General features: G+C 36.3%; 4 protein-coding genes across 5 annotated transcripts; 3 read left to right on the top strand and 1 right to left on the bottom strand.

Annotated features, from left to right (window-relative positions):
* The first annotated feature begins 9,542 nt into the window (after nucleotides 1-9,542).
* Nucleotides 9,543-15,184, top strand: LOC112029295 (rab escort protein 1). The gene is made up of 9 exons (XM_065775982.1): nucleotides 9,543-10,356; nucleotides 11,312-11,434; nucleotides 11,765-11,864; nucleotides 12,454-12,492; nucleotides 12,595-12,811; nucleotides 12,903-12,978; nucleotides 13,372-13,567; nucleotides 14,262-14,342; nucleotides 14,687-15,184. Exons 1-9 carry the CDS (start codon nucleotides 9,641-9,643, stop codon nucleotides 14,780-14,782), a joined length of 1,644 nt encoding a protein of 547 aa, XP_065632054.1. The 5' UTR covers nucleotides 9,543-9,640; the 3' UTR covers nucleotides 14,783-15,184.
* Nucleotides 15,185-33,925: 18,741 nt separating this feature from the next.
* On the top strand, nucleotides 33,926-41,306 carry LOC112008863 (kinesin-like protein KIN-5D). Of its 2 annotated transcripts, none has more exons than XM_024041217.2 (23): nucleotides 33,926-34,136; nucleotides 34,761-34,968; nucleotides 35,069-35,198; nucleotides 35,565-35,720; nucleotides 35,807-36,283; nucleotides 36,457-36,554; nucleotides 36,662-36,818; nucleotides 36,976-37,045; nucleotides 37,153-37,229; nucleotides 37,340-37,393; nucleotides 37,481-37,561; nucleotides 37,673-37,784; nucleotides 38,253-38,339; nucleotides 38,432-38,607; nucleotides 38,690-38,851; nucleotides 38,935-39,042; nucleotides 39,134-39,292; nucleotides 39,390-39,473; nucleotides 39,605-39,810; nucleotides 39,925-40,026; nucleotides 40,109-40,218; nucleotides 40,309-40,460; nucleotides 40,776-41,306. In XM_024041217.2, the coding sequence occupies exons 2-23, from the start codon at nucleotides 34,796-34,798 to the stop codon at nucleotides 40,998-41,000; spliced, it is 3,156 nt and encodes a 1,051-aa protein (XP_023896985.1). In that variant the 5' UTR covers nucleotides 33,926-34,136; nucleotides 34,761-34,795; the 3' UTR covers nucleotides 41,001-41,306. The 2 variants fall into 2 exon arrangements, with proteins under 2 accessions (XP_023896985.1, XP_023896986.1); XM_024041218.2 differs by having other exon boundaries at nucleotides 34,724-34,968.
* Nucleotides 41,307-43,935: 2,629 nt separating this feature from the next.
* LOC112008854 (uncharacterized) lies at nucleotides 43,936-51,719 on the bottom strand. The gene is made up of 3 exons (XM_024041204.2): nucleotides 51,185-51,719; nucleotides 46,602-51,033; nucleotides 43,936-44,470 (listed from the first exon to the last, which is right to left on the bottom strand). The coding sequence occupies exon 2, from the start codon at nucleotides 50,877-50,879 to the stop codon at nucleotides 46,614-46,616; it is 4,266 nt and encodes a 1,421-aa protein (XP_023896972.1). The 5' UTR covers nucleotides 50,880-51,033; nucleotides 51,185-51,719; the 3' UTR covers nucleotides 43,936-44,470; nucleotides 46,602-46,613.
* Nucleotides 51,720-62,017: 10,298 nt separating this feature from the next.
* On the top strand, nucleotides 62,018-62,776 carry LOC136068603 (uncharacterized). The gene has a single exon (XM_065775963.1). It carries the CDS (start codon nucleotides 62,018-62,020, stop codon nucleotides 62,774-62,776), a length of 759 nt encoding a protein of 252 aa, XP_065632035.1.
* Nucleotides 62,777-66,874: the final 4,098 nt, after the last annotated feature.

Raw genomic sequence — 66,874 nt, 5'->3', positions numbered from 1 at the left:
TTAGATTATTGATAAATTTTTTTTAAAAAAGGGTACATCCTCATGTGACCATTCATTTCCAGAAATTTAAAAATCTAGAAAGAGTTCCAAACAGGTAAAGGAAATTAATGTAGGGTGCGTTTGTTTCGGCAGTAAAAAGTTTCTGAAAAATATTTTACACCACTGAGCGTGTTTGGGTTGTCCCGGAAAATTCAGTCAAATGAAAAATGATTTTTGTTGACTGTAAATCATGCCCCAAAACCCTATAAAATATTTTACACTTGTATTTTACCTTCAATTAATTTCCACCCCAGGAAAATAGAAGAGATAGAGAAACAACAAGAGCTCCAATTGCACATCCAAGCATCGGCGAGAGCTTCGATCGCACATCCAAGCACCGGCAGGTCGCACCCCAACACCGGCGAGATCGTCGCACCCCAACACCGCCTAGATCGTCACCACCCAAGACCGATCCATCCAAAACCGATCTTGTTCTCGACCCAAAGCTCATCTGCGCCACCGTTCTCATTCTTAACCGCCATCGTTCTCGACTGCCATCGTTCTCGACCGCCGATTTATCTCTCTTTCCTTCAATCTGTTACTCTTTCTCCCTCAATCTGCCACAGATCTACCCTTTTTCTCTCTACCCATATCAAGCAAACCACTGCAAGACGAGCGACCCATCGTGCGATCTTGCCTCCGCCTCGCCGAGATCGAACCCAGTCGCCTCTCTCTCTCTTCCTTCTCTCAATTTAACCGGATTTGATAAATTTTTTTTTTGGTTGGGTTTTGTTTCTTTTGTGTTTATCTATTAAGCAATGATATTATATATTTGTTTGGAAGCTGAGAAAATGTGAGCAACAAGTAAAAAATGTGTTTTCTATAGTATTTTCAAGAAGACAACCAAACACCAAAAAATATTTTTCAAAGCATTTTTTGAAATGCAACCAAACACTTGAAAATATTTTACACCCGGAAATTATTTTATACTGAAACAAACGCAGCTGTAGTTTCCTTCAAAGTAAGAAAAACTATTTTTTGTTTACCAAAAAAAGAAAAAAGAAAAAAAAAATAATGAAATTTAATACAACACCAACATTTGGGTGGTTTAGTTTGTAGGATACTAAGCCAATAAGTCTCAGGACTTGGGTTCGAACTTCAACAACTAATTGTGTATTGGTGCTCCTTATATTCCTTCTCCATCCCAAATAGTTGACTTAAAAAAATGAGTTCCTCACACAGACCAGGGGTATGGGGTCTTGCCTAGGAGCGGGGAGGATACTATTATAGTCATGTCCAAGTAAGAAAGCAGCCACACTGATTGCCCCTCTAACCATTTTTTGTTTACCAAGAAAAAAAAAAAAAAGAAGCTAATGAAATTTAATACAATCTTGCCCTATTATTAGACATTTTTCTATATACATTTTGAAGGAACTTAATTCGGGGAATTTTATTTTACAAGACTCTTATAAGTTATATCTCACGTGTCTTTTTATGTTAGACCCTTGATTTTCAAGATGGGTGATTGAACGTGGTGGCACCTTCCACTTGGTGCGCATGGAACAATGCTGAGTTCTAGCCAGTTTACTTGAACAGTTCGATGTGTTTACACGGCCTGTGGTGTGTTAAATATTAAACATGTTCACATATAGTGCACAAGTATAAAATAGGTGGTAGCAAGTAGCAACATGCCGACATGGTAGAACAGTTACCAAGTAGTTACTTGTTATGAACAGCCTTGTCAATGTGATGGTATAGCATGAAAAGCTTCCAGGGAAAACCAGTTGTGTCCCGAAGACAGTTCCTAATTAGTTAGCAAGTCCAGGTTCAGTATACCCAAGTAGCTGCCATTATAGTAATTTCCTATATGTTTCTTAAAGTTGTTGGGGGCATCATTAAAGAGAAGGTAAAATAGAATATATCATTAGGGAAAATAATATATTATGTATATTTGTGTAAATTTTGTAAGCCTTGGTAGCTGATTTTGACTAAGGCATATCCCAAGTGAGTGTTTTGTGTCCATCGTACTTTGTGGTAAAGTTTTAAAAGTCGGGAGTATTCTCTTGTGATTTCTGTGTGTTTTGTGGTAAAGTTTTAAAAGTTGGGAGTAGTCTCTTGTAATTTCTCTGTGTGATGTGAACTATTTCACACAAGCAGTTAGTTGTTTTCCTTTTGCTTTGTGTACTGTAGGGTTATTGACTGAGATAAAGTAGGATTTAATTTATTTAGTGGCATCATAATGCATAAATTTTGGTGAGAAACTTTTTAATGACAATCGTTATTAGAGTGTGGTTTCTAGATCATGGTAGGTGAACGTTCTTTGGATGAGTTTATGAGAAAATGATCCTATGTAATTTCTGTGTGCCGTGGATTCTAAGGTTCATTACTGCTGCTTGTTTTTTTTTTGGTGTTTGTGTTGGCTTATTGGTAGAAAATTTGGGCAAGAAATTTGCCCGCGACACTTTGTATTAGGTAGTTAAAAAAATCAACTTTCTCCTCCACAAGAAAATAATCTAAGTATCAGATGCAAGTTTCTTTTTTCTCATATAGAAGTAGATTCCACATAATGTATAGTATATCTCTTTTAATGTATGGTATACCATCTTTTATCAGTATTATTTTATATGATATTCCCTGCCTTGATTTGTTAGCTTTTGACAAAGTTGAGTTAATTTGTATTAGAACTATTTTTGATTTAATGCAATCTCCTTGTTTACTCAAAAAAAAAAAAAAAAAAAAGTACTTTGACTCTTCGCATCCTAAACACATCATAATCTTATGTAATACAATACTTTGACTTTCTCTTTTAATTAAGCCAGCTTCCATCATGTATGGTACTTCCATACTGTGGTGATACTGACAATACATTCACCTAATCAGCCATAATGATGATTGCTCATTTAACACTAAAAAAAACAGAAGAAAAAGAGATGTCATTAACTCTTTGAACGTGAACAAATCCTCTTCCACACATATATCGTTAAGGGCTTTTTTTTTTTTTTTTTTTTTGAGTAAACAAGGAGATTGCATTAAATCAAAAATAGTTCTAATACAAATTAACTCAACTTTGTCAAAAGCTAACAAATCAAGGCAGGGAATATCATATAAAATAATACTGATAAAAGATGGTATACCATACATTAAAAGAGATATACTATACATTATGTGGAATCTACTTCTATATGAGAAAAAAGAAACTTGCATCTGATACTTAGATTATTTTCTTGTGGAGGAGAAAGTTGATTTTTTTAACTACCTAATACAAAGTGTCGCGGGCAAATTTCTTGCCCAAATTTTCTACCAATAAGCCAACACAAACACCAAAAAAAAAACAAGCAGCAGTAATGAACCTTAGAATCCACGGCACACAGAAATTACATAGGATCATTTTCTCATAAACTCATCCAAAGAACGTTCACCTACCATGATCTAGAAACCACACTCTAATAACGATTGTCATTAAAAAGTTTCTCACCAAAATTTATGCATTATGATGCCACTAAATAAATTAAATCCTACTTTATCTCAGTCAATAACCCTACAGTACACAAAGCAAAAGGAAAACAACTAACTGCTTGTGTGAAATAGTTCACATCACACAGAGAAATTACAAGAGACTACTCCCAACTTTTAAAACTTTACCACAAAACACACAGAAATCACAAGAGAATACTCCCGACTTTTAAAACTTTACCACAAAGTACGATGGACACAAAACACTCACTTGGGATATGCCTTAGTCAAAATCAGCTACCAAGGCTTACAAAATTTACACAAATATACATAATATATTATTTTCCCTAATGATATATTCTATTTTACCTTCTCTTTAATGATGCCCCCAACAACTTTAAGAAACATATAGGAAATTACTATAATGGCAGCTACTTGGGTATACTGAACCTGGACTTGCTAACTAATTAGGAACTGTCTTCGGGACACAACTGGTTTTCCCTGGAAGCTTTTCATGCTATACCATCACATTGACAAGGCTGTTCATAACAAGTAACTACTTGGTAACTGTTCTACCATGTCGGCATGTTGCTACTTGCTACCACCTATTTTATACTTGTGCACTATATGTGAACATGTTTAATATTTAACACACCACAGGCCGTGTAAACACATCGAACTGTTCAAGTAAACTGGCTAGAACTCAGCATTGTTCCATGCGCACCAAGTGGAAGGTGCCACCACGTTCAATCACCCATCTTGAAAATCAAGGGTCTAACATAAAAAGACACGTGAGATATAACTTATAAGAGTCTTGTAAAATAAAATTCCCCGAATTAAGTTCCTTCAAAATGTATATAGAAAAATGTCTAATAATAGGGCAAGATTGTATTAAATTTCATTAGCTTCTTTTTTTTTTTTTTCTTGGTAAACAAAAAATGGTTAGAGGGGCAATCAGTGTGGCTGCTTTCTTACTTGGACATGACTATAATAGTATCCTCCCCGCTCCTAGGCAAGACCCCATACCCCTGGTCTGTGTGAGGAACTCATTTTTTTAAGTCAACTATTTGGGATGGAGAAGGAATATAAGGAGCACCAATACACAATTAGTTGTTGAAGTTCGAACCCAAGTCCTGAGACTTATTGGCTTAGTATCCTACAAACTAAACCACCCAAATGTTGGTGTTGTATTAAATTTCATTATTTTTTTTTTCTTTTTTCTTTTTTTGGTAAACAAAAAATAGTTTTTCTTACTTTGAAGGAAACTACAGCTGCGTTTGTTTCAGTATAAAATAATTTCCGGGTGTAAAATATTTTCAAGTGTTTGGTTGCATTTCAAAAAATGCTTTGAAAAATATTTTTTGGTGTTTGGTTGTCTTCTTGAAAATACTATAGAAAACACATTTTTTACTTGTTGCTCACATTTTCTCAGCTTCCAAACAAATATATAATATCATTGCTTAATAGATAAACACAAAAGAAACAAAACCCAACCAAAAAAAAAATTTATCAAATCCGGTTAAATTGAGAGAAGGAAGAGAGAGAGAGGCGACTGGGTTCGATCTCGGCGAGGCGGAGGCAAGATCGCACGATGGGTCGCTCGTCTTGCAGTGGTTTGCTTGATATGGGTAGAGAGAAAAAGGGTAGATCTGTGGCAGATTGAGGGAGAAAGAGTAACAGATTGAAGGAAAGAGAGATAAATCGGCGGTCGAGAACGATGGCAGTCGAGAACGATGGCGGTTAAGAATGAGAACGGTGGCGCAGATGAGCTTTGGGTCGAGAACAAGATCGGTTTTGGATGGATCGGTCTTGGGTGGTGACGATCTAGGCGGTGTTGGGGTGCGACGATCTCGCCGGTGTTGGGGTGCGACCTGCCGGTGCTTGGATGTGCGATCGAAGCTCTCGCCGATGCTTGGATGTGCAATTGGAGCTCTTGTTGTTTCTCTATCTCTTCTATTTTCCTGGGGTGGAAATTAATTGAAGGTAAAATACAAGTGTAAAATATTTTATAGGGTTTTGGGGCATGATTTACAGTCAACAAAAATCATTTTTCATTTGACTGAATTTTCCGGGACAACCCAAACACGCTCAGTGGTGTAAAATATTTTTCAGAAACTTTTTACTGCCGAAACAAACGCACCCTACATTAATTTCCTTTACCTGTTTGGAACTCTTTCTAGATTTTTAAATTTCTGGAAATGAATGGTCACATGAGGATGTACCCTTTTTTAAAAAAAATTTATCAATAATCTAACTTTACTTCTTTCTCTTTTATTTCCCCCCCCCCCCCCCCCCCCAACCAAAAAAAAAATCGTTACTTCTTTTTGGCTTCTATAAGGACTTACAGTTACAGCTTACAGGCTACATGGTTGATGGTTGTACGTTTCATAATTTCGTTTCATATTGGTGAGAACGACAATAAAGAGCCAACAACACTAAAAACAAAAGCCCCAATCGAATCAAGGCACAGGATTGGCCTAAGCTTGATGGATACTGAAGAACCGAATACCAAATATATATATATATATATATTCATCATGGACGTGCTTTACAGTCCTTTACTCCTTTTTAGATAAAGGGGAATGGATATCTAGGGCATTTGAGGTTTCATTCAGTCTTATAAAATCCATTCATTTTCTTTGTTCACAAGAATTTTTTTTTACTCCTTTCATTGAAACTGTTTAGTCATTCACTAAAGGATTTAAAGGTATGTTTGATACATTATAATAGCTCCTGTAATGAAATAGTTATTCATGTGTATGTAATAGTTTTTATTTTTTTGAGAAACAATTTATATGTAATAGCAATTTAGTAATTTGGTAGCATCTTTATTACATTAATTAGTTATTACATAGAATAAATGACTAATCCTAGCTATTCTAGCTATTCTTTAGCGCATGCAGTATGTTTTAAAATTAATTTATTTCTTAAAATAAAAATTTTCCATATACATCATCTTTTGCAATCTTTTCATATGGAATAACTAAACTTATGAATAGTAATAATTATTCCATTACTTTTTTTTTTTTTTGAGAATCATATAATTATTCCATTACAATATCTTATATTTCTAGAAGTAAAGATTACTATTAATAATGTAATCTCCTTTTAATGTATCAAACATGCCCTAAGTTACTAGCTAGTAGAATTTACAAGAAGAAATACCTGCTAGAAGCAATTATGTCAGATGTGGCAACTCACCAAATTGATGAAAACAAAGAAATGTCCTTAAGGGTGAATTGAAAGTTTCCATGTTAAGAATGACATGAATTCCTAAATAACCTTAAAAGGATCTTGTTTCACTTGGAAGCTTTGAAAAAGAGTTTATAAGATAATAAACAGGGTCAAACAAACGGGAGGTGAGGGCAGCAAGAGTTATTTAGGCAAATAAGGCAATGAGAGGTTTTTGAATTCAAAAAGGCATCAATAGCATGTGCCTGCTCACATCACTCTTTATCACGTGGGGCAACCTTCCCAGTACCACCACACACAAACCCCACTTTGTTTTGACTGTTTTCCTTATAATTATCATCAAATTTCTTTTCCCTTTGTGTCCCCATCTCTTCACATTCTTTATGAGAATTCCACTCTATTTTTACACTGTTTGGTTGTGATGAAAAGTGAGGGAAAACGGAGAAAGGAAACGGGGAAAGAAATATGTGATTTCTGTTTTTTGATTGGAGTGAAATGGGCGAGAAAAAAATAAAATAAAATGGATAGAATTTTCCACACACCTCTTTTTTTTTTTTTCTTTTTTTTTTTTTTTTCAAATTAGAGAGAAAAGAGAAGAGGAAATGACATTAACAAGAAGTACAAAACTAAATGCACTTTTTCATTCTTTTAATTTTAATAATAGGATATAATAGTAATTAATTTTTATCCTTTCTACTCTTTTATCCTCTCTATTAAACATACATATTTTTTTCCAATTTTTTATGGTAAGGTTGGTTTTTCCTTACCATTGTTTTTTTTTTTTTTCTTTTTTTCTTTTTTTCTTTTGGATGAATTTGGTGTTATTGTGAATAAGAAAATTTAATGGATATCTTAAGTACATTAGTTTTTATAAGATATTTTTTAAAAAAATTTAATAGAAAAAGAAAGAAATAACTAATTTTTAGACAACTTTTTATATTTTTCATAAAAATAATATTAAAATTTTTTCAAAATAATATATCAATAAATATCTTAAGAACAACCTTTAACTAGACCTCTGTGACATGAAGTAATAATTCCATTACCAGGATTACTTAAAGGGGTTGTTCTGTCAATGACACTAGTGCCTAATTCAACAAAAGTGTGTTAGGTAGACACATTCCCACGAATGCCAATTAATGTTCTTTCCTGTTTCTTTTTCTTGATATATGAGGGCTTTTAGAGCATCCGTATCAGATGTTCTAAAAATTATGTCATTTTATTATATTAAAAGTCTACTTTATTATTTTGCCACATCATTTTACAATACCTCATTTATCAGATGTTCTATATTTTTACCACTTCATTTAAAATAATATATACAATACTTTAAAATAATATAAAAAATCCTCCACACAATCCAACAGCAGCAACAGTCATAGCAACCTCCGCCACAGCACCACCAGCATCAACCTCCACTGTGGCAACCAAAATCCACCACATGAAAAAAAAAAAAAAAAAAAAAGAAGAAGAAGACAGCCACAACCCACAAACCCAGAACGGTTTTTTTTTTTTTTTTTTTCCTGAAGTTATGTAAAATGATTTTTCTCTTTCCTCTATATTTGCTCCTTGATATCCCCTTATTGTGATCACCTATTTGTATGTACATCATAAATCGAGTATAGATTGAAATATGATACACTTTAAAATGCTTATGATTTATTTCTGTTTTGAAGTCGGATTCAGCTTGAATGCGTTTTACTCTTAAATTTGTTCAACAAGCTGCACAGTCTCCTCTATAAACTTATTTGAGTTATAAAGGAACGTGTTCTTGAATTTGTTAATCTTAATATGAATAAGGCCAAGACATTTCATCTTAGTTTTAATTTGCAATCTATTTAATTTTATGATTCATCATGTAACAACTAACCAGGGAGAAAATGGGCATTTGCCTATTTCGCCAAAACTTTTCAACAAAATGCCCCATATCTGAAACTTATTTAGGGAAATGCCTCTGTTTTGACATTCGATTTTCTAAGAATCGAGTTTCAATTTAAATCTCGATTTTTGGACAATTGAGTTATAGCGAATTGAAAATTAAAAAAAAAAAAAAAAAATTATAGGTCCACGTTCACTATAACTCGATGTTCCAAAAATCAAGTTATAATTTGAAACTCAATTTTTAGAAAATCAAATTTCAAAACAAGGACATTTCTCTAATTAGTTTTAAACATGAGGCATTTGCTAGATATTTTTTTAAAAAAAGGGCAAAAGCCCATTTTGGCCCAACTAACCAATCTAAGAAAGTTAATATCTTGGATATTTCTAAACTGTGTAGGACTTATACTTAACAAAGTTTGCGTCTTTAATCACCGTGCTCCCTTGGTGCGGTAACCACTCCACAAGTATAAGTGCTTGTGGAGTGTAGGAGGAGGTAAGGGCAGAATTCAAGTTTTTAAGAAGGAGTTTCATATCCACAAGTATAAGTGCTTGTGGAGGTGTAGGGGATAAAGGTCGGGGTTTAAGTCTTTAAGAAGGAAAATCACACACATATATAATTAGATTAAATTAGAGTAAAATTTTGTAATTTAACAAAATTTAAAAACAAAAAATTCAAATCCTAAATTTTAGTTTTATAAAAATCCTATGTAATCTTATTAACAATAGATATATTCAAACTAAAAAATTAACAATAAATATATTCAAATTAAAAAATTATATTAAACTTAAAATAAATAAATAAAAAGGTGCTAAGCTTGTGATGAGACCAGTATTATATTATCTATTACTTAACAAAGCTTATGTCTTAGATGATTGAATTATAAATTTTCTAGTTCAAAATTTGATTTCAGGTTACTTGAAAACTTTGAGCTTTATTTCTATAGTAATTAACTCAAGAAAATATAGGTTCTAATTATCTCAATTATAAACTCTCAGAATTTTAAATTAAAATCTTAAATTTCTTTCTTTATGTATATTTTCTTCGAGTTTTAACTTTTGTTTTGTTCCCCCTAAACATTTTCTAGGAGCTCAAAAATTGTGCTTTCCAGCGGGCAAGTCCATCACACTTGCCGCCATGAGCGAAGATGCATCATCATACCCTCCAATCGAGCCGACCAACTTCGATCTAATCGTCCTCGGCACAGGCCTACCAGAATCCGTGATCGCCGCCGCCGCCTCCGCCAACGGCAAAACCGTCCTCCACCTCGACCCCAACCCATTCTACGGCTCCAACTACACCTCCCTCTCCCTCCAAGACCTCTCCTCTTTCCTCATTTCCCATTCTGCCCCTCCTCCTCTCTCCCCACCCTCCGCCCCATCCGACGGCCACGATTTCACCCTCGCGGCTCTCGCCGCCCGCCCCCTCTTCTCCCACGTCGAAATTTCCTCTTTTGCCCCCGACGTCCTCGGCGAAGAACATTCCAGAAAATTCAACGTCGACTTGTGCGGACCTAGGGTTTTGTTCTGCGCCGATAAATCCGTGGATCTGATACTGAAATCTGGAGCCAACCAGTACATAGAGTTCAAGGGCGTTGACGCGAGCTTCGTGTATAACGAGAATGGGAAATTGACGAGCGTGCCGGACTCTCGGGCCGCGATATTCAAGGATAAGAGCTTGGGGCTGACGGAGAAGAACCAGCTGATGAGGTTCTTCAAGCTGGTTCAGCAGCACTTGGGTGACGAAGGCGGCGGTGAGAATGAGAGCGGGAATTCAAGAATTTCAGAGCAGGATTTGGAGAGTCCTTTCGTCGAGTTCTTGAACAAAATGCGGTTGCCTCCAAAGATAAAATCGTACACTATCTGCTACTGCTAGTGAGAGCTTTCTTTTTGTGATTTCAAGTGCAGACTCTTTTTTTTTTTTTTTGAAAATTTGTTGAATATATTATTTCTGCTAAAGTATGCATATGTTAGAATGGTTAGTGAAAAATTAATAAAAGTTAAAACATTCTTTTACTAAAAATTTTCAATGATGAAGAAAGTTATATGAATACCATATCTAATATCTGTTTGGTTATGCTGTTTAAACAAGTGTAACACTTAAACACGTATTTCCATAATACTGAAAACTGAACAACAATACTTAAAAACTGCTAGCAAACGGCCCATTAAGTATTATCTAGTGAGTAAGAAAAACGGATTAGAAGACGTTCACAAATATGTCAATTCAATTCAGTTGCTCACGTAAAAGAAAAAGAAAAAGGCAAGTTTTGGGTCGTTTTCGTGTCGCATTTTTTAATTTTAATTTAAAATCACATTTGTGCTTGAGACTTGAGGAATGCAAAAATTTTGTGCTTTGGGATTCTACATTTGTGCTTGATTTGTACTGAATAAGAGTTTAAAGTTTAAGCTGAACTTGGTGGAGGCTATTGTGTTATGCAAACTACAAAGGTATTGAAGTATTACGTGCCTTTCTCTTTTTACCAAAGAATTTGTTATTTAAGCAATTGAGTATGAGAAAACTAACAAATTGTTGAATGTATCCTAAGTGTTAATTACGCCACGTAAAACTCAAATGTGCTTGATACGATATGGTAGTTTTTGCCAATCTGTGTGACTGAAGCCTGGTTGGGTGATAGCTTCTAAATGCTGTAATGTGGTGTTTGGACTTGATTCCTTTTAGGATGGTAACATTTATGGTTTTTTTTTTTTTTTTTTTCCTGTAAGTTTTTGGTATTTGTTTCTGTGCTTAATAGTTTGTGTGGTTCTGGTTCAGTACTGAGAACTTCTATATCTTTTCTTCCTCCAGGATTATTCTGTATGCTATAGCAATGGCCGATTGTGATCAGGACAATGTGGAGGTTTGTGAAGATGTACTTAAGACAAAAGATGGTATAGATCGTTTAGCTCTCTACAACGCATCGGTTGGCAGGTAGTTTATTTCTTCTTTGTTTTGTATTGACTTTATGTAGTACTGTTTTCTTGTTGCTGCCCACCTACTACTGGTGTAATGTTGATGATACCGCTACTGGTAACTGTGTTGCTTGAGACTTTGTTAAAGAGAAATGGTGTGAATAGGTTCATCAGGTGAATGTAATCTTTGTCTGGATAATGGATGGTTTTGGGGCTTTACTGTCTTGATTGTATCATTAGAGCATTATGTTTCTTGCTTGCATCCTTGAATCAAGAATGTTTGGTTGGTTTTTATTTTAAGAAGCAAGGTACCACAAGTATGTGCTTTTATGGTTCTTGTCCCTCTCAGGTTTCCAAATGCACTTGGGGCTTTTATGTATCCAATTTATGGTCACGGGGAACTACCACAGGCTTTTTGCCGTCGTGCTGCTGTCAAAGGCTGCATTCATGTAAGTTCTAGTCAAGGGATCCACAGTTTAGTTTTCTAAGAGCGTCATCATTTGATAATTCCTTACCATTTTTACATCCTGCTGAATACTTGTTAATGTCTTGTGCATTTTGTTTATGAGGAAATAGGTATATGCATGTTCATACTTGTCTAATCTTATTTGAAATGTACTTAACTGTTTGTATTATGCATTTTATAAGAGAGAACTTGATCTATTTGCATGATGCCTTTAAGAATTGGGAGTGAGTCAATTATTTGCTTTGATTTGGATTGAAATTGTGTGGCTAATAATTGAAAAACCTGGAAACAGATTTCGTAGGAAGGGATGAAACCCAAGAATAGTTAGAAAGGAAAACTTTATTTTTTTCAACTTTGAATAAGATTTTTATTGATAATTACCATATAGATAATGTTGGCAGTACATTTTGGGTCAGGATATTTACCTGGTTGCAGAGATTTGATTATTGAACTTACATCTTCTTGTTCTTGTTAACATTCAACTTTTGTCCATCAGAGAGAGTGAGAGAACCTTCTGTTTTTGCTTTATCATGCTGTGATACTTATCTACATCTGAAACTTCTAATATGCAGGTTCTGCGAATGCCAGTAATTGCTGTACTTATGGACAAGGTGCATAGGGTGTTTTTTATTTTTTTAAATTGTGTTTATTATAAAAGCTTATTATGGCTATCTGTATTAAATTTATCTTCTCATTGCTTGAAAATTTTGCAGTGTACTGGGCATTATAAAGGAGTTAGATTATCTTCTGGTCAAGACTTATTCAGCCATCAGCTAATCCTGGATCCATCCTTCATAGTTCAGTTGCCATTAGCTTCATCTCCACCAGGTCTGGGAAGTGTTAAAAGGAAAGTAGCACGGGGAATATGCATTACAAAGAGTTCCTTAAGGCCTGAAACATCGAATTTTCTGGTGGTATATCCTCCTACATGTAAGATCAAGTTCTAGTGCTATTACTGTTCTTTGTTGAATGAAATAAGGAAGAGAGAGAAAGAGAGACTGACTTTTTTTCCTCCCTCTAGCTTTGTTCCTTGAACAGGTTACATCAATTCGAGCTCTCCAAATTGGTAGCGATTTAGCGGTTTGTCCTTTGGGCATGTAAGTTATGAGTTTTTGAAGATAATTGCTAATCTGTCTTCTGTTTTTAATGTTTTACCAATGAGTATATCATAATGATGGAATCTTTGGGAGGTTGTGCATTTCAATCAGGAAGCATTATATCTGTGCCCAATATAACAATATAGGTCTGTTGCAGTAGGAAGCATGTATAATTTGTGTAGGATCCACAAAAGTTTGTCCTCAGTTGTTTAAGTCAAGGGTGCAATGTTGCCACACACACGCACAAAAAAAAAAAAAGAAAAAAAAAAGAATGAAATGACATTCCTTTCTTGAGGTTTTCATAAAGGCAACAATTAAGTCAATCCCCTCTACACTCTGACTTCTCTAAAGGAATATTTCATTTGTTGACATTGTTCCCTTCTCTTTTTTCAGGTTTGTAATATACTTTTCCACTTTGTGTCATGATGCCAACCAAGGTGAAAAGTTACTAAATGCTGCCATGGATTCTCTTCTCACACTACCTGAGTCTGCACATCCTGAAAGTAGTACAACAGTTCACAGTGAAAATTCAGCAGAAGAAAAGCCCACCGTACTTTGGAAGGCGTTGTATATTCAGGAGCTTACCATGGTTTGCTTCTCAGCAGAAGTCTTATACTTTTAGACTTTATTTTATAGATTATGATGTTATAGTTGTACAGAGTATGTGCATTTGATTTGTCCCCCCCTTCCCTCTCCCAAAAGAAGTAGAAAAACCCCTAACCCTAATCAGGTTGAACCTCTCTTTTTGAGGACCCTTGTGGGATTGATGCTGTAATTTACATATATGCCTGCATTAGGCCTGGGGTATTATCACTGATAGAGAAAGAGATCACTTTTTCTTTTCCTAATTACATGGAATCAAAAATAGATATATAATGGGTGCACTGTCTTTTTCTCTTCATTAAAATATTTCAGTTGCTTATAGAAATAATAATAATAATAATAACATGAGGATCAAAATGAATAAGGTAAACATGCAGATAGGATAGCCAATGTGCTTTAGCTCAAATAGCACTTCCTCCTTGCACATGTATGAGATGGAGGATGAGGTTGTGGATGCAAGACTTACTGAGTGCTTTTGTAATGAATAAAAATGAAAATTAAACACGAGGAGACTGGAGAGGTAACCTAATGGATAGGACTTAAAAGCCCTAAAGGATAAGACTTCAGAGCTTATGCATGTTGACCTTATTGCTGAAACCTGCAGTAAATGTGATTTGTGTATGTGTAGCATTATGGTTGACATGTGTTGCAATCTGATAAGCATTTTATGTTGATTCCAGGACCACTTTGATTCTATCAGCTCCACTCCCATGCCAGATGGAAATCTTAATTACAATAATATTTTGCATGCAACTTTGAAGGTATTTTATCTTTAATTTGACCTTCATAAAGTTCCATGTTTCTTCTTACCATGTATGAGTTGTGGTACTTCTCAACATTACTGCAACTTACTTCATAGCATAAGCTAGTCTGTTTTGGCCCTTTTGGGACATCCCCCATGCAATGAAAGTTCGGGAGGATAAATGAAACAAAATAATTATATAATCGGATGACTATCTTTCATTGATTGTATTTTTTGTTAATGGTCTCTCTCGCTTTTTCTCTTACTTGTCTTGCCATAAGTTTAATCTATTGAGAGATTATGCTTATTTTCATATGTTGACTTACTGACTAGAATTTGGTGGTGGTTCTGGTACTTTGGCAGCTATTTCAGAAGATGTATCCCCTTGAAGAAGTCTTTCCAGAGACAGCCTCGCCTGAGAATCCTGAGGATAATAATGAGTTCAGTCTAGAGATCTAACGATGCTTTGCTGGACTTGATGACATAATCCATCTTACCACGGCTATGAATCATCTTATTTTGCCCACCAATGCTTTGGCTGCAGGAAATTGCTAAACCTTGGATGGTTTGAAATGCTGCTTATTGTACTTGAAAAAGAGAACTTCACAATCAACAATCTACTTCCTCAAATGTTTTTGCAAATTTCTGTTGTATCATTTAAAAAAAAAAAAAAAAAAAAGGAAAAAGAAACAAATGCAGATCTAGTTTTTTTCATTTCAGAAACTGTTATACCATTATTCAACTCTACCTGAACTGCCCAACGGTGGCTGCCGTGGCACCTGTATTAAAGTGTAAAAGATCATACATGCATACATAGTGAGTGATTATTGGTAAATAAATAAATGATGTGCAAATTATTGATGTGGTGTGTAATTATTAGTAATTAAAAAAATGATATTATTGGCAAGCTCAGACAAGAACTAGTAAGAAGTTGGTCACAATAACACTTTATAAAAATGTTGTAAAATAATTTATAGCCCCGTAGATTTAGACTAGAGCTTGCTCTTACAATAAATGAAGAGTAAGTTTAATGCTACAAATTTTTCCACAATTTTGCTATATGACAACTCCCACTATTTTATTTCCATTGTTCAAGACTTGTCACGTAACAAAGTTGTGGAAAAATTTGTGCTATTAGACTAACTCATAAATCAGACCGACACAACATCATGGTTAGAGCTGTAAATGAATCAAGCCGTTCATAAACAGCTTGGGCTTGATTCGATAAAAAGCTTATAAATGTTTGTTTATTTATAAATAAGCCAAGCTTAAACTTTAGTTTTAAACTTGTTTAATAAACGAGTCGAGCTCGAGTAAAAAATATTGTTCATAAACAAGCTCGTGAACACTAAGGTTCGATACAAAAGTACCAAAACAAGTTAAACTAAGATTTATTTATGAGTTTGATAATAAAATTGATACGAGCTTAACAAGTAAACTCATATTTTTCTAAAACTTTAATTAATTATAAGTTGAGATTATTCATCAAAATCAAATAGGCTAAATAATAAACTTGATAATATACTTATGTTGGATCTCAAGTTCAAAAGCATGATATTGAGCTTGAGTTTGAACTAGAAATTGAGTTTAAATTTGGCTTGACAAACGAATAAAGCCAAGTCAAGCCGAGTTTATCCTTTTATACTTTATAAGAGCATCCGTATCAGATGTTCTAAAAATTATGCCATTTTACCACATTAAAAGCCTACTTTATTATTTTGCCACATCATTTTACAACACGTCATTTATCAGATGTTCTATATTTTTATCACTTCATTTAAAATAATATATACAATACTTTAAAATAATATAAAAACATCCTCCACACAATCCAACAGCAGCAACAGTCATAGCAACCTCCGCCTCAGCACTACCAGCATCAACCTCCACTGTGGCAACCAAAATCCACCACACGAAAAAAAAAAAAAAAAAAAAAAAAAAAAAAAAAAAAAAAAAAAAAAAAAAAAAAAAAAAAAAAAAAAAAAAAAAAAAAAAAAAGAAAAAAAAAAAAAAAGAAGACAGCCATAACCCACAAACCCAGATCGGTGAGAAGAAAGAAGAAAGACGGAGAGGCAAACCCATCACGCCGGCGAGCAAAACACCAAGCAAAACACACACACAAACCCACCACAACCCAGAGACCCACGCCGATCAGAATCCGAAGTCGCAAAATCAGCCACAACCCACGCCGATTACAAAGCGATGATGACGACGATGACGATGGCCCTCCTCGTCTTGGACGTCGGCGATGACGATGGCTTGTGCGCCGTGAACGACGAACTCGCGAGCCGTGGCCACCGTGAGCGGCGAACTCGCGATTCTCGCCCATGCCGCTTGCGCCTCCGGTGAAGAGAAAAGGGGGAATCGGTGAGAGGGAACCCATGCCGCTTGCGCCTCCGGTGATAATGGCCACCATCAAACTGATCTGAAATTAAAGAACAAAAAAAAAATCTCACCAAATGTGAAGAGAAAAGAGGGAATCGGTGAGACTTGAGAGAGAACAGAAAAGAATAAAGGGAAGAGAGAGGAGAGAGAGAAGGGAATAAAAAATTATTATCCCATATACCATATGTGAACAGTACCGTTGCAAATTTGCAACGGTACTGTTCACATGTTGCAAAAATTATGAGATTTGCCACATCTCATATTTGGTGTTTTTTGTGTTTGGTGTGGTAAATGTGCCAAATATTTGGCATTTGGCACATTTACCACACCTGATGTGGATGCTCTTACACATACAAGTACAGTAAAGAAAAGTCTTGTGCATGGCATCTCAATAAATATCTACATCTATACTCTATATAAAAAAAAGAGTTTAAATTGCGTCCGGAGCTGGCGTAAAACACTGGTTTTACGCCAGCCAATAAAAATACGCCACCTCAGATTTGTTCTCTAGCTTCACCTCTTCCTCACAATTCCCTTCATCAAAACCAATTCTACATTGGAGTATTTTTTACGCCAGCCAATAAAAACACGCCATCTCAGATTTGTTCTCTAGCTTCACCTCTTCCTCACAATTACCTTGATCAAAACCAATTCTACTTTGTGGAAACATAAAGAAGCCATTGGATGGGACCACAGTGAAGCTTTCACTGCTTTCTTTGTTTATTTCTCGTTCTCTTTTGTGCTTCAAGGGAATGAAGTAGCTGCTCTAGTTCCTTCACAAAGTATGTTGCACCTCCAGTAATAGAAGCTTGGTAACCCTTAATTTTAACCGAAACGAAGAAAGCTTCAATCTTTCGAAATTGTGAAACTAAAGATTGGAACTTTATAGAATTTAATGATATATAATTACCCTTTGAATATAGGAGGCAGGCATGAGAGACCTGAGGACATTGGTCATTCGTTTGGTGTCTTAGGTTGCGTTCTTGGTTGGTCTTGTTCGCTTTCGTTTTTTTCTCTCCCATGAAAAACAAAACTTTGAATCGCAAAACCATGCTCACGGCGGCTCCAGCAACGAATCATGCGACTTGAGTGGCGGCGTGCGTCGGTGTGTGGTGGGGTGGAGGTACGGGCAAGACGCAAGAGGAACCAGAGGAGATTTTTAAAATTTGGTCTGGTTTGATAACGTCTGTGATTTGGATTTAAGAGAGCTGTTATTGTATGCGGTGAGGTCTCTTGGGCATTTACTGAAATAATGACGTAGCGTGTTTTTATTGGCTGGCGTAAAACTAGTGTTTTTTGCCAGCTCCGGATGCAATTTAAACTCATAAAAAAAAGGACAGTTGAGTAGCTTGTGTTTGACAAATCGACATTGTAAAGATTAAAACGCGGAACCGGAGATTTCCTTTTACGTTTGTTTGTTGTGTACAAGTATATTTACATTCCTATCCTTAAAAACTTTAAATCAGAAAAGTGAAAAAGCGTGGGTAGTGTCATCATTTTGACTCTACCTTTCTTGTCTTATCTCTTATTTAGAGGTGTTTGACAGCCAACTACTTTCCTAATAGACACAAAGTGAAGCAACACCGTAAGGGAGAGAAATAGTGAGAGACAAGAACAAAGAAAAAAAAGGGAGTCAGTCAGCCGTGAGAGACAAGAACAAAGAAAAAAAAGGGAGTCAGCCGTGAGAGACAAGAACAAAGAAAAAAAAGGGAGTCAGCCATGACCCATGAGTCAATTGCTTCCATCACAAGAGAGAGAAAGAGAAAAAACAAGAAAAAGAAGAAGGTTGGAGAGAAAGAAAGATGGAGATTTTGTTTTGGTTTAGCTCATTCATTTTTTTTTAATTTTTTTTTTTATGAAAGTATATTTATCTCAATTAAATGTAGCTTCTGCACATGGGTTCATCTTGCATGTTGATTATTACTTGGACAAAATTTAACTATAAAATTGGTTATAAGTTAAGGCTACAAACTCACTTAATAAAATAAATATTATAATATATTTTGAAAATCTAACCGTTAAATTGCATATTCTTTACACTCTTAATACACATGTTAAATTTTGTGTCAATTAGATATCATTTACTGTATACAATGATCTATAAGCTTATATTTTGTGCATAATTTTAAATTACAAAAACTTTCAATTTAAAAAATTTAGTGATTATATAGCTATTGATCTTTAATTTTCTTGAAAATTTGCAAGCATAAAATATATAAGAAGAAAATGTAATCCAGTGGTGAATTTGTCAAAATTCACTTCCAATAAAAAAATATTGAGTAAAGTTATAACCTATGTCTACAGCTAATTTTGTAACTAAATTTTGTCCTTATTACTTTCTTTCTTGCTGGTTTTTTTTTTTTTTTTTAGAAAGTCTTGGTGGTTTGTTTTAACAAAGATGGAGATTTTGTTTTGGTTTAGCTCATTCATTTTTATCTCTTTTTTTTTTAATTTTTTTTATTTGATGAAAGTATATTTATTTCATTTAGATGTAGCTTCTCTAGATGGGTTCATCTTGCATGCAGATTATTATCTTCTTTCTTGCTGGTTTTTTTTTTTTTTTTTTTTCCATCACGCCGGCGAGCAAAACACCAAGCAAAACACACACACAAACCCACCACAACCTAGAGACCCACGCCGATCAGAATCCGAAGTCGCAAAATCAGCCACAACCCACAACCCACGCCGATTACAAAGCGATGATGACGACGATGACGATGGCCCTTCTCGTCTTGGACATCGGCGATGACGATGGCTTGTGCGCCGTGAACGACGAACTCGCGAGCTGTGGCCACCGTGAGTGGCGAACTCGCGATTCTCGCCCATGCCGCTTGCGCCTCCGGTGAAGAGAAAAGGGGGAATCGGTGAGAGGGAACCCATGCCGCTTGCACCTCCGGTGATAATGGCCACCGTCAAACTGATCTGAAATTAAAGAACAAAAAAAAATCTCACCAAATGTGAAGAGAAAAGAGGGAATCGGTGAGACTTGAGAGAGAACAGAGGTGGTGAGAGAGAACAGAAAAGAATAAAGTGAAGTGAGAGGAGAGAGAGAAAGGAATAAAAAATTATTATCCCATATACCATATGTGAACAGTACCATTGCAAATTTGCAACGGTACTGTTCACATATTGCAAAAATTATGAGATTTAGCACATCTCATATTTGGTGTTTTTTGTGTTTGGTGTGGTAAATGTGCCAAATATTTGGCATTTGGCACATTTACCACACTTGATGTGGATGCTCTTATGAACTAATCACATTAAGTACTAACAATGTGATAGTAAGAGACATTTACTAGTGTAACAGTTCCACCTCATTAGATTAATTTCACTAATCAGCTGATTGGTTTTTGTTTGTAGGAATTTGTTGAGTACATTTCCTATAGAGTTGTATTAAGTTTATCATATCATTAAATTGGCAAACAAATGTGTTGATGTTTTGCAAAAAAGTGTTGCCTGCAGCCTGAAGATTTTTGTAGCCATTTCCACCAAACTTGAAACAATTTCCTCGGCCTGATCTGGGTTTCTTATGGATGACGGGTGTTTGTTTGGGTATTCCATCGTTTCCTGTAGTTTATATGCTAAATATGTTATAAACGATATAATTTTTAGTAATTTTTATATTAAAAAAATTAAAAATTAACTAATTTTGAATATGCTAATTTTGTCATAAAAAACACACTAAAGCAAAGGGCAAAAAAGTTATAAGCTTTTGGCAAATAAAGATTGTATTCATTATTCCATCAGCTTCTCCCATTTCAGGTGTAGAGTCTAATTAGAACTAAATTGGATTCCATCTTAGCTGTGATGGACTAAAAGTCAATGGCTTTCTTAAAACATCATCTACAAATATATGTCAGTTATGATATGTAACTTAAGCAACAATCTTATCCGAGTTCGTTTCCCAGCTGGTACAACTTGGTCATGAGGAATATAATTTGCCTAAAAATGAAAGAGACATTTATTAACTATAAGAAAAGTTAATTCATGTTTTAAAGGCATTAATTTAAACAAATATTTTATTAAAAAAAAACTAATTTTTTCACTGTTTTTTATATTTCTCATTAAAATAGCATAAAATTTTTTCTAAAATTATACATTAACAAATGCCCTAATGACACGACTCATTAATGAAAAGACAAGAAAAATTTGTTTGAAATGACTTGGTTATATTCTAAAGAGATCAATCAGTGCATTAATGAGAACGAGTGACTTCATTAATGAATTAAAAAAAAAGTAGAAAAATACTAAAAATAACATTAAATAAAAGTAACAAAAATAGTATGTCAATTAGGGAATTTACAAAATGTGTCCCTTTTTTTTTTTTTTTTTTTTTAGGAACTTACAAAATGTATGACTTTACATAACAAGATTCTTTCCATTTCACAATTAAGATTATATTTCCCGAATATAAGAGTGCACATAATACCATGTCATTTTAAATAACATGGCCCTTGATATACTTTTAGATTTGTAATATTTTATACAAACCATGAAATGAATTCATTTCAAGTATAGAGGATCCTAATACATAACATCACAAAGAATAGAATGATGATAAAGAATGCATGACGAACCCTCATTAATGAGTTGAAAATTCGTAAATGGGCCCAAAATTTTAAAATTAAGGCTTGATTGTTATTAATCCCAACGTTTCACATGTTGGAGTGCCAATGTTCATAAATTAATAAATGTTGTCTAAAGTTTTTGTTAGGTTCTAAGGTCTTAGGATTTTATGTATCTAGAACTCTAATTTGTAATGTTGGCAAACCATGATCAAAACATTGTATTTAGTCTTCTTTAGATTTGCTCAAAGTTGGTTTAATATTGTAAAGTTGGAATCGAGTGGCTGCAGAAGTACTTGGGACTCTCGGCCTGGCTCGATCGATCGAATAATAGACTCGATCGATCGAAAATCGCACAGGTTGAATTTTCTGCAGAATTTCCAACTCAGCCCTACTTCATTAAACGTTTAGGGTTTTATGTTTTTACCCTAGGTATATAAACAAAACCCTAGCCACGTTTTTGAAGGTTGTCCATATTGTATTGTTGCTCATACATTGCTGTTTTGTGTGAATCTCGTGTGAGATCTTTGAGGAGCTTTCCTTTACACAAAACTTAGGGTTTTCATGGTGGAGATGATTTCAACATCTTGAAGATCATTACTGTTGCAACCATTGGAACTTAAAAGAAAAGCAAGCGGGGAGCTTGTAGCTGATTGAAGAATTCAAGAAAGAAGTAGTCCGTGGATTCGGAGCCTGCGCGTGGTCGTGTCAGGAAGTTCTACTGGTGGGTAGCATTAGGAAGTCGAGCGGGGAGCTTGTAGTCCTTTTGTACGAACTTCAATTCTTTCATAGTGAATTCAGGTTAGCCTTGAGGATCGGTGGGTCAAATCCTCCCCAGGTTTTTACCGTGTGGTTTCCTGGGTGATCATATCTTGTGTTATTTATTTTCCGCTGCTTTATATCTTGATATGATTGTTTGGATTGTTTTAACCTAGAATTGCTTAATTTGACTAAGTAACAACTTGGCTAATTAATCTAGGCTACGCAATCTGTGTGTTTAAGGGGTCTAAATTTCCATCAAGTGGTATCAGAGCCTGGTAGCTCTTTTTGTTTGAGATTTTTAATCTCTGAGCTGATCCTTGACCCCTGTTGTCATGGAGCATGGACACTCTCTGTTTGTTCCTCCTCATTTTGATGGGAACAACTATGCCTATTGGAAAGTAAGGATGAAAGCATTCCTGAAATCCATTGATGAAAGGGTTTGGAATTCCGTTGAATACGGATGGGAGAAGCCCGCTACTCCTGTGAGTGAGTGGCAAACTTCTGAAAAAGAAGCAGCAAGCTTCAATAGCAAAGCTATGAATGCTATCTTTAATGCTGTTTCTATGGAGGAATTTAAGAGAATCTCTAATGTTGAGGTTGCTCATACTGCTTGGAAAATCCTCCAAACTGTGCATGAAGGCACAAAGGCAGTTAAGATAAACAAACTGCAGCAATTAACTTCTAGGTTTGAAAACATTAGGATGTCTGATGATGAATCCTTTGATGAATTTTATGCCAAACTGAATGATATTGTTAATTCTGCTTTTAATTTGGGTGAAATCTATGATCAACCTAAGATTGTTAGGAAGATTCTTAGATCTTTAACTGAAGACTTTAGACCCAAAGTGACTGCCATAACTGAAAGCAAGGATGTGGACTCCATCCCTGTTGATGAGCTTGTAGGATCTCTTCAATCCTATGAGTCTGACCTACCTAAAGTGAACAAATCCAAATCAATGGCTCTTAAGTCAGTTGATGATGTTGATGGTGGTGGATTTGATGATGAGCTCTCTGCTACAGAGATTGCCTATCTTGCCAAAAACTTTAAGAACTTTCTTAGGAATACAAATAGAAAGGCAAGAGGTACTTACACTGCTGAACCTAGAAATTTTAGGAAGAATGATCCCACTAAGGTTAACAATTTTGAAAAACCTAGAGAAAATTCTGGTCAATCTTCTAATAACTCTTTGGGTCCTCAGTGTTTTGGCTGTCAAGGGTATGGTCATGTGAAATCTGAATGTCCTACATTCTTAAGGACTAAGGGTAAAGCTATGGCTGTAACCCTTAGTGATAATGAGGTTTCTGATGATGAGTCCGGTGGTGACGAGGATGGAAACTTCATTGCTTTCACGGCTACTGCTATAGTCAATGAAGGCATATCTGCTGAAGAGAACCCTTCTGATGGGGAACTCTCTGAAGATGCAGATCTTCAAGAGGCCTATAACAAACTTTGCAAAATTGCTGCAAAGGATGCTATGAAAGTTGATCTTGGCCTAAAGAAAATTGATTCTCTTGAGCTTGAAAAGAGAAATTTGCTTGTTAAACTGTTTGATGCAAATGAACTTTTGAATAATGTTAAATCTGAGAATATGCTTTTGCTTGATAAAGTTAGAACTTTGGAACATGATTTATCTGTTGCTAGATCTGCTAGTTCTAAACTTGATCACATGCTGAATGTTCAAAAGTATCCTTCTGATAAAACTGGGTTAGGATATGTTGAAAGCATCTTTGATACTGGACCACATTCCACTACTTTTGTTCCTTCTTCTTCTTCTGGACCTTCTGTGAGTGAGGTTGTGAGTGATACTGTCAAACCACCTGTGAGTGAGGTAGTTAAACCTGTAGAAGTTTCACCACCTAAGAAGACTAGGGTAGACTTAAGAGAATCTAAACCTAAGGAGCCTACCAAATCTAAGGACAAGATGCATGGTAAACCTGCGTGGGTTTGTCATTATTGTGGTAAGTCTGGACATATTCGTCCTAACTGTTACAAGCTTCAAGCTGATAAGAGAGCAAATAAACCAAAAGTGCCTGTGCCTCAAGCACAAGATCCTATGGCATTAATTGGTGAATTGGTAAAGGTGTTAAACCTTTATTCCAATCATGGAGTTGGGAATCACTCAAATGTGAATAAGAACTCCAATGCTCATGGTGCATCTAAAAAGTTTTGGATGCAAAAGACTCGAAATACTTGAGTCTTTCTGACATGGTCCTTGTGCTTCATTGCTCTATTCTTTTGTGACCATTGTTCTTTTTTTTTTTGTGTTTTCTTTGTTCTAGGACTTGCATTGCATTACATTCATGCATTTCATTCTAGGATTTATTTGTTTTCCTTTAAATAAATTAAAAAAAAAAAAAAAAAAAAAGGGAAAGAAGGAAGCAAATTTATGTTGAACATATTGTTCTTGATTTTTGAAAAACAAGGTTGGTCAATTTATTTACACATAACATGTCTTATGTACCTTGTTTAACTTGGATGAGCTTACTTTATTGCACTTTACTAGTTTGAGCTTTGTAGTGCATGTTGTGTGGGAAAGATGTTTATGGTGTTTATCACTTTGTCTTAATCTTGAAGTCACATGTTATTTGACTGTCGGACTTGATCCTTTTGAGAAAGGCATAAATAACCATCTCACCACTGTTCACTAGCCAATCATGAACACCTTAGTGCATATCATAAGATTCTGTGCTCGAGAAAGTGTAGCACATGCACAAAAAGAACATAAGGTGTAGCCTCAAAATAAATTAAAACTGGTGTGTACTATTAGGCTTGATGCCAATTCACTTAATTCAAACCGGTGTGTACTATTAGGCTGAATGCCATCTCATGCAAATAAGAGGCAAAAATACAAGAAACTTACATGATTGCAAGCTTTTGTTCTAGGAGATGTGGGAGTTATAGGATGTAACTCTTTAGGTGATAGTCTCTTTTGAATTCTATGTGATGAATTTTGTAGACTTTGTGATTGATTGCTATTCACATATCACCTCACATGTATCTCAAGTTTTTGCTAGTATCACACACGACACAAGTTACTCTTTGTTAAACACTGTACATGCTAGTGTGTGTTTTTGGTCTGACCAACCAAGTTTGAAAATATCTTGAGATTTATGCACAACATATTTGTTGCTTGAGAAAATATAATGGGAGGTTGATTGCAATTTGTTTAAGAATATTGGGTTCAAAATTTTGGGTTTTTGAAAAAGCATTCCATCTCATACTCATGCATTTTGTTTCTTCAATTTAATGCTTTGAGGAGTTATTTTCAAAATTCGGCTTGTGTCTTTCAAAAACTGTGATTTTTCCAAAATTTAGTGAGCCTCTGCCCATTTCGATCGATCCAACCTATTTTTCGATCAATCGAAAAAGTGCTCTCATTTGTCTTAAAATGACTGTGCTTTTCGATCGATCGAATGTAATTTTCGATCGATCGAATATCGTGGAAAAGCTTTTTAAAAGTTCAGTTCTGACTTTTTCAAAGGTTCTATTCAAATTTTTTTCAAACTTTTCTCTCTCTCCGCGTTGGCAAGGCTCCACACCTCAGGATTTTTGTCGTTTTCCTCCGTTGTTTTTGCAAAATCTCTCTTTCCTCAAGCCGGTAAGACTCTTTTGCCCTTCCTTTTGATGTTATTTTCATTATTTCATGCATAAATCCATGCATTTAAGGGTAATTTTCGGACTTGATTCTTTTTGGATTTTCTGTTGATTCAAACCTTATTTTATGAAATTGATCATTGGGTTTTTGTGGGGACACATTATATTAATGGTCCTTGGTGGTTAATTTGATCAATTTTGTGTTTTGTGAAAAATTGAAAATTCTAGGGTTTGTTCTTGATCCGAATTGGGGCTTTTGTTAAATTGGATTGAATTTGATGAAATTGGCTTGTTATGTTGGTGTAATTAAGCATTATAATCTATGTGCTGTGTTTTGTAATGCTTAATTCATCAATTTGTTGCAAAATTTTCAAGTGATTTTTCAAATTTTGGGATTTTTGATAGAAATTCCTTGTTCAAGCCAATTTTGTCCAATTACTCTCAATTAAACTTAATTTGTCACTGCATTTAGATCATGCATCACAACATGTTATTGTTCATGCATCATATAGATTTTTGTTCTATATTATTTATTGTGCTAATTTGCAGTCTGCCCTTGGTTTTGTTTTCTCTTGTTTCTTTGTGTTTTTCTCTTTGTGTCTCTGTCCTTTCCTTAGCACTATGCCTAGGAAAACTAGAGCCCGTAGGAGTGTTCCCTCACCTTCTCCTTCACCCCCTCCATCCTTTGATAGTGAGAGGTTTCCGAGTGAGGAAAACCAAGAGACTTTTGAGAAACTGACCGTTAAGAGAAAGATTTGGGCTGAGCGTTCTGTGCTGTTAGATGAGCTTGATCCTGCCATTAGGGCAAATTTTGAGCGTCGGGGTTGGTTACCCTTGGTGGATGTTTCTGATCCTCCTCCACCTTCTGCCTTGATTAGAGAGTTCTATTCGAACATCTCTATCCGCGTCTATGATTCCAACACTCTAGTTAAGAGTTGGATACGAGGCGTAGAGTACACCATTACTCCTCGGGTAGTGGCTGATGCTCTAGGGGTACCTTTGGTCCAGCATCCTGTCTATCCTTATGATGAGTCTCCCGAGATTAGCGATGTTTTGTCATACGTCACTGGTACTACTGTCCAGTGGGGTTCTGATCCTCGGATCACTTCTGCTGAGCTCTCTGGGTTGCACTATCTGTTCTTTCGGATAGCTTGTCATTCGATCTGGCCTATTTCCCATGTTCACACCATTCCTCTTGAGAGGTGTGTTTTTCTGTACGCTCTTGTTACTGATGCTCCTATTAGTTTTCCCCATCTTTTTCTTCGTTCTTTGAACGAAGTTTATAGGAGTTCATCTACTGCTCATGCTCTTGTTCATCCTATTTTCATTCATAGGATTCTTCTCTTTCTTGGTCTTGATGACTTTCCTTCCTCTGAGCCCGTCCATGTGATAGGACCTTTAGGTGCGTCTTTTCTTAGACAGAGGGCCGCTCATCTTCGAGCTGGTTCTAAACACCCTAGATCTGAGCCCTCTAGTAGTGCACCTCCTCCTTCTTCTTCTGCAGGTATGGCTGGTGAGGATATTCCTATTCCTGTTGGTGATGATGATGCTGCTGCTGATGTTCCTCCACCTCCTTCGGCCGACTTTGATGTTCGTCGTACTTTGGAGACTGTCATGACTGTTCAGCAGGCTCATGGTCAGATTTTGGTGGACTTGCTGGATGAGATGCGTGCTCTCCGAGCTGATCTTGCGCGTCTTCATTCACCCTCACCACCTCCTTTTGATGGCGACTTGTGATTGCCCTTTGGCATTCCGTCACAAAAAGGGGGAGTGGAGTTTTGACTTGTAGTAGAGTTTTTGTAGTTAGGGGGAGTTTTTTTTTGTTTTAGAGGAGCTTGTGGATTTTTAGATTGTATCTATGTGCTTCACTTTGTATATCATTTTTGGGGATATTCATGTTAGGGGGAGTAACATTGATTGATATACATGATATTTTTTATTGATTCTTGTTGCTTTATGATTCACTGCGTATTGATTTATATTTATGACTTGTTCATTTTTATATGTCTTTATTTTGTGTTGTGTGGATCTTACAAGAATGTTATACCTGTTGTTTTACTCTTTACTGTCACACATGCGTTTATGCGTTTGTTGAGTATTTCAGGATTATACAGGTTGATTCAACTAAGCTGCTGTCTACACTTGCAACTATGGATAGTAGTTAGGCTGAATTGAATTTTATGAGCATTATCTTTGTAAAGGGCTTTTTATTTGTAAAACTTTGAGCTGTTAATTAGGGTTTTGTCACGGATTGCCAAAGGGGGAGTTTGTTAGGTTCTAAGGTCTTAGGATTTTATGTATTTAGAACTCTAATTTGTAATGTTGGCAAACCATGATCAAAACATTGTATTTAGTCTTATTTAGACTTGCTCAAAGTTGGTTTAATATTGTAAAGTTGGAATCGAGTGGCTGCAGAAGTACTTGGGACTCTCGGCCTGGCTCGATCGATCGAAGAATAGACTCGATCGATCGAAAATCGCACAGGTTGAATTTTCTGCAGAATTTCCAACTCAGCCCTACTTCATTAAACGTTTAGGGTTTTATGTTTTTACCCTAGGTATATAAATAAAACCCTAGCCACGTTTTTGAAGGTTGTCCATATTGTATTGTTGCTCATACATTGCTGTTTTGTGTGAATCTCGTGTGAGATCTTTGAGGAGCTTTCCTTTACACAAAACTTAGGGTTTTCATGGTGGAGATGATTTCAACATCTTGAAGATCATTACTGTTGCAACCATTGGAACTTAAAAGAAAAGCAAGCGGGGAGCTTGTAGCTGATTGAAGAATTCAAGAAAGAAGTAGTCCGTGGATTCGGAGCCTGCGCGTGGTCGTGTCAGGAAGTTCTACTGGTGGGTAGCATTAGGAAGTCGAGCGGGGAGCTTGTAGTCCTTTTGTACGAACTTCAATTCTTTCATAGTGAATTCAGGTTAGCCTTGAGGATCGGTGGGTCAAATCCTCCCCAGGTTTTTACCGTGTGGTTTCCTGGGTGATCATATCTTGTGTTATTTATTTTCCGCTGCATTATTATTCTTGATATGATTGTTTGATTGTTTTAACCTAGTATTGCTTAATTTGACTAAGTAACAACTTGGCTAATTAATCTAGGCTACGCAATCTGTGTGTTTTAAGGGGTCTAAAAACCGTTCACTTTTTTTTGACTACTTGTGCTGTGGCCTATTCAAAATTTATCTTTGTGGCCTAAAATGAAATGGAGAAGCGCCTGATAGGTCTGAATTTCCTTTTTGTGTTATCCACTAAGTTAAAAATAATAATAATAATTCAAAAGCAGGTGTTGAATGTGTGTCTGGGTACTCTTGGGATGCATCATGCATTGTCTTTTGCTATAATTGAACAAAATTCATTACGTTTACCTTACACTTTCCCTTTAAAATAAAACTTTTGAAGTGGCATTATTAACTTGTTTATCCCCAACTTGAGAGTAAAAATACAACAAAACTATGTAATTTCACATTGTATTGACTTTATAGAGTAACGCCATTTTTCTATAAATCTTTACTGATACTCAATTCACTGTACACCAATTATAACAATAGTTGGGTGTGGAATTGAGTGTAAAATTAGATGTATCCCTAGATTTACTAATATAATACACTTGTTAAACGCGTTAATTATATTAAACAAGATCCCATATTAGCTTACAAAAATCAATTATTTAACCTCTCACTAGTGGCACGTACAACCAACAATTAAAAAACAATGCCTACCCATGGCTCTAAATTTGGGGTTTGCCACCATGGCTCTCTTGTTGCTCCGCTTGGAGCTTTTCTCATAACTTTTCTTTCCTAAGACATTTTGGCTAAAAAAAAAAAAAAACATTAATTGGGTTGCCTTTTTTGGATCTTATTGATCACAACTAATTTTTGCGTGGAAATCTTTGTTTCTTTTCTCTATTTATTAGAGTTTTGGTTATACTTGTAATTTTAGTTAAGGGACTATGCTCCTTCATCCTGTACCAATCTCATTTAAAAAACAAAAAAAGTAAAATCCTTTATTAGCAATAAATTTTCTACCAATCTCATTTGATCACAACTAATTTTTGCGTGGAAATCTTTGTTTCTTTTCTCTATTTATTAGAGTTTTGGTTATACTTGTAATTTTAGTTAAGGGACTATGCTCCTTCATCCTGTACCAATCTCATTTAAAAAACAAAAAAGTAAAATCCTTTATTAGAAATAAATTTTCTACCAATCTCATTTAAAAAATCAAAAAAGTAAAATCCCTTCTTATCAAAAAAAAAAAAAAAAGTAAAATCCCCTAGAACAGTCCCTAAAGCATATTGCCCCTTTCTTCTACGAAATCCTATGCAAGATTTTATAGTCAGAATAGTGGTACACTTGCCCCCTTTTTATTCCACCGCTATGTTAATGTAAGTTACTTTACTATAAACAAAAAATGTTTGAAGAAAATTGTACGATTTTTGATTGGATGCTATTACTGTTTCTTCCTCAGTCCTAGGATTTCGACTTTTATTTTAATTTTTTATATATATTATAAAAATATGAGTTTTTAGTTTTATATATAAAGAGATTTATTAACACGTAGCTTTAGAACATATATTAATAAACTATTTTAGAAAATTTTTTATGAAAAATAAAAAAGTAATTAATTATTATGATAGTTTTTTCAATTCTCCATAAACACTTTTCCAAAACATTAACCGGACCCATATATAAAACATTTTTATCTCTTAATAGTTTTCAATGTCTCCTATACAATACTTAAATAGTAATATGAGCCCAAAGAATTTGGCAACCCCGACCCATTTTATACTGAGCCCAAGGCCCACGTCGAGGAGGAAGGAATGTCCGAGGATGAACGAAGAAAGCTCAAATTGCCGAGGAACATCGCCGAGGATAATCCTGTCCTCGATCAACCAAGATCATAGAAGGGAAGAGCAGCATGCCATCAAAGGCAGCCTCCCGGGGCATCTCAAGGGAAGGGACAGATATAATGGGCCAGCCATGGAGCACAATGGAGGAGCAATTCAAAGAGAAACTGTCACTTCCGCATTAAATGCCCACAACTAATGTCCTGACCGCATTAATGAGGAAATGACCCCTGAACAGTGCTACCTCAGTTACCGCAACTCACATAACGCCAAAGAGAGTGTCTGATAGGACAGGCACTCAAGTATAGGTTTAGATGATCAACAAGTTAAAAAAAAAAAAAAAAGTAAAATCCCCTAGAACAGTCCCTAAAGCATATTGCCCCTTTCTTCTACGAAATCCTATGCAAGATTTTATAGTCAGAATAGTGGTACACTTGCCCCCTTTTTATTCCACCGCTATGTTAATGTAAGTTACTTTACTATAAACAAAAAATGTTTGAAGAAAATTGTACGATTTTTGATTGGATGCTATTACTGTTTCTTCCTCAGTCCTAGGATTTCGACTTTTATTTTAATTTTTTATATATATTATAAAAATATGAGTTTTTAGTTTTATATATAAAGAGATTTATTAACACGTAGCTTTAGAACATATATTAATAAACTATTTTAGAAAATTTTTTATGAAAAATAAAAAAGTAATTAATTATTATGATAGTTTTTTCAATTCTCCATAAACACTTTTCCAAAACATTAACCGGACCCATATATAAAACATTTTTATCTCTTAATAGTTTTCAATGTCTCCTATACAATACTTAAATAGTAATATGAGCCCAAAGAATTTGGCAACCCCGACCCATTTTATACTGAGCCCAAGGCCCACGTCGAGGAGGAAGGAATGTCCGAGGATGAACGAAGAAAGCTCAAATTGCCGAGGAACATCGCCGAGGATAATCCTGTCCTCGATCAACCAAGATCATAGAAGGGAAGAGCAGCATGCCATCAAAGGCAGCCTCCCGGGGCATCTCAAGGGAAGGGACAGATATAATGGGCCAGCCATGGAGCACAATGGAGGAGCAATTCAAAGAGAAACTGTCACTTCCGCATTAAATGCCCACAACTAATGTCCTGACCGCATTAATGAGGAAATGACCCCTGAACAGTGCTACCTCAGTTACCGCAACTCACATAACGCCAAAGAGAGTGTCTGATAGGACAGGCACTCAAGTATAGGTTTAGATGATCAACAAGTGGAAGGCCAAGACTGTTTAAAGATGACTATATAAGAGGAGAAACCCACCATAGAGATGGGGTTGGAAAAAAGGAGGGAAAATAGCACTGTAACAATCTCAAGAACTCTTATAATCATTCTCATTCAATATTTATTAGAACAAATCTCCTCAAATTGTGCCGAGAACAAACTTTCTTTAATAAACTCAGTTCGTCTCTGTTTGATTGTCATGAACACCATATTAACTGTTGCCTATGCACTAAAGTTTAGCTCCTTGACCCACTCTCTACAAATTTATTGTATTGGGCTAATTGGGCCTGAGTTCACTCATCCAATAGCAGAAATGCTCAAACCCAGTCCCTACAAGTAAAATATAGAAAAATCCTCATCCCTAATTGATTAATTCTAGCCAACACCAACAAACATGTTAGGATCAATTTATTTCTCTCAATAATTTTTTGCGTGTGCGAAAGACAACAGAAGTAATGAACTATACACTTGTTCAAATAATTAACCCTTGATCACCCCATTACCAAAATTAGCAAGTAAATATATATAGAAAGCCAATGATCAATAATGAAGTATTACTAACTTAAGCTTATTGGTAAACATAATTTGTCTATGACAATGCCACCCAAATTATTCAAATCAGATGATTCACAACCTCATAATTTTCTCCACTAACTTGCAAATTTAAAAACTTGAAAAGCACACAACATTAAGGGCCCGTTTGGTAAGATAGTTTGAGTAATGTTGTTTGTATTTTTTTGAAATACGTGTTGATGAAAAAATGTGTAGAAATACATATAATATGTGGGGCTCGAGGATTTGTCAACCCTAGCCCACTCTATATCAGGCCCAAAGGCCCATGCCGAAGAGGTAGAAACGTCCGAGGACGAAAGTAGGAAGCCTAGATTCCTAAAAAACCTAGCTGAGGACGATCTTGTCCTCGGCCAGCCGAGATCATATAAGGGAAGAGCAGCACGCTACCAAAGGCAATCTCCCGATGCGTCCCAAGAAAGAAACAAGTACAATGGGTTACTCATGGAAGCATGGAGGAAAAGCAATTCCAAGAGGAACTGTCACCTCCACATTAAATGCCCACAACTAACATTATGGCCACATTAATGAGGAAATGATCCCAGTACAGTGCTGTTTAGGTTACCGCAGCTCACATAAAGCTGAGAAAGGTGGCTAATGGGACAACACTCAAGTAGTAACCTGCATGATCAACAGATGGAGGGCCAAGATTAACTAAGAGAGAGTATATAATGTAAGGAAGTCCTCCCTAAAGAGGGGACACAGAAAAGAAGAAGGGAATATAGTAATTGGTATCAACTTAGAGACTGGTGTAACTTGATATTGAGAAAAGCAATAAGAACTACAAACCCATCAGTTGAGGGATGAGGACAGACCTTCACACTTCAAATCCGTTTCTTAGTTATTTAACCCACTCATAACCATGTTTAGTTGTTGTAATTCTTACTAAGGCCTAGTTCTTACACTCATTCTCTATAAATTCATTGTATTGAGCTAGTTAGGCTTGAGTTCATTAATCCAAAGAGTAAAAGTGCTCGAACCCAGTTCCTACATAATATTATTTAAAAATTGAAAATATATTACTAAAATGCTTTACTAAATAGGCTCTAATTGTTTCCCATTTCAAATTTCTACGTAAGGATTATTAGAAAAAAGGGAGCAAAAATATAATCCATACATTTTTTTATATGTCATTATTATATGTTTCAAATTTTTGTAAAGGGCCCACTGTTTTTCTCGGATTGGAGCCAGCTCTGCTCAATCCCTTTTAAATAACACACACAAGTTTTAAATAAACACTCAAAAATTCAAATATTAATAACTAATCTTTTTTTTTTGGCAAAATATTAATAACTAATCTTATCAATACCATTGGGTAATCTCGCAATATCTGAGAGAGCAAGGGGCCAATTCCCGACACAGATTCGGTTCAAAAAATATGTATCTGATTTCAAAAAAAAAGCTTTTAATTACCTTTTGTCCTTTTATAACGGTCGGAAAAAATTCCAATGAAACGGATCTCCTTAACGCCGTTACGTCGTTAACCCCAGCCGTCTTCTCAGTTCTCTCTCTCTCTAACGCCACGTAACGTCTCGTTAATTTTTAATATTTTAATTTATTTTCTCTCTCTCAGCTCATCCAAACAACACACTCTCTCACTCACACAGTACCGTCTCTCTCTTCTCTCTCACATTTCCAAATCTCTCTCTCTCTCTCTCTCTCTCTCTGCTTTATTAAATCTTTGAGAACCATCCAAATTCACTGATTCACTTTCTCTTTCTCTCTCTCTCTCTCTCTCTCTCTCTCTCTCTCGCTGTAAAAGAATCGTCGCCATTTGTACCGCACTCGAAGTTCGTGAAATTCCGGCAGTTGAAACTTTTACTGTAAGTTTCATTTTCCATTTTCGTTTCCGATTTCACTTCCTTGTGATTTAGTTTTCCGATCGGTCATTTTCGATCCAACTCGGACTCATCCATTTCTGTCCCTCTGTGTTTTCTTTTTTCTTTTTAATCAAACCAAATAACACTGCGATTTTTCACATTCAATCTTTCATTTATTTATTTATTATAATTTTTTTTTTTTAAAAAAAAAAGAAAATTTGTTGCGCAATTATTGGTCAATCTGTGTGTATTGTGTGAGTGAGTGAGTTTTGTGAGAGTGTGATTGATCATTGACGGTGTTAGCAGAGAACTCTGAGTTGAGTCAACTCAGCGAGTTAAAACTTTTCTTGGTGCCGAGTCGATTTCACCTGTAGATTCAACAACAGTGTACCTCACTCAAGTCTCAACTATCTTTTACCAATCAAAATTCCTTCAATTTTTTCTTTTCACATTGTACTTTTCACTACATTTTATTTTCATTTCCATTTTTTTTTAATAAAAAATTTCGCATTCTCTGTCTCTGATTGTTCTGTGAAAAGTTTCGATTCATGATAAATTGGCTTAATTTAGAAAGAATTTTCAATTTTCAGTTATACTGATTGACTCAGTGAGTTCTGACCGATTCAGGAAAGGTCTGAGACTTTAGAAACTACGATAACACCATGGATTCCACACAGTCACAGCAGAGAAGAGGAGGATTAGTATCACTATCGCCGGCACAGACTCCGCGGTCCAGCGATAAGGCGGTGCGAGATCTGCGATCTGGCGATTCCAATTCCAGCAGCAAGAATGACAAAGAAAAAGGTGTCAATGTGCAGGTTCTTGTGCGTTGCAGGTGAGTTTTCCAGTTTCCAAATTCGGCTGATTTGTTGAGTTAGGTTTGGTTTTGATTTCGGATTCTTGATTTTTGGTGTTGTGGATTTTGCTAATTTTAGGCCATTGAGTGATGATGAGTTGAGGGTCCACACGCCGGTGGTGATTTCTTGTAATGAGAATAGAAGGGAAGTTTGCGCGGTTCAGAATATAGCCAACAAGCAGATTGATAGAACGTTCGCCTTTGACAAGGTTTGGCTATGCTTAATTTTGTTTGTTTCTTTTGGAATGTGTGGTAGGGGTGTGCAAGATTTTGAATTTTTTGAAGTTCTTTTTGTGTTTCGTTTTGTTGTTGATGCTGAAATCCTAGGAAAATGTACCTCAAATAAGTGGATTGGTTGAGCTCTAGACTTGTTTAAGGATAGGGGTGTTTGTGGGTTTTGTTTGTTTTTGTGTTGTTCAAAATTATGTAAATTTGAAAGTTGTGATAATATTGCTTTCGTGTTCAGTTCCCGGTTTTATTTGCCAAACTGACAGAATTTAAGTTTATTGAATTATTTTTGTGCTATTTGTCGTGACTTTGTGGAAGTGATTGTAATGTTGGATAATTTGGTTTAGGTCTTTGGTCCGAACTCCCAACAGAAGGAGCTGTATGAACAGTCTGTGTCTCCAATTGTGAATGAAGTACTTGAGGGCTATAACTGTACTATCTTTGCGTATGGTCAGACAGGAACTGGGAAAACATATACAATGGAAGGAGGAGCAAGAAAAAAGGTTTTGTTTCATACCAATTGAATTTATATGTATTTGTCTCGGCTTTCAATTGTATTCTTTGCTGATAAATTTGTTGCTTTTTGTAGAATGGGGAGTTTCCTAATGATGCGGGTGTTATCCCAAGAGCAGTTAAGCAAACTTTTGATATATTAGAAGCTCAGAATGCTGAATATAGCATGAAAGTTACATTTTTAGAGCTGTACAATGAGGAAATAACAGATCTTTTGGCCCCAGAGGAAACTTCTAAATACATAGATGACAAATCTAAGAAACCCATAGCTTTAATGGAGGATGGAAAAGGGGGTGTATTTGTGAGAGGCTTGGAAGAAGAGATAGTATGTACTGCAAATGAAATTTACAAAATCTTGGAGAAAGGTTCTGCAAAAAGGCGTACAGCTGAAACTCTTCTTAACAAACAAAGCAGTCGTTCTCACTCAATATTTTCAATCACAATTCACATTAAGGAGTGTACACCAGAGGGAGAAGAGATGATTAAATGCGGGAAGCTGAACCTTGTTGACCTTGCGGGTTCTGAGAATATTTCCCGTTCTGGTGCTAGAGAGGTATGACCTGAATAGAACTAATGTATATTCAACTTAAGCTCATGAAATTATGTAACTATTTAGAGCAGATGCATCATATTGTGGGTATGTCTTATGTTTTATTCTGAGTCTCTGACTGAAAGAGACATACTCTTACCTTTCGTATTTGACTGCAAAGAAATTGTAACCTGCAGGGTAGAGCAAGGGAAGCTGGGGAGATTAATAAGAGCTTGCTTACCCTGGGTCGAGTTATTAATGCACTAGTTGAACACTCTGGTCATGTTCCATATAGGTAAGAACTACTATGTATAACTATTTAATGGGTGTCCTCCTGTCTCCTGGTTATTTATGCAAGCCCAGAAAGTAAGTTTAATTGCTATATGGTGCTTGGAATATCAGGGATAGCAAACTAACAAGGTTATTGAGGGATTCCTTGGGAGGGAAAACGAAGACATGCATCATCGCTACAATTTCACCCTCCATTCATTGTTTGGAAGAAACACTTAGCACCCTAGATTATGCACACCGTGCCAAGAATATCAAGAATAAACCTGAGGTCAGTAGGTGCTTCACTCTGTGTGTGTGTGTGTGTGTGTGTGTGTGTGTGTGTGTATTGTCAATCCTCTTTTAGTGTAAATCTGTTTCTCATATTGTTGATTTGAGTTCCTTTCTTTGTAACATCCATAATGATTTGCATTTGATTATTATTTCAGATCAATCAGAAGATGATGAAATCTGCAATGATCAAGGATCTGTACTCTGAAATTGACCGGCTGAAGCAAGGTTGACTACCACTTAGATTGTTCTGTGTGTATGTGCGCGTGCATGTGCGTTGGATTGTTGATTTCTGTTAAGTAAATTATGTGACATGTTTCTTTGTGTTCCATTAGAGGTATATGCTGCAAGAGAGAAGAATGGGATCTACATTCCACGAGACCGTTATCTTAATGAAGAAGCAGAGAAGAAGGTTCAGCTATTTCCATAAAATTGGATTATGGAATATTTTTTGTTTCTGAGTTTTACCGTGAATTGGAATGGAAGTGTTGTTAATATTTGTTAATCTCTCTTTTACCCTAGGCAATGGCTGAAAAAATAGAGCGAATGGAACTTGACTCCGATTCTAAGGACAAGGTATGTTCCATTGAGATGTTTTTCCTCACAGTTCTCTCCAGGTTGCTACATTTGAATGAAAATAATTATGTTCTGATTTTTTACCAGCATCTGATGGAGCTTCAAGAACTTTACAGTTCTCAGCAACTTTTGACAGAAGAATTGAGTGATAAACTGGAAAAAACTGAGGTATAATATATTTGGGTGGTTAAGTAGAGGCCTTACATTTTTTGTTTAACTTATTGTTCTGCTTCCATGTTGTGCATGAACTTAAGTTCTCTCTGTTGTATGTGACTTCAGAAAAAGCTCGAGGAAACGGAGCATTCACTTTTTGATCTTGAGGAAAAGCACAGACAGGCAAATGCAACAATAAAAGAAAAGGAATTCCTCATTTTTAATCTCCTCAAATCTGGTGAGCAAAGTGTCATTCTTGTGCTCTAGAAAAAAATTTCAGTCTCCATATAGTAGTGTTTTTGCTTTCTGCTTAATTTTTTAGCAAGTATCTCTACTTTCTGCCTAATATCTATCTTGAAGATTATTGATTAAAAGGATAAAGCATCTTGGAGATTGAGCATGGAGAAAACTTTGGGCAATTAATTCTAACCAGAATTTTATACTTTTGTTCATACATTGTTAAGTAACGACATATCTGATGAACATTTGAAAGCCTTGTGCACTTGTAATCCAAAAAATATATATATATATACATATATAAACTTCGAAGTCTTTAATATTTGTCTTTATATTTGATGCGTCAAATGGCCTTAATTGTCCTACATTTTGTTCATATTTGTATTTGCTTTTGTAGCTTGAAATTTATGGTTCTTTGGATTCATCTTCATGTGATTGATGATATTTGTATTTACTGTTAATTTTTCAGAGAAGGCACTTGTTGAACGATCATTTGAGCTTCGAGCAGAGCTAGAGAATGCTGCATCAGATGTGTCCAATTTATTTGCCAAAATTGGTTTGTATTATCATTTTGGAAATTCAACTTGTTTTGGGTATTGTCAACCCAAACTAGAGGTGATTTATTGCTGATCATGGTTGATTTTTCAGAGCGCAAGGATAAAATTGAAGATGGAAATAGAATACTTATCCAGAAATTCCAGTCCCAATTAACTCAACAGCTTGAAATCTTGCACAAGACCGTGGCAGCTTCTGTGACTCAACAAGAGCAGCAACTGAAGGATATGGAGGAAGATATGCAGTCCTTTGTATCAACAAAAGTAGAGGTACAATCCAAGCTAGATGATTACGTGCGTTCTTCAGGTTTGATGTCAATCCACTTAATTTTTTCTTTTGCTATACTTGAAGGCTACTGAAGAACTTAGAGGAAGGCTGGGAAAGTTGAAAACTATGTATGGTTCTGGTGTTAAAGCTTTGGATGATATAACTGGGGAGCTTGAAGTAAATTCTCAATCAACTTTTGGTAACCTGAATTCTGAAGTTTCCAAGCATTCATCAGCCCTTGAAGATGTAAGTTACCTTCTTTAATAATACTTTTATTGAATTTTCTCTCTCCTTTTTAATGTGTTTGACTTCATTTATATGTGATTCAGCTCTTCAAAGGAATTGCTTCAGAAGCTGATGCACTACTAAATGATCTTCAAAGCAGTCTTCACAAGCAAGAGGAGAAGCTATCTGCTTATGCACAACAGCAGCGTGAGGTTCGTAATTTGTTTTTTTGGACTTCATATTAGGTGTTTGGATTATTATCACTTTTGTTGAACAAATGCTTCTCTCTGTTACCCGTTACAGGCACATGCAAGGGCAGTAGAAACTGCAAGATCAGTTTCTAAAATAACCGTCAACTTCTTCAAGACTCTGGACATGCATGCGACTAACTTGACCCAAATTGTGGAAGAAGCACAAACAGTCAATGATGAGAAATTGTCTGAACTTGAAAAGAAGTTTGAGGTGGTTGTAGTTCTCTATTTAAGTTGGATGGATCATGATAAAAGCCTTGAACTTTTGTATTAAATGTTTTTTTTTTCTTTTTTCAAAATACTCTTAGGAATGTGCTGCTAATGAAGAAAGGCAATTGTTGGAGAAAGTTGCTGAACTGCTTGCAAGTTCAAATGCTAGGAAGAAACAACTGGTACCTCTTGTTATTAAACTGCTAAATATTCTCTTCATTGCATCCATGTTGTTCATCTTTAAATGAGTTTTTTTGTAAATTAGTTGTAACTTAAATTTAGCCTTGATTAGTAACTCTCTGTGTTTCCTTAGGTCCAAATGGCAGTAAATGATCTTCGGGAGAGTGCAACCAGCAAAACCAACAAACTACAACAAGAAATGTCGACTATGCAAGATTCCACTTCTTCTGTTAAAGCTGAATGGACAATTCACATGGAAAAAACAGAATCTCACTACGTTGAGGATACTTCTGCTGTGGAATGTGGAAAGAAAGACCTAGAAGAGGCTCTTCAGAATTGGTATGGGCTACAATGAGATGATAATAGATAACACATTTGGTCTTGGCATGGTTTGGTCTCCTTAAATTATTTTCAAGTATATGCCCTGAACTTATGGCTACCAAAATTTTGCAGTTTGAAGAAGGCAAACTTGGGTGCACAACAATGGAAGAATGCTCAAGAATCCTTGCTCGGTCTAGAAAAGAGCAATGTTGCTTCTGTGGATTCCATTGTTAGGTATGTACTTATATACTTCCTGATACAATTGCTCTGAATCTTTGTTCAATATTGCTCATTTCAGTTTTTCCTTTTCAATCAGGAGAGGAATGGAAGCCAATCAAATCCTACGTGCACGGTTTTCTTCTGCTGTGTCAACTGCATTAGAAGATGTGGACATTGCTAACAAGGATCTGCTTTCATCCATTGACCGTCAGTATCTAATTTTACACACGTTATTACATAGATTTGAAGTTTGTGTCGGTAGATTGATTTATCAAACTATAAATCAAAAACTTGCAGATTCACTACAACTTGACCATGATGCATGTGGAAATCTAAATTCTATGATAGTTCCTTGTTGCGGGGATTTAAGGGAACTAAAGGGAGGCCATTACCACAAGATCGTAGAGATAACTGAAAATGCAGGGATTTGCCTTCTGCGTGAATACACGGTAAGATCAATGGAGGCTTTTTATTATGATGCGTTCCTTTTTTAACATTATGGCTTGTTTTAATACTGTCCTATTACACGTCAACATGACAAAATGCAAGAGAAAAGAAAACTTATAAAGACATCATCTAATTGTTCCTAGTTAAGAAAATTAAATGGACATTCTCATCTTCACAACCCTTGTATTGACACATTCAGTGAGAGAACCCTTTCCTTTTTTTTGCTTTTTCTTTTTCTCAAATGTAATGGATGTGGAAATCCAGAAACCCAGATGTACATGTACTTGTTCTTTAACAAGATTTCAAACCTATGATAGGTGGACGAACCATCTTGTTCAACACCGAGAAAGAGGTCATTCAATCTACCAAGTGTAGCATCCATTGAAGAACTCAGAACCCCTTCTTTTGAGGAATTGTTGAAGGCATTTTGGGATGCAAAATCTGCAAGGCTAGCAAATGGAGATGTAAAACATATTGCTGGGGTGTACGAGGCTGCCCAGTCTGTAAGAGATTCCAGAGTTCCTCTCACTGCTATTAACTAAGGAGAGTGGAACCAAACAAATAGTGGTACGAAGAAATTGTGTACATAACATATGGTGCAAATATGTACTCTCGGTCTCTCACCTATCTTATTTGTTAATTGTTTTTCCGGAAGAAGAGGGGTAAAAAAATGAAAATCATTGTGGGGGCAGAAATATATAGTAGATAATTTTTGTTTTTTGTTTCTCATTTTTGTCGTTTTGTGGGGAATTCTGTTCATTGAAGTTCCCTGCTTATAACTACTACCACTGAAGTATTGGTGAGGATATTTTTGAATGTTTGTGTTAAAAGGTTTTAGTGTTCAATAATTTCATATCGACTGCTATTTGAGAACCTCCTGTTAATGAGGTTCTTCCCGCCTATTTAAATTCCTGGTAACCATGCTCGTTATGCTGCCGGAATGACAGGTAACCCTTTATAAAACTTTCAAAGAAACAAAATTGGTTTATGCAAGAGTGATATCTAACTCGTACATTGGCCTATAACACATTTTACATTGTGTATTAGAACATTTTATGAGGGTTGTCAGGTTTATCAGGAACATTGACATTAGTAATGATGTTCTACAAGGTGGTAAAAGTGCAGGGTCGTATGGTGTTTCTACAAGGTTGGCGATAGTCCCTGATATGTAGATTACATACAGCAGGCATGGGGCCTTTGGGATCAACACCTACCCACCCCCCCCAAAAAAAAAAACAAAAGTCAAGCTCTCCCTGAAACCAGTGAGATGGATGGATACCAATACATATTCATTTGTAACCACACCCCATCTAGCGTTTATATAGACTTTTCTCTATTAAGAAAGTCAAGCTATATTAGTAGAGGTGGTTGTTCGTGTTTACATGTGTGACCTGTCAAATTATAATTATTCAAATATATAATTAAACGTAAACATGACATGTTTATTAATTGTGTCAAGATCTCTTGACCCGCACACAAAAGTTATCTAATAAACAAGTTGACATGACTCACATAACTCGTTTAATAAACAAGTCATGTTAGGGTAGAAATGACTTAACACCACCTATTTGATGAATATGTCATATAGATATGTTCACACATATCCAAACGCGAATAACTTGTTAGCAATTTTCATATTTTATAGAATATATAAGTATACAATTAGTTTCCAAAGTCATCAACAATTAAAACATAATTACAACTATAAATTTTGAAGGGTAAATTGGTAAAATTGACCTTCAATTAAATAGGTTAAACGGTTTGAATAGATTTCACGTGTTTATATGGACTTTTCTCTTTTAAGAAAGTCAAGCTATATTAGTAGAGGTGGTCGTTTGTGTTTACATGTGTGACCTGTCAAATTATAATTATTCAAATATATAATTAAACGTAAACATGATATGTTTATTAATTGTGTTAAGATCTCTTAACTCGCACACAAAAGTTATCTAATAAACAAGTTGACATGACTCACATAACCCGTTTAATAAACAAGTCATGTTATGGTAGAAATGACTTAACACCACCTATTTGATGAATATGTCATATAGATATGTTCACACATATCCAAATGCGAATAACTTGTTAGCAATTTTCATATTTTATAGAATATATAAGTATACAATTAGTTTCCAAAGTCATCAACAATTAAACATAATTACAACTATAAATTTTGAAGGGTAAATTGATAAAATTAACCTTCAATTAAATAGGTTAAACGGTTTAAATAGATTTCACGTGTCATACTTAACGTGTCAATGTAATTCGTGTCAAATATTGTCACCCTTAACCTATAGGAGGAGTTAGTGGGTTGAACTTGAATGAAAAACCTAGTTTACTTGAATGGGTAACCTAGTTTGACCAACAATTTATAAAACGACTATATCGAAATTTTATCAATACTAAATCATGGAATACTCAATCCTATGCCCCTGTTGTATGAGCATCACCAATAAGATATTTGGTTAGGTTACCGTAAAACTATAAAGTTTTAATTACATATCGTTCACGAATGCTTTTTAATTGAAAAACAAAAACAAAACTATAGCTGTTTGCAACTATTGCTAAATAACTTTTTGACGTGAGTGATGACAAAAATTATCTTTTAGATTTCAATCTAATTAATTAAATTAACTATCAATATTTTCTTTCAGAATTCAATCTAAATAATTTAATTAACCATCAATATTTACGTAATCGACCTAAATGTATCGAAAAGTAACAAAAACAAATAAACAAATACTTAATTAATCAATGCCCCTAGTGCATTGAATCGTTGCAAACACATAGCCAAAAGTAAATCCATAGCACATTACAATGAATCTGGTGCACTAGACTCAAGTTAAGTACAATAAATAAATAACATTACTTACACAATAAATTTCACAATATCTGAAGTAATAGATTGTAACGTAACATGATTACACATAAAATTAACACTAAGATTATTTTTTAAGGTCCGATTAATGGGTACCTTAAGGCATCTTTTAATGAACTGTTTCATAAAAGTTTCAATACCACTTTTATGAAGGAAAAAAAAGTCTTTTTTCTTATAATATTTTTAAAAATAATTGCTAAACCAATGCCGAGCATTTGTTACCTTCTCAAGTACAATAAATAAATAACACTACTTACACAATAAATTTCACAATATCTAAAGTAATAGATTGTAAAGTAACATGATTACACATAAAATTAACACTAACATTATTTTTTAAAGTTCGATTAATGAGTACCTTAAGGCATCTTTTAATGAACTATTTCATAAAAGTTTCAACACCACTTTTATAAAAAAAAAAAAAAAAAAAGTCTTTTTTCTTATAATATTTTTAAAAATAATTGCTATACCAATGTCGAGCATTTGTTACCTTCCACCCTTTATTGGATACCATCACCAATACCCTGCTATCTTGTGGAAAAAGTAGTTAGATTTAATGCGTATCTAGACTTATTGAAAGATTGAAAAAAGTATGAGCATTTATTTCAATTCATTACTTTTATTATAGAGCAAAGAGCTTTTAACGTTATAGCTCAAAATTTCAGTTTTAACAGATTCTACATGCCAGCCCAAAGCCCCTGCAAAATGTGAGAAATAACAGCATGACCGAGACATTCCTACCCTTTTTCTTCCTTCCTATATCTCTTTCTATTTTTAAGGGGTTGGGGTGTTCCGATCTAGAAAAACTACCAATTTAACCTTATCTAAAACATATGTACATGCGGATAAAATATTGTGCTGTCACACTACACAGTACCAAATTCTCCACTTCGCTCAGCTGAAGTATTCAAAATGAACCTATATTTCAAATGATACGGATATTAGGACAAAAAGGCATTATTTATAGGATGCGGAAGCATTATAGATATCCACCTGCCCTGAACATATTCAATGGCCTCAAACAAGATCAACTTTCTATTCTACATTTCCCGATGGCATCAATATACAGGTAACAAGCTTCAATGTATAAGACACGCCTTGACCAGGCCATCTAGCGTTCGTAAACCACAAAGCCTGCAAAGAAAATTATAACATCCGTGTCAGATCGCAAGTACACCCCAAATTTAAGGGTCAAGCCAGTGGATTGCAGAAATCAGATTTTAACTTTCTACTCATAATAAGCGAACAAAATGCACCAAGAGACATCATTTCTATGACCTTCAATCAATCTATGATGAAATGAATGATGATCTAACACAAACAGGATGCATAAGTGAAATCTCTACTGGTATCAAAAATTTATTGCAAAATGTACCAAGATAGATTATAAAGCAAAATTCCAGTGCCAAAAGGAGGAATAACCACCACTGCCCAACAAAACACAGATTCAGTAGTATACTACTTATGCAAACAATCTCTGTTTTCAAATCATAACAAATAACTACAAACAACCGATAGCCCAACATTTCAGAATCAGCAGATACAAAGCACTCTTAGGGTCCGTTTGGTTGGGAGTATGGAAAAGTAGGAGAATAAAAAAGATTTTAGTTTCCCTCATTTGATATCAATAAAATTTATTACTTATAAAAATAAAAATAAAAATAAAAATAAAAATTTAGTTTCTCTCATTTGTGTTTGGTTGGGAGGATGAAAAAGTGAAGGAATGGAAAACTTTGTTGTTTGGTTAAGATGAAAAATGAGAGGATTGAAAATAGAGTTGGTATAAATTTACCATAATGTCCCTATTAAATAAAACAAAATGTAACACATTATATACTTTTAAAAAAATTGTGTATAGAAAGGTAAAGGGGGGGTGGGGGGGGAAGAAGAAGGCAACGTCCAGAAAAAGACAAAAGAAAAAAATTAGTAATAAAAGAAAGAAGAAGAAGGCAACGTCTAGAAAAATACCAAAAAAAAAAAAAAAAAAGCCAAAAGCCCAAACGTCCAGAATGTATGCTGGGGTATATTTGTCCAAAAGCAACAAGGAGCAAGCTCCTTGTTTTCTCTCCTATAATCTCCCCAATTTGGGAAGATTGATTTTTGGTGGGCCTGAGGAGAAAACACCCAGACCCCACCAGTTTTCTCTCCCCTCTCCCCTCCCAATCAAACAACCACTTCAACCGTTTTCTCCCCACTTTTCTCTCCTTTATTTTCCATCCACCCACTTTTCAATCCAACCAAACATACCCTTAGTTTTCCATGTTTATCCTCCCTTGTAATTCCAGAAATGATTTTGAAATCTTTCAAGATCTTTGGTATAAAACTAACTTATAAGTATAAATAGGTTTTGCAACTTAGGTAGCACTTATCGCTCCCATTAAACACATGCAACTGTTTCTTCCTTTTTCTACCTATTTTGCCCCTACAGTGGGCCTTACACCTTAAATTGATAAATCCATATAATTATTTTCCACATAAAATATCAGAAAAGGGAAAATGAGTGCATATAAATCTGAAAGGATGTCAGTGTCATTTGGAGATGCTAGTATTCTAGTGGTATATTCTGAAGAAGGTGATACCCTCGGCTGGATTCAAATCTCCCCATAAGCTTAATATTGTCTTAGTCTTCCAACTAAACCAAGCTAACAACGAATTTTGCTAGGCCAAAGAGGACAACGACTAATATTGCTAGGCCAAGAAGGACAATGACTAATTTTGCTAGGCTAAAGATGACAGTGTCATTTTGACCAAACTAGCAGAAGTCACCATACTTTTCAGAATTTGAGCTAGGGCTCATTAGCATTAAGGAGGCACAATGTTATTGGGTAGAGAAGGTGAGGAGCATGGTAGGGATTGGTTTGGACCCAAGTTACTTTTCCACTGTGCAATAAACTGAGATTAACTAACCCCAAAAGGGGGAAAAAATACTGATTTAATTTTGAAACCCAAAGCTATCTGAATTGTCAATGTGGAAGTGGAAGCATTCATTACCTATGGTGCACCAGTGATGATAATTAAATATAAAGCTTTGAAGAACCCAGAATCTCATAAAGAGTCCTATGACCTCATTATTATGCAACAATTTTATTCCACACAGAACCATATGATATACTAAAAAGATGATGACAGGCTTCAAGAAAAATGAAAACATCATGTAAACAAATCATTCAATTTGGAATATACAAAAAAATCACACAGCTTCCAGGCATGGACAAATAAAAGAGTGCAAAAGCATTCCAGAGACAAATTGTGCTATAGAAACTACCTGAAGAATTCCTCACACTATGCTTGCAGTTACAAGTCCAACTGGCCGTTCTCTCCCAAATGTTTCATCATCAAAATCTTCATTTGTGGAATTTTCTTGACAGAGCAATTTGTTTTCTTGCATAGGATTTAAGTCAATAGCCTCCCAAACCATTGGAGGAGCCTGATGCCTGTCACTGTGCTCAGAACCATGATTTATATCAACATTGTCCTCCACATTTTGTCTGACATCATCATGTACAAGTTCTGTTCCCTTATCATTATCAGTACAAGATGGCTCTACGTTAAGATCAGAGCACAAATCATATCCAGGTTCCCCAGCCCCATGATAAGCCACAGTAACTGCCCCTTGGTCTGATTGCTCAGCAGCATCTTTTTTTTGCCTCTTCCATTTCTTTGTAGATGAAGTACCGTCATCTTCAAAATCTTCTTCTTCTCTTTCCCTATGCAAATAAACCCATAATTTCCTTTCACCATCAAATTGCACACAAGGATCACGCTCATAGTGCAAACGGTCCAAGGCTCCACTAACAACTTGATTAACTTGTGAATCAGACACATCTTCAACGATATATTGAGAATCTCTTATTAATGTGCAAACATCTGCTCGAGTGCCAATACTTCCAGGCAATCTGGCAGCTGCATCTCTCACAAGACAAAGAATTGTAACATGTGGTGGTCGATCACGTTTCAGCATAAAATGGTCTCGAGCTTTTGATGTAGGCTTACCACCGCACCTTCTCAAAGGAGCTACAATGGATTTTTTTCCATCAGCTGCCGTGTAAGAAAAGGCCCTGTCCGGAATTGAATACCTTAGAACTTCCTCCTTACGGAAATAAGTTCGCACTTCTTCAGAGCTTGGGCTAATGGTGTTAAGACTCTTTTGAGCTCTTAAGTCCCTGAACCTTTCTTTCTCATCCAGGTTGAACTGCATCAATGCCAGAGGTGGTGCAGGGAGACTTCCTATTTGTTGAAGGGTCTCCTGACCACTTTTCAGCCAGTTAGCAAAAGAATCAACCAACTTGACAAGCATTCTGTGAGGAAGACCCCAAGCTTCAGGAGATGTCACCTCCTCAATGGTCTCATTATCTGATGAACCATGAGAAACTGGGCCAATCCAGGACCAACTCTTTGTAGATTTTTCATAGGTTGCAAGCGCTTTCCAACCTTTTGCTCCTAAAGGTGCTGTTTTGGATGAAAATATCTTTAGAATTCCTCTCACCAAATCCTGAAGTGGCTCTTGCGTCTCAAGTATACAAGGATCTCCAGGGTTTGACCTGATGCGGTCAACAATCTCCTGAACAGTAAGAGAAGGCACATTCCCTTGCCCAGCAGGTTCTGAGACATTGACATCCACCTTCTCCTGAGAAGGGACCCCATTAACACTGCCCTCAGGCTTTTTATCCGGCTCCTCTCTAGCTTTGCCAACCTCCAAATCTTCTGGAAGTGGAGTAATCATTGCTAAGCGAACTGCAGAGAGAAGGTGTATAATAGAAAATGAGAAGCCAGTATGAACTGTAGGTGTAATCGGTGTGAATTGTTTTTTCTGTGGTTTGGTTTCCAGCTCCATCTCTACTGCTCCCATTTCTGTAACAGGTGGCTCAGAGTTTTCCATGTCTGAACTAACAGAATCTTGGTCCGGTTTCTTTTTTGTCTTTTTCTTCAAAGGAGTGGAATCATCAATTTGCTGCATAATGTCAAACTGCAGATCATCATCTTCATCTCTGCCATCCACATCTGTCACATCCACCTTTCCTTTCCGCTTTTTTGTCACTGTATTGCAAACTATTAATGGAGCCTCAGATCTTCCATTACGACTACTCACATGACCTTCTTTACTCTGTCCTTTCTTCCCAAACCTACCCTGCCCATAACCATCCACCAATAATCTTCTTTCAAATGCATCATCCTCCTCGTCAGCAACATTGTTACGCAAATAAATTGACTGAGGAGCAGAATGGTCACGGCCTACATCCCCTTTCTGCTTTTTCTCAGAAGGGTAGGTCTTCAATGAGGACACATGTAACCTTTCACCAGGTTCCCCATGCAACTTGCCATTCTTGCCCAATTTGTGTATTGGTTTCCTATCACCATTATCATTAAACTTACCCAAGCGTAAAGCATAGCTGTCTCCCAATACTCTACCAGTGGAATCATGCAAGGGACTGCTATCTCGCATTTTACCCTTCTGCTTTAAAGTGTGGTTATCTACCCCTGGCACATGCCCATGATCACCAAAACCACCCATCTTTTTCAAGGGATGTGCAATTCCTTCTAGATCCCGTGAATTCACTTTCATATCCTTCTTAACAAACTTGGCCTTTTTAGCATCTAGGCTAGACTGCAATAACTTAGATTGAGAACCTTCCATACCACCACCAGGGAAAGCCGACTTACTCCTCAACAAAGGATTGCTATCCTCATCATCGTCAAATTCTGATGAGTCTGATTCTGTGTCTTCACTTTTAATAAACATTCTATTACTTTTCACCCCTGCCAAGTCTGGGACTCCATTCTGTACAAAATTACCTTTCATCTTCTCTTTTGATGCTTTTGCTCTCAATTCAGACAGAAAAAATCTGTCATTCATCTGTGGTGAGGAAGCTCTATAGGATTTGTAATTCAGATCAGGGGACTCCCTCCCTGGCTTCCGTTTCTTACCCCTGATATCCCAATCATCAAGTTTATGCAATGAATCCACAGAAAAACCTTCCCCGTGAGTCCTCTTATGCCAATGAGGTTCAGCACGATCTGATGAGTCAGCTCTATTACCTTTTGGTCCCAGCTGCAGCTCACGGCCTTTCAACAACTTCATCTGATCCCCAACTGCATATTGCTGAACATTTTCAGTATACTTAGACTTTTTGACAGTGTCATAGGAAGTCTTCATATTAGGAGGCTTTGTGAACACCTTACTCAAATTCCTGTTCCTGCCATAGCCTGGTAAATCACCCTTTGAAGAAATAGGCAGACCCATAAAATTGTCAGTGGCTAAATCATCACCTCTTGAAAGGCCATGCTTTTTTCCCACTTTCAAAATTCCAGATTTCTCCATCGCACTACCACGCGAGACATTTCGATCCCGTTGGACACCCATTCCATATGTGATTTCTTCAACATCATCAATACCTCTCATCTGATCCCTTGCCTTGAGTCCTGCAGCCTTATTCTGACGAGGAAGAGCTGCTGCTGAACTATACGGCCCAGAATTCATATCCAAACCAGGGTAAACATCAATTTCATCAAGACCTTTCATCTGATCCCTTGTCTTGAGTCCTGCAGCCTTATTCTGACGAGGAAGAGCTGCTGCTGAACCATACTGCCCAGAATTCATATCCAAACCAGGGTAAACAGAAGGATGGTGGCCAACTAAATCCTTTGCCAAAGGCAGCTTTGACCCAGCAAGCTTCAGTATACCTTTAGGATTCTGCTTTCCATAATTTTCTGGATCCAAACCCATCAACCGTCCTTGAGAAGGAATGTCCAAATTTGAGCCCAATCCATATGCAGATTGGTTACCCATTCTCTGGGACCTGTCCTTGCTCTTTCTGCTCCACAAATGTTCACCCGACTCTCTTTCCGACGAGTCGGACTGCACATATTCCATCTTCTCAGACATCAAACTCTTTTGGCTTTTCATAATATTCAAAACACGAAGCCTCTCATCGATACTGTATCCCCTACAATTAAACCAAGCATCCCTTATCTGGCAAAGATTAACAACCATATTGTTCTGATACTTCCTCAAATGATGGTAGTGTTGCCGCTTCTGAATGAAATTCCAACCTTCCCGGTAAAGAGCTACCCTTGGCTCACACAACCCTCCCTTCAACATATCAAACAACTTCTTAATGGGGCTCCCGAAATGCAAACTAGAACCCGTGAAAAGCTCCTTTAGCGTAATCATATACGTCTCTTGGTCCATGTCAGGCAAAAAATTTGTTAGGCTTAACCTCTCTTCCTCAGTCAAGCACTCATTCCACACATCCATTGACAATATATCCTCCAAACCCGGAAGATCATACAGCTCCAATGGAATATTGCAATTCTGATTCCCAACTCGGCAAAACTCCGCCCCGGTTTCTCCCAATTCCAACAAATCGCAGTCATCAGACCCCGCCCCGGAATCAGCATCATCAAATTCATCATCATCATCTGATTCCACAGCTGAGCTACGGCGCTGATGCTCGTCCTCATCACTGGACATACTCTCCCTACTGCCGGGCGAAAACTCGGGATCAAACCTCGACCCCTTAAAGTTATTCTTCTCAATCGCCATGGAACATTAACAACCACACACACACGTACAAAAATCACAACGCCCCCCCTCCCCCAAACTATTAACTCTCAAAACCAAAAGCAACTACGGCTCCAATTAACGCAATTTCCAAAAATCCCCAATCTTAATCCAACACACAGCCAATTTCAAAACCCTAACAACAACAATATCAAAAACCTTAAAATTAAAGCCAATTCGTCCTATAATTCGTGACTAATTACAAAGAATGAAATTCGAATTATTAAAAAACAAAAAAACAAAAAAAAAAAAAACTAAGAAAAGAATTGGATTGGATCGAAAAGTACCTCATTCGCGAGTCGAAGAGCTTCTTCTACGGTGAAATTAACGGCATCGAAGGTGTCGAGGTCGCAACGAGAAATTTTGTGAGGAGAGAGAGAGAGAGAATTTGGGTGAGTCTGTGAAACCCTAAGAGGACGAGGCGGTTATAAATAGAGAGGGAGAGAGAAAGAAGGGTCGCAGTGGCAGAGGATGAAGAAGACGATGGTGACGTGGAGGGAGGTGGGCCGTGTGATCGCGAGGCTGAGCAAAATGACGAAAAAGGGCTCAGAAGGGGGGGTAATAGAGAGAAAGGAGACGTGTGTGTGCAGAGATTTGAGAGAGAAAGAGAGTGGAAAAGGGTTTGGGTTTGTGTTAGTGTGTGTGAAAGAGAGAGATAGACAGAGAAGACGACTCAGTGAGTCGAGCCGAGCGAGTTCCTGGAAGAGACCGTTGTGAGTCTGAGTCTGACTCACTCTCACTCACACACACACACACTCTTCTGGCTGGTTGGGCCAGGTTTTTTTATTTTTTATTTTTTTGGGCTTCATTCCCTTCCCAGATCGCCGCTAGTAAAACTGGCTAGCTTTAAGCGGTCTATAAACCGCGACGTCGTTTTGCCCTATGAGATGTATTAGCGGGAAGGAATCATATTAGCAGGTATTCTATTTATGACCAAAAAAATATTACTATAATAAAAGTCAACATTACCACGAGTTTCATAACAACTTTTGGCAGGGACACAACAACCCCTTTCACCAAATTATTGAGATCATAAGTTACAAATTATAAGAAAAACATTTACATAAAATAAAATTAAAAATTAAAAAAAAAAAAAATCTCTTTCACATGAATTTATTGTTCAAATCATTTTACTTTTCACCGCTTCAAACAGGAGAAAAAAAAAAAAACACATGGTAAAAATTGTGTCTTTAAATTTATTCAAAAATTAAATTAAAAGTTTTTAGATTTTGTTGATTAGTTTCATATTTTAGCTAGCTTGTTAGTTTAAATTTACTTTTTTGTCTTCGTAAACAAAACCTCATTGTTTGAAAAATAAATAATTAAAATCAATAAATAAATATGAATTTGTATTAATGAATAGGTACAATTCTCTATGTTTAATTATTTTACAAAAGAAGGATCATTTGTTTTAATATCTTTAAAAAAGTTCTTCAATCCACAAGTAGTGCAAACATGCCTCGATTCGAACGTAAAATCTTCTTTGTTTGATTAGATTGGCAAATCACATAGTCTTTACAACAAAAGTATGACAAATCGCTAGTTGTATGCTTATTAAAGATTCCTCTTTCTTTGATATCTTAGTGTTCTTTGAAAGTTCTTTGTAGTCGAAGGCTTTTGGGGTTCTTTGAGGTTTTAGAGACTTGAATTCGTAGAGTTTTAATGATTTGGATTTTTTTGAAGCGTCTAAAACAACTTTTAGAACTTGATTCCATTGGAACTTCAAGGATTGGAAGAAGGATTTGAATGAATACTCTCCGAATATTCTATGAATGATTTTGAGCTAGAATTTCTTAGAACTTCAATGCTTGAAGTTTCCTTCATGAGTGTGGGATTCCAATTTTGACTAAAATACTAAATCCTTATTCACCACATAAAACTCTTATATCTTCCCATTTAATTTGTTAACTTATTATTAATTAATTTATTAAAAAAAACATTTTAATATTAAAATACTTCAACAATATTCAATTGCATCACATAAAATAAAAGGCTAATAAAATGATATTTTCTTTTCATCAAAATGAGGGTAAGTCACAAAAAATAATGAGAAATAAGTTATGCAAAGTGATAACAACTTAAAAATGTGTAGTTATTATATATCTATTAGGCATTATATCCTTCTTACTATGTTTAATTTATATAATTAAACTAAGATTTGCACTAGTCCCTATTATTTATTTTTACATAATTTCTTAAATAAAATGTCATTTATTGTGTGTATTCTTCTCTTTTTAAGAAATCATATGAAAAATGAACTTACATGAGTAGATAGGACAAGTAGGGGATAATGAATTTGCTGTCTGGGAAATTGTGTCCAAAGAACCATTAGTGTCATGCTTAAATGTCTATGGAAGTGAAGTTGATTGCCTAGGGCGTGTACTGCTTGTTGGGGGTAGACCATGTAAATTAAGGAAACAATCAAAGGCAATTCTGAAATTTGGGATATTCAAATCTAAGCACTAGTCAGTATTTTGGGCGTAACTCTCTCCTCGAAAATGGTAATCACCCAAGGATGGATGTTCTAGAATAGTAACTTCGAGCACTACAATTATCTTGTTTTGAGTATTCCCAAATTTGCAAGTTTAGATGGTCAAAAATAAACCACAATTTGCTACTAAATTTCTGGGTGAAAATTACTAAGTCAAGAATTTTATTTTTCTTGTTTTCTTTTAAATTGGGGATTCAACAAGGTTGAAAGGAAATCAATTTTTATAGAAACATAATTTTTATTTTCTTCTTCTCTCATGACAACTTAAGGCCTTTGATAGGACTCTGGGTTATGTTTCATTTATAACGGTATGATAATTCGTTATGATTCTTCTTGAGCTTCAAAATGATAACATATTTGATTGTTCAATCCATGATATTTTTTGTTGATGTATGAGTTTTTCCATGCTTTTAATAAGTTCAATTGTATTTTTCTTATTTTCTTGATGAATAAGAAAATTACTAAGTCAAGAGTTTTATTTTTCTTGTATTCTTTTAAATTGGGGATTCAACAGGGTTGAGAGGGAATCGATTTATACAAAAACATAATTTTCATTTTCTTCTTCTCTTGTGACAACGTAAGGCTCGCTAGGGCTATGGGTTACATTTCCCCTATAACGATATGGTAATTCGTTGTGACTCTTCTTGATTTTCAAAATGATAACATAATTGATTGTTCAATCCATGATATTTCTGTTGATGTATGAGTTCTTTCTTGCTTTCAATAAGTTCAATTGTATTTTTCTTATTGTCTACATGAATTTCTCATAGTTTCAATTGAAAATCAAGTTTTAAAGTGAATGGGTTTTTTTTTTTTTTTTTTTTTTTTTAAATTGTTCTAGCCACATTGTTATGCGTTATTGAATTGTCTCAGTTTGACTAAATCATATGTTTTTGGTTCTTTAAAACAATTAAATATACAAATATTTTTTTAGAACGTAATTTTAATTTAGATCATAAAGAATTTTATATTAATATAGGGAAACAATCTAACACCTTGGTGTTTACATTATTGATTTAAACCAATCATTATTTTTTTATTGATAACAATTACCAAGCAACACTATTTTTCTTCTTCACTACAATTTCTATTTGATTTCATTGTTTTTTAATCTACCTTGATTTATGTGGTTTAACCTCAATATTCCTAGAATAATATGTAGGGCTGGCCCTTCTACTAAGCCAATTAGGCCATTGCCTAAGGCCCCTAAGTGGAAGGGGGCCCCAAAATTTTGAAAAAGAAGTAGTAGAAATAAATAAATAAAAATTAGTTTAAGATGAAACTCCAAAAAATCTTATACATCTTTGTGACCAAAGAATGAAAAATCTGGAACATCCTTGTAAATATTGGTACCTTAAAAAATTCTTTGGTCCAAACAAAATCAATTATCCAAAAAATATCATCCTTAACCTCTAAAGAAAGAAGAATTGAGAAGAAAGAAAACAAAGACAAAGTTGAGAGTCTGAAGAACTGAAAAGAAAGAAGCATCCTAAACTACTAAACTGTAAAGAAGTAATAAATGAATATATGAGAGAATAAATGCAATGGGAAAGTTGAGGAGTAGAGGTGACCACGTGGGTGGGAGCTTGGGAATGAGAAAAATGATTTGAAATGAAGGTTTTAGGAAGATAGTTTTATTTACTGAATTTGTTCTTTTAAAAAAAAAAAATGACCGCTTATTTTGAATATTTTAAAACACTATTTTTTTATATATAATTTAAAAAATTATATTAATTAATTTATATAATTTATCTATTATAGTAAAAAGTAATATTTATTACTCTAATATATATAAATTAGCCTCATCACAAGCGCTTTACATGTGTGATGAGTTTTATTATTATTATTATTATTATTATTATTATTATTTTAGTATAGTGTCATAATTTTCCTTTAAAATTTTTTTTGGATAAGTTTGTTTTGAATACATGGATTAGTGGGAGGGTGCCTTATTTTGTAAGAATTTTAAGTGGAGTTGAAGAATGCCCCATTTTAGTTCTCACCTAAGGCTCCGAAATGTCTAGGGCCGGCCTTGTTAATATATTACGATCTCCTGCATTTGGAAGTGAGCCAGTATAGGAATTTTGTTTTATACCAACCAAACATCTGAAGTCCTTGATCCCAATAATAAAGGGCCTCGATCCTTACCAAAACAAACCAATCAATATATATCACATTAAATTATTTTTACTATTATCTTATTAATCTCTCATTAATTATTTGTGCTTACACCGTACATTCTCTCTTCATCGTGACTTTTAGTATACTCACTGTTTTAGTATTAAAAATAAAATCAAAAAATAATAATTCTAAAACAAAATATGCTTATGGAGGAATAATGGAGAAAATATTAATATTTGTTTTTGTTGTAACACTATTGCCTTTTTCTTTTCATATTGGTTTGTCTCTCTATTCTTAATCTTTAGCTCATTGTTGTGATAAAGAAAACCTTGCCATTGACTCATTATATAGTTTGAGTAGGTTGATTTTTGTGATACATTTCTACCAATTTAAATTTTAATATCTCAAAATGTATATGTTTCTTTACTCTAATTATTAAATTAGTTTACTTTTTCTTTATAATATATGTACAACATTCTCCAAAATTGTCATACATACAACATCACAACATTATTTGTGCATCATACGGGCAACTTACTAATATAGCTAAATGTCAAACCACATAGCACATTTCCTAAGGTCAATCCAATTTTAGACCAATTTCTCTAGTTCTTGTCCAAAACGACATACTCTACTTTCATGCCAATGTATGCCTACATAGGAGTGGCATATGCCACTTATCGACAAAAACCCTAAAATAACTCCATTTTCTCATGCATCATATAAGCCCAATAACTTTTTATAATTATAAATTAACAAGGACTCTCTCTCTCTCTCTCTCTCTCTCTCTCTCTCTCTCTCTCTCTCTCTCTCTCTCTCCTTATCAATGTGTGATTCCAAATTTGACCCAAATACTAACTCTTCATTAACCACATAAAACTGTTGTATTTTCTCATTTAAATTGTCAACTTATTATTAATTAATTTGTTAAAATAAAATTTTTACTAATCAACATTCCTCAATTGTCTTCAATATTGAATCACATAAAATAAAATAAAAATTATATTTTATTTTCATCAGTGATAGATGAATATGTTTGAAAGTTCAATATGTGTCTAAAACACCATTGAACGTTTAGATCCCAAATTATAAAATATCAATTCAAACTTATAATCAAACAATTAATGTGCGGAACATGAACATAAGCCAATCACAAAATTGATAACTAATCTATGCTAAATATAAACACATCCACAGTAGTAAATATAAGGCAAAGATAAAGGGAAGGAAGATGCAAACATACGGACAACACACTATGTGTTATCGAAGAGGAAACCGAAGTCCTCGGCGTAAAATCTCTCCGCCGCCCTCCAAGCGGTCAAATAATCCACTAAAGAATGTAGTTGGGATACATGAACAGCAGAAGACCCTCCAAGCCTAATCTACCTAAGTACCTAAGCCCTCCAAGCTTCTTGCTCCAATGAGGTTACGCCGAACCTATTTCTTCTGTAGCTTCCCGGATTCTGCTACTAGACCATAGGATCAACCAATGTATATTGGTTCGTTCCAAACTGCTTCCCTTAGCACCCAATGAACCTTCTCACAGACATAGGTGTGGTGAGATAAGGATTTGGTCAATGACCTCTCAAGGATGTATCAATGGAGAGGAAGAGAATAGAGGAATTTGAGGAGTCTCTTAGTGAAGATTGGGGATGAGGCAATCTTGTTTTTTTTCTAGGGTTTCTCTCTCAATTTTTCTCTCTGGAAGCTCTTTTAAAATCGTGGGTATAAGAGTCTATATATAATAGGGTGAGAAAGGAATACAAAGAGACAATTTTTGCCAACCAGGGTAAATTGGCGGCTTGGTCTCGCGGCTTGTCCAAGTCACGAGTTCAAGTTGCGGTGTAACGGCCTGGCTAGCTTGGAACTTTTGTCTAGTAATGCGACAATTGGCGCGACCCTTCAGCTTCTCTGTGTGCATCTCACGTGCTTGCATTTGGCGGCTTGTAGCCGCGAGCCACCCGCGAGTTCTAGCCGCGAAGCTTTGCTTCTTTGCACATACTTGAGCTTTTCTTCACAGCTTCTCACACACTACCCTTACAATAATCACACCTAAATACAGGGTTACTAAGTACTAAATTACAAGCAAATTGGCACGGAATAAAGCCAACAAGATGGTTGATAAATTTCAACCTTACAATCTTCTCATTTGGCTATTCCGTGACAAAACTCTAAAACAAACTCTAGACTTAACGCGTGAGTTAGGAACAGTTGGAAAATTCACTCACACCTAACTCTAGAATTTGTGAAGCTCTTGAACCATAAGAATAAGTATCTCCTGAAACACAACAACACAATAAGTTCATTGTATATAGAAACTTGTAATGCATATGGAGCAAGCACAATGCAATCATGCACAATGGAGTAAAACAATAAACCATGGCAAGATCAAAACATGCAATCACTATAACTAAGTGATCACAATGCTCATTCACACTTGGAATGAACATCCGGACATTCAAGTTGACAAACACAAGATAAATCACTTGAATGACCAACACTCAACTAATGCACAATACAAAAGGTATGTGCATCTAGGAAAAATCCTACACGGGCACAAGAGTGACAGTACTTCATAAAGAATGCATAGCATTAGGTTAGAAGTACTAATTTAACAAAGCACAAAGGTGGCATAAAGCATGGCACAAACCACAAGGGCCTACAAGAGTGCATAAACAAACACTTAAAACTTACATTAGCAACATGGGTACAAAGACAAAAACATACACCTTAAAAACCTACAAAGGTAGCAGGTACAAATAGTAAATAGTACTTCCCTTATCATATCACTTCCCCTATCATGAATCATAGGAGTTGTGATGAACTTGGAACATATATACTTGTAACCTGAAACATTTGCACAAAAACACATTAGACCCTCAAGGTAAAGCAAGTAATAAACGGACAAGTATAATGTAACAAATAAATTGCGATCAATTAAATATGATATGAAACATGTGAGCAACTTAATCAAACACCAAACACCAAGACAAAGTATTTTTTATTAGCTCAATATCTTCTCCCCCTTGGTACATGCATCTCCCCTATAGAATATCTCTCCCCCTACAAGTGTGCAGGAGAAATAGAATTTCTCCCCCTAAGAATGTGCACAAGGGTCATATAGAAATAACAAAAACTCTCTGGTATTCTCCCTAGAGAATACTCTCCCCCTTTTTGTTAGGAATAGACAAAGGGTCAAGAAGAAACGAGAGTAAGAGATGAAAGCATGAACAATGACAATGATGCATAGGGGGTGCAATGATGCATGAGAAAATAAAGCTCAAACCTAAGATGAAACAAAATGCTACAAAGCATAAGGTAAACATGACATGCTAGGATGAAGAAACAAGGTATAAACCAATGCATGACAAAGATAGCAAAGTTGAGTGCAAGAGGTGGCTAAGTGCAATGTATGACCAATGCATGAAAAATGCACATATGGGATAAGGTGTGTTAAATACACAACCAATGAACCAAATATGTTCCTAATGAGGAAACATGAGAAACCCAAAAGTTTGACACTCATTGGAGTCCAAACAAGAGAGAAAATGCATAAGAGACATTTTATCAAACACCTAGCATGCACATAATGAAGAACAAAGTGAAAAAATGCATGAACATCATGAAAACCATCCTTAATACATGTTCTTTTTGCCATAAGGGCCAACATCCAAAGCAAATCAACAAAAGAAACCAATCCCATATAGAAATTTTGAGAAAAAAATTAAGTTTTCACAACCCCTATGATGAAAATCCCAACCAAGAGCACAAAACTCTCCAAAACATAATCTAAGGATCAAAAATAATGAAAAGAGTTTAGAATTACCTTAGAGATGATAATGGAACGAAAAACCATCAAAATGATTGGGTTTTGATGTAAAAATATTGTAAGAGGGGTTTAAAAGAGGATGGGAGAGGTTCAAAACAAGTTTCCCACAAAAAAAACTCTTTAAAAAGCTGATTCTGGGCATTTAGCGACTGGGCGAGTCGCGAACAAGTCGCCAGCAAGCCGCAAAACCATTTTGCTTGAACTCGCGACTGGGCTCTCGACTAGGCAAGTCGCCAAAACGAGTCGCCAAATTTCGCGACTGGGACTCGCGACTGGGCAAGTCGCCAAAACAAGTCGCCAAAAAATCTGACACTAGTTTTTCAACCCAGAACATGTTTAAACTCTGAAAAACAAAGTATGCACTAAACATGAACACAAAGAGTGATAAAAATCACTTCCAAAAACATATAAAATGATCAAAAATATTTTTCAATTGATCCATATAAAGTTGAGCACACACACATTACATTTAAACAAGTATAATCGAACAAATGAATAAGGCATTCATTAAACATTAGGCATGTATGTTGTGTGTGTGTATCGAGTGTGGAATAGTCCATAGTCTAGAGTGAAACTTCAATGATCAATTCAATCAAGTCTTACACAACTAGTACTAAGTCAAGTGGTCTATCTCAATTATAGAAATGAACATATATGACCTCCCACAAGAAAATGATTACATATTGTTGAAGCTTTTTGTGGGGGGAAAAGCCCAACCTTACGTAGTGGGCCTAGAGCCCAATGTGAAGGTTACTGTATGTCCGAAGAGGCTAAAATTGTTAAGGAGTACTTCGCATGAAAGAAAGATACGTGGGAGTGAAGAAAAACCGTCCGAAGAGAGCACCTGCGTTCCGAAGAGATCATTCTCCTCGGATGTAAAGATTCTTTATCAAATAAATATCTGGGGGGTTCGAACGAGCTTACTAATGATTTCAGCAATCTGGATAAGTTTTGGACATGCTTGGAGATAATAAGAATGGAGAAATATCTTAAAGGAAAAGCTGCCACCACCGTATTAAATGCACTGCATCAACTTTTTTGGCCACATTTATGTGGAGAAGACCCCTGAACAGTATAACTTCAGCTATCGCCACTCACATAAAGCAAAAGAAGATACATGACATGACATACACTCAAGTAGGTACTTAGATGAAGAATAAGTGGACGATGGGGATGATGGAGAGGGATGCTATATAAAGAAGAAGGGCTCCTGAAGAAAATAGGGAAGGAAAAGAGAAAGGGGGAGAGAAAAGAAAGAGAGACTTCATTGTAGCCCTAAGAACTGTATTCACTACTTATTTTATCATAAACCTCTTCGAACTTCAGTTCATTTAGTCTTTGCATGTATTTTTCTACTGGTTTATACTTAGAGGTTGTAACCAATTGTTGTTAATTCCATAATCAACCTAACTCTATCACCCACGCTCTACAAATTTATTGTTTTGGGCTTGGACCACAAATCCTAACCTTACAATTGGTGCTGTCTGTGGGAAGAGTTTGAGCAGAAGTGGAAGCAACAGTTGATAATGGTTGAACCAGGGCAACAACTAACAGAGTCTGGGGCATCCCAACACATATACCCTTTTCTCAATTTGGAGCAGAGACAAGATCGTGAAGGTAGGTGCATTCTACGCACCCTGAGCAAAGTCAACCGCATGGAGGAAGTCACGTGTTTCATGCAGAGAAGAACAACATGCAACTGGAAATTGAGAGGCTAAAGAGGGAATTGCACCATGCAAAGAGAAAACGTATTTCTTCGCATTCTTATGAGGATTGGGGTGATAAGCAAGACGTCACTTACGAGCATAGATCTCAGACACCAATCAGCGAATCCTTTTCCTACAAAGAGGAGCATTGTAACAAAAGGCAACCTCGAAGCCCATCACGAGGAGGAGTAGGGAATGACGCTATGAGCAAAGCCTTGAATCAAATCTCTAGGTCACCCTTCACGCACAGGATCGAAGGAGCAAGACTTCCTCAGTGCTTTAACCAGCCAACCTTCACCATTTATAATGGTAAAACGGACCCTGTGGAGCATGTGAGCCACTTTAATCAAAGGATGGCTGTCTACTCCAGGGATAAAGCTCTGATGTGTAAGGTCTTCCCTTCCAGTCTTGGATCGGTTACAATGAGGTGGTTCGATAACCTGAAAGTAGATTCCATTAATTCCTTCAAAGAGTTCACTCAAGCATTTGGTTCACGTTTTGTCACATGTCGAAAAGTGGCCAGGCCTTTGTCTTCTTTGCTATCCTTGAGCATGTAAGAGGGTAAGACTCTAAAGGCGTATTCGGACAGGTACTGGGAGATGTTTAATGATATGGAGGGCAACTTTGATGTAATGGCCCTCGACACGTTCAAGCTCGGCCTCCCTACTGACCATGGTTTAAGGACGTCCTTGTCTGGTAAACCTGTTACTAACATGCGCCAGCTCATGGACCGTATTGAAAAATACAAAAGAGTTGAAGAAGATCAACAACAAGGGAAGGGCAAAGACAAGGTTATCCCCTAGGAGAGGAGGGACTTTAGGTCGGACCGTTACAATAAAAACAAACCACGGAGAGATTTCGTTGGGCAGTCAGGGTCAATAAATTATCAAGCAGTTAACACTGTATTCAAAGAACCAGTGTATCAGGTATTTAAAAAATTAGGAATGAACCCTTCTTCAAGTGGCCAAACAAGATGGTTGGGAACCCTGAAAGACGTAATCACAATCTCTATTGCCAATACCACCAAGATCATGGGCATACCACAGAAGAGTGCAGAAGTTTGTGGGATCATTTGGACCAACTGGTTTGTGAAGGTAAATTGAGGCACCTCTTGCATCACTCTAGTGGCCGAGGAGGTCAGATGAATTCTGAGGCCCAGAGGAATGATTCTTCGAAACCTTCATTAGGAACTATCAACGTCATCTTTGCAACACTGGGAAGAACAGGGTCCTGGCCATCCAAGGTTATATCAGTAACTCGGTTACTGGCAGGGGACTTTGGCCAAGATCCGAGGAGAGTTAGACCAGATATCCAATCGGTTTTAGGCTTCTTAGATGAAGACAAGATTAGAACCATCCAACCTCATGATGACGCTCTAGTAGTTACCCTCAGAATTGGAGGGTACGATGTAAGGAGGGTAATGGTGGATCAGGGTAGCGCAGTGGAGATAATGTACCCTGACCTCTATAAGGGGCTGAACTTAACACCTGATGACTTAACACCATACAGTTCTCCCCTGGTTAGCTTCGAGAGAAGAATCGTCACCCCGAAGGGCCAGATACGGCTGCCTGTACAGACTAACTCGGAAGTAATGGAGGTAGACTTCATTGTTGTAGATGTCTATTCCCCTTATACGGCAATTGTAGCCAGACCTTGGTTACATATGCTAGGGGCTGTTTCCTCTACTTTGCATCAGAAAGTTAAGTATCCATCCGAAAGGGCGAGTTTGTGAAATCCGTGGAGATCAATCCTCAGCCAGACAATGCTTGGTGGCTGTCATCCAGCATAAGCCCGAAATCAAGTCCTCGGCCAAGGCCGAGAGAGATTTATAGCAGTTAAAAAGTTGGGCTAGATGAAGGCGTTAGATGTGAGGATTTAATAAAAGTTCTAATCGGGGACAATCCCGAAAGGTTCTTTCAAGTTGGATCTCAGATGCCTCTACCAGAAAAAGAAGAGTTGATTTAGTTCCTTAAGAGAAATCTCAACGTATTTGCCTGGAATGCTTACGAAGCCCTAAGAGTGGATCCGGAATTCATTTGCCACCATCTGAAGGTTAACCCACTGATTGTCCCTAAGAAGTAGTCTCCTCGGCGCCCATCTAAGGAACATACAGACGCAATCAAAGAAGAGGTAATGAAACTCAAACAGGCTGGAGCTATTAAAGAAGTTTTTTATCCCGAGTGGTTAGCAAATACTATGGTGGTGAAGAAGAAGAGCGAAAAATGGAGAGTCTGTGTAGATTTCACCTTTTTAAATAAGGCTTGTCCTAAGAATCCCTTCCTTATGCCGAAAATTAATCATCTAGTAGATGCCACTGTCGGCAATCCTCGGATGAGTTTCTTGGATGCTTTCCACGGCTACCACCAAATACCGTTAGCCCCAGATGACCAGAAAAAGACTGCTTTTGTTACCCCTATTGGTAATTACCATTATAAAGTGATGTCATTCGGTCTGAAAAATGCAGGCTCTACTTACCAACGAATGATGACAAGGATGTTTGAGTCACAGCTGGGCAAAAGTATTGAGGTTTATATAGATGACATGGTGGTGAAAAGAAAATTCGTGTCCGAGCACATAAAGGATCTTGATAACACTTTTGAAATCCTAAGAAGGCACAAGCTACGTCTTAACGCTTCCAAATGCTCATTTGGTGTAGGGTCAGGCAAATTCTTAGGGTACATGGTGACACACAAGGGAATTAAGGTTAACCCTGATCAGATAAAGGCTATTCAAAATCTACAGTCTCCTCAGAATCCAAAAGAGGTACAGAAATTAACAGGAATGATAGCTGCCTTGAACCGATTCATCTTTCGGTCAGCAAATAGGTGTAAACCTTTCTTCTCACTGATCAACAAGTGGAAAGGGTTTGAATGGACTCAAGAATGTGCTTCAGCCTTTCAACAACTTAAAGACTATTTGGCTCGGCCACTAATTATGTCTAGTCCTGAACCGGATGAGGTCCTGTTTGCCTATATTGCTGTGGTTCTCTATGCCGTAAGTCTAGTACTAATACGAGTGGATCAAGGCATGCAAAGGCCAATTTACTATGTGAGTAAGTATTTATATGAAGCCAAGATTAGGTACTTGCCACTGGAGAAAGCTATCTTGGCAGTAGTACTTGGAACACGAAAATTGTCTCATTACTTCCAAGCACATACGGTCGTCGTGCTTACGCAACTCCCGCTTAAATCCATACTTCGAAATGCCAACTACACAGGAAGAATAGCTAAGTGGGGTACTATCCTGGGGGCTTTTGATATCAAATACATGCCTCGCACTTCAGTTAAGGGGCAGATCCTTGCAGATCTGGTGGCCGAGTTCACGGAGCCTAGTTTAGAAGAAGTAACGGCAGAAAAGGACATGGATGAAAAATCGGTTGGCATGATTTTTCAACAAGGCCCTTCCCGCTAGAAAATGTATGTGGACGGCGTAGCGAACCATAAAGGTTCTGGGGTGGGGCTAATACTGATATCCCCCGAAAGAATCATCATTGAAAAATCGTTAAGGCTGGATTTCTTGGCAACAAATAATGAGACGAAGTACGAAGCCCTATTAATGGGAATGTCTATGGTCCAAAGAATGGGAGGAAAGGCAGTGGAGTTTTTCTTGGACTCAAGGTTAGTCGTGGGTCAAGTACAAGGTGAATTTGAGGCAAAGGATGAGAGAATGCAGGGATACTTGAACTGAGTTAAACGTTTGCAGTCAAAATTTGAATTTTTCAATTTGCTGCGCATCCCCAGAAGTGGTAACGCACATACCGATTCTTTAGCCACACTCGCTGCCTCTTCAACACAAAATTTGCCGAGAGTTATCCTCGTCGAGGACTTGCATGGGCCTACTGAGGCAAGAAGAGATGTAATCCAAGTTCACCAAATCAGGACTGGGCTCTGCTGGATGGATCCTATAGTCAAATTCTTGAAAGAAAATATTCTGCTTGAAGAAAAGGGGGAAGCTGACAAAATTCGGAGGAAGGCGACCAGATTCTGGCTATCAGAGGACCAGAAATTATACAAACGCTCTTATTCAGGACCGTACCTGCTATGCATACATCCTGAAGCGGTTGAGTTGCTACTAGAGGAATTGCATGAAGGAATCTGTGGAAGCCACACTAGAGGTAGGTCTTTAGCTCACCGAGCCGTTACTTAAGGTTATTGGTGGCCGAACATGCAAAAAGAAGCTCATGAATATGTTAAGAAGTGTGATCAATGCCAACGATTTGCGCCGAACATACACCAACTAGGTGGAGTCCTCAACCCATTATCTAGTCCATAGTCATTTGCTCAATGGGGCTTAGATATAGTGGGTCCATTCCCAAGAGCCGCAGGAAATAGGAAGTACCTCCTGGTTGGCACAAACTATTTCACCAAATAGGTTGAAGCTGAACCTCTAGCCAACATTCGAGACGTAGATATGCAGAAATTTGTATGGAAGAATATTATTACTCGTTTTGGAGTTCCTCATACTCTTATCTCGGACAATGGTCTATAGTTCGATAGCAAAGCATTCCGGAATTATTGTAGCGAACTGGGAATCACAAACAGATACTCCACCCCTGCCTATCCCCAAGGGAATGGATAAGCAGAAGCAGTTAAGAAAGTCATAGTTAATGGATTAAAGAAGAGATTAGATGATGCGAAGGGCAAGTGGGTGGAAGAATTGCCACACGTACTTTGGGCTTACAGAACTATGCCTCGCAAATCTACTGGAGAGACCCCATTCTCGATGACTTATGGGGCTGAAGCTGTCATCCCTCTGGAGACTGGATTCCCAACTCTAAAAACCAACTCGTTTAGTCCGACTAGCAACAATGAGCTACTAGAAAGGAGTTTGGATTTGATTGAGGAAAGGAGAGAAAATGCAATGGTTCGATTAGCACATTACCAACAAAAGCTCAAGCAAGGCTATGATGCCAATGTGAAGCTAAGACCCCTAGAACCTAGTGATTTGGTACTCAAAAAAGTTCTGGGCACTGCAAAAAACCTAGCTTTGGGGAAGCTAGGACCCAATTGGGAAATGCCATATCGTATCACTTCAGGGGCTGGCATTGGGGCATATTTCTTGGAAGACCTAGATAGTCATGTGATACCGCGCCCTTAGAATGTAAATAACCTTAAAATGTACTATTATTAATCGAATCTTCTCTTCAATCACCATGAAAATTCATCGTCCTTAACGGTTCTCTAAGTGTTTAAACTTAAATTCAGTCATGCCTGTAGTCCTCGCACTAGATGATTTGGGTTAGTTAACACTCCTTCACGGTTCTCTAAGTGTTTAAACTTAAATCCAGTCATGCCTGTAGTCCTCGGACCAGATAATTTGGGTTAGTTAACACTCTTTTACGGTTCTATAAGTGTTTAAACTTAAACCCAGTCATGCCTGTAGTCCTTGGACCAGATCATTTGGGTTAGTTAACACTCCTTAACGGTTCTCTAAGTGTTTAAACTTAAATCCAGTCATGCCTATAGTTCTCAGACTAGATGATTTGGGTTAGTTAACACTCCTTAACGGTTCTTTAAGTGTTTAAACTTAAATCCAGTCATGCCTGTAGTCCTCGGACCAGATGATTTGGGTTAGTTAACACTCATTCACGGTTCTATAAGTGTTTAAACTTAAATCCAATCATGCTTGTAGTCCTCGGACCAGATGATTTGGGTTAGTTAACACTCCTTTATGGTTCTATAAGTATTTAAACTTAAATCCAGTCATGCTTACAATTCTCGGACCAGATAATATGGGTTAGTCAACACCTCCGTACAGTTATTGTTATTGAAGTTTAACTTTGGAATGATTCATGCCTGAAATTCTCAAATGTAGTTAAATTAACTCTAAC

Source organism: Quercus suber, unplaced genomic scaffold, assembly GCF_002906115.3.
Source record: "Quercus suber isolate HL8 unplaced genomic scaffold, Cork oak 2.0 scaffold_124, whole genome shotgun sequence".
In the NCBI taxonomy this organism is placed as follows: Eukaryota; Viridiplantae; Streptophyta; class Magnoliopsida; order Fagales; family Fagaceae; genus Quercus; species Quercus suber.
This window is presented reverse-complemented; position numbering and strand designations above follow the sequence as displayed.

Coding starts and splice junctions, on each gene's coding strand:
- LOC112029295 (XM_065775982.1), top strand. CDS start 9,641: ATGAGCGAAGATGCATCATCATACCCTCCAATCGAGCCGACCAACTTC. Junction 11,865..12,453: donor CTGTCAAAGGCTGCATTCAT/GTAAGTTCTAGT, acceptor TCTAATATGCAG/GTTCTGCGAATGCCAGTAAT. Junction 13,568..14,261: donor ATATTCAGGAGCTTACCATG/GTTTGCTTCTCA, acceptor TGTTGATTCCAG/GACCACTTTGATTCTATCAG.
- LOC112008863 (XM_024041217.2), top strand. CDS start 34,796: ATGGATTCCACACAGTCACAGCAGAGAAGAGGAGGATTAGTATCACTA. Junction 37,785..38,252: donor TTTTAATCTCCTCAAATCTG/GTGAGCAAAGTG, acceptor TTAATTTTTCAG/AGAAGGCACTTGTTGAACGA. Junction 39,811..39,924: donor GAAGAGGCTCTTCAGAATTG/GTATGGGCTACA, acceptor AAAATTTTGCAG/TTTGAAGAAGGCAAACTTGG.
- LOC112008854 (XM_024041204.2), bottom strand. CDS start 50,879: ATGGCGATTGAGAAGAATAACTTTAAGGGGTCGAGGTTTGATCCCGAG.
- LOC136068603 (XM_065775963.1), top strand. CDS start 62,018: ATGGTTGGGAACCCTGAAAGACGTAATCACAATCTCTATTGCCAATAC.